The 53,286-nt window shown below is 38.3% G+C and overlaps 1 pseudogene; it reads right to left on the bottom strand.

Moving 5' to 3' along the window:
• Positions 1-15,170: 15,170 nt before the first annotated feature.
• LOC102659678 (protein WEAK CHLOROPLAST MOVEMENT UNDER BLUE LIGHT 1-like) lies at positions 15,171-26,868 on the bottom strand (annotated as a pseudogene).
• Positions 26,869-53,286: the final 26,418 nt, after the last annotated feature.

The raw sequence follows: 53,286 nt of genomic DNA, 5'->3' as shown, positions 1-53,286 counted from the left end.
CAGTGTAAGTTGCAGGTTTCCATGTTCGGAAGCTGTGTAACTTGAGTTTGGCCTCCGGTAATCGATTCCAATGCTGGGTAATCGATTCCCAGAGGAAGAAACCCTGAGGCATCCTTTAACTACATGTAGCGGTATGGGACGCATTGTGTTGTTACCCGTAGTTAGATTTCTCGTGAAAGAGTCTACCCCTTTTCTCTTATTTCTTGTAGATCGTGATGGCAGCGCAATTAATCCATGATCGAGTGGAGATGGAGTGCCTAGAGGGAGTTTGGGAGACCCTCGAAGGCAATGCGAGGTGCCGATTCCGTGGCACGATTCGATTCACGGCTACTTCATTGGTACATGCAGAGGAACCCGCACTCACGCTTCAGCGAGGGTGTGGAGTGGATATTACCTACACCTACTCCATATCGACTAGTGGAGCCAGTCCAAGTGATAGAGGTTTCGTCATCTGAAGAAGACCCTGAGGAGGACCCAGAGGCCTCTCTCCCCTGAGCCTGTTGTGGATGCTCCCTCCCCTTCCCGAGGGTGATGAGGACGCACTCCCTAATGTGGATTCTCCAAAGGACGTCATGTCAGCATTTGAGGCAGACTCTATGGAGGAGAGCGGCCCTAGAGGGATAGCGACTAGTGGAGACTCTTCATCATAGTAGACGGCTCCTTAGACTAGTGTCGCAACCTACCCTTCGGCGGGAGGGCGACGCGAGACTCGCGGGATGCGTGTTCCACGAAAGGAATACGCGCGGAGTCGCCACCAACGTTTATTTGAGGAAAACGTCGGAAAAACCGGAAAAGACGCGATCTACGAACTTTTAAGTGAAAGGTTCGGGAGTTGTATTTACGCACGGGGAAGGTATTAGCACCCCACACGTCCGCCCTAAGGGACGGCAGCCTTTAATCGAATGTGCAAACATGACTTTGATTTTTACGTTCCTTTTTATGTCCTTATATCCTTTTATACCCTTTTTATATTTTTCCCTTTTTTGTGGTCGACAAGGGTGTTTCCCTTTGCTCCTACGTATTCCTCAATTTGGGATGAGAAAATCAGACCTACGTAGTTCTTTTTTATCAAGTGATTCTTTTTTATTTTAAGAGGTGGTCATTTTAAGGCGTTGGACCTTAAAAATGATCCATTTTACTTAGTGAGGAAATGAAATGACAAACTTCAAAAGCCTATTTTTTATGGACGAGCTTGACTAGGCGAATTGATTTTAGCCTTTAGTTTCACTTTAGTTATTAATCAATTCGATTAAGAATGAGAAATCCCAAAGAGAAAACGTCCACTTGATTTTCCGCTTTATTTTACTAAAAGATGTCTTTTTGATTATTATATTATTTTTTACCTCTTTTTGATTTCCAACGTGGTTACGGCACGACCGAACGGTCGGAATTTATTTTAACCGAAGTTAATGGATAATACAATTCAAACGTTCGGTGGAAATTTATTTTATTTTTAAGTTAAGCGAGAAATGACTTAAGTAAAATGGCTTAAGCACGTCAACAGGGGGTATAAAAAGTAAAGAAAACGAGAATAAAAATGCACGAAACACAATGTGGACCACTACGGGCACATAGAATGAATCGAAAAGCTTGGTTCGAGGTACTTACCCGTTGAAGATCGAAGAACGATGAAGAACGAATGAAGAACGTCGAAGAACGGTTGAAATCTTTGCGAAATTCCTCACGGAAAACGTTACGGAAACGTTACGGAAACGTTTCGGAAGCGCCTCGGCTTAGATTTTCTTCACGGAAACAATTTTTCCAAGCAAATTCGAAAGAGAGAGAAGTGCCAAAGGGGCTGAACCCCTTCCTTCTTGCCTTCCTCCCCTATTTATAGCAAAATAGGGGAGGTGGTTGCCGCCCAGCTCGCCCAGGCGAGCAGGGTTGCTTCCTCCAGAAGCAACCGCCTTCTGGAGGAATGTTCCGGAGGGCCCAAGTGGGCCTGGGTGCTATTTGCACCCCCATTTTTACTAAGTACACCCCCTCTGCTGTTTTTTGGTGATTCTTTTTCCGTAAAGTTACGGAAACTTACGAATTTCGTAACGATACTTGTTTTCTTTCCGTAATGTTACGGAACCTTGCGGATTACATAATCATCCCCTTTTTGACTTACGGAATGTTACGGAACCTCACTTAATTATGCAACGATGCTTCCATTTGATTTCCGGTGTGTCACGGAAACTTACGGATTGTGCATCAATATTTTTTTGGTTTTTCGGCATGTCCTGGAATTTCACAAATTGCCTAATGATGGGTGCCAAGCACCTCACGAGGACCAAAGAATGGTCGCACGTCATCGAGCAAAGGTCCCCGGACGAAATTAGGGTATGACAACTAGGTTTACATAATTTTTGGGGGTGGGTGTATCTAGCATAGACTGTTAGGTTTACTCTTTTTGTTTTTGGATGGGTAGACCTATTGTATAGGAATTTGATGATTGTATATATGTGGTTGAAGCCACCACAGTGGATACCTTTGCTCTGGATGTCACTATGTATTTTGCAAACTCCCATATTTTGGACAATTTTAGATGATGAATGTACTTATGTTTAATCTTGTTATTTGAAAAGAAAGCGTTAACAAACTTTATTTGAAAGAGAGTTCACCGACCGCATTTTATTTTATTATTTTTCACGTGACGACCTAAAGTAATGGCTGGCATACTTTTCTTTTTGAAAGAGCAAAATAGTTTAGAGGTTATGAGTGATCAGAAAGAAATGACTCCGAATAGAGTTGTGAACTGGCCATTCAGGACTCTATAGTGATAATTTTCCTTCTGAACTTAATTACTGTGAAAAAGAGAAAGAAACGACAAAGAAAAGGAAAAAAAAAATTTCCCATGGTTTTTGTTATTTAAATCATTACTATTAACCAGTCATTATTTAGGGACGCCACAATTGGTGGTATCAGAGCAAAAGTTGGATTCTAGTGAGCCTGTTCATGGTCTTTCTGTGTGAATGCTGTGTATCTCTGAAACTTGGAAGTAGGTTTCGGGGAGTGACATTAAGTCACAAATTGTGTGTATTTCTACATTCTTGTCTTAAGCAGGAATACGCAATTAATTTAGTAGAATTGTTGTGTGTATATGTATGTATAAAGAGAAGGATATTGTTGTAACTGTCATAGCCTGTGTGGTACACTCTCTCGGTAGAATTTCTTGGATACTAATAGCTTCCCTACAGGTTAGGTATGGCAGGACGTGGTAGGGATCAGAACCGTGATGTCCTAGACCGCATCACAGCTGTGCTGGAAACTCTAGTGCAGGAATGTGATGTGGAGCCAGCAGAGTATCGGGGACTCATGGCTTTCTGTAAGAACCACCCGCCGAAGTTCAGTGGGGACTATGATCCAGAAGGTGCTAGGTTGTGGTTAGCTGAGACTGAGAAGATTTTCGAGGCGATGGGTTGCCTCGAGGAGCATAAGGTCCCTTATGCGACATTCATGCTCCAAGGAGAAGCTGAGAATTGGTGGAAGTTCGTGAAGCCTACATTTGCTGCACCTGGAGGCGTGATTCCTTGGAATGCCTTCAAGGACAAATTCCTGGAAAATTATTTTCCACGAGATCTCAGGAAGTGAAAGGCGAGGGAATTTTTGGATTTGAAGCAGGGAAACATGTCCGTTGGAGAATACACGGCCAAATTTAATGAACTTTTACAGTATTGGCCTCAATACCAAGATGCTCGGAGCAAAGAAGACTTATGTGCTCAGTTTGAGAATGGGCTTCGATTGGAGATTCAACAGGCAGTTAGCTATATGCAGATCACGAATTTCAATCAACTGGTGACAAAGTGTAGAATATTTGAGAGCAAGATGAAGGAGAGGCAAGCTAGAGGCTTTGGAGAACCACAGAGAAGCCATCCTTTTAGAGGAAACAGTAGTAAGAGGATGAAGCCATATTCTAGCAACAAGGGGAAACAACCTATGGCTACGTCCAACATGAGCCAGTCAAGGGGGACTAGGGTACAGTGCTTTCAATGTGGAGGACCGCATCTTAGGAGGAATTGCCCACAACTCCAGCAAACATCGGAGAATCGTTGTTATGTTTGTGGCAAGGTAGGCCATTATGCTCGAGAATGTAGGGTGACTGGGAGACCGACGGTAACTGCCAATTCCAACACCGTCAATCGTGGACCTGCTAATTCCACAAGGAGCGGTAATGTTAGCAACAACAACAACCCTAGTGGTGGAAGACCAAAGGTACCCTCCCAGGTATTTGCTATGAGTGGATCAGAAGCTGCTGCCTCCGACAATTTGATACAGGGTAAGTGTCTGATTGCTGATAAACTACTAGATGTACTCTATGATTCGGGTGCCACGCATTCGTTCATATCTCATGCATGTGTGGAGAGGTTGGGGTTATCTGCGACGGAGTTACCATATGATATGGTGGTGTCTACTCTGACTAACGAGCCTATAACCACCTCTCGGGTGTGTTTGAAGTGTCCTATAATTGTTGAGGGTCGATCTTTTATGGCGGACTTGATTTGCCTACCTTTAACTCATCTAGATGTGATCTTGGGGATGGATTGGTTATCTACTAACCATATCTTTCTAGACTGCAAAGAGAAGATGCTAGTATTTGGTGGAAATGTAGTTCCAAATGAACCATTGAAAGAGAATGCGGCCAACGATGGAGCGGGGGATGTTCGAACTTACATGGTGTTGTTCTCCATGAATGTGGAAGAGGTCGCTGAAGTTAGCAGTATACCTATGGTGTCAGAATTTCCAGAAGTTTTTCCTGATGACATTTGTGAATTACCACCTGAGAGAAAAGTGGAATTGATTATTGATTTGGTGCCTGGGGCGAATCCAGTGTCGATCGCGCCCTATAGGATGTCTCCAGTAGAACTAGTAGAGGTGAAGGCACAAGTGCAGGATCTTTTAAGTAAACAAGTTGTTCGCCCAAGCGCATCACCGTGGGGAGCGCCGGTCTTATTGGTTAAAAAGAAGGATGGGAGTATGAGGATGTGCGTAGACTACCGGTAGCTAAACAAGGTCACTATCAAGAACAAATATCCTCTACCAAGGATAGATGATTTGATTGATCAATTGAGAGGAGCAACGGTATTTTCGAAGATTGATTTGCGATCGGGGTATCATCAAATCCGAGTTAAGAAGGAAGATATCCCAAAGACTGCGTTTCGGACTCGGTATGGGCATTATGAGTATTTAGTCATGCCATTTGGAGTGACTAATGCTCCGGCTATCTTCATGGACTATATGAACAGCGTATTCCATGATTACTTAGATCAATTCGTGGTTGTGTTCATTGACGATATCCTAGTGTATTCAAGGAATAAGGAGGAGCATGAGAAGCACTTGAGAATTGTCTTGCATATTTTGAGGGATAGGAAATTGTTCGCCAAATTGTCGAAATGTGAATTTTGGTTGGAGAAAGTGCAGTTCTTGGGACATGTGATTTCTAAAGATGGGGTTGCGGTGGATCCGATTAAAGTGGAGTCGGTTATGGAGTGGCAATAACCGACAACTCCAACAGAAGTTCGAAGTTTCTTGGGGTTGGCTGGCTATTATAGAAAATTCATTGAGGGATTTTCTAAATTGGCACTGCCCCTAACTAAATTGACTCACAAGAATGAGAAGTTTGTCTGGAATGAGAAATGTGATCAAAGCTTCCAAGAGTTGAAGAGGCGTTTGACAACAGTTCCAGTGTTAATTTTGCCCGACCCTAAGAGACCATTTGAAGTGTATTGCGATGCGAGCGGGCAAGGCTTGGGGGTGTGTGTTAATGCAAGAGGGAAGAGTGGTGGCTTATGCTTCACGCCAATTGCGTCCTCATGAAGTTAACTATCCGACCCATGATTTGGAACTAGCAGTTGTGGTCTTTGCCTTAAAGATTTGGAGGCACTATTTATACGGTACTCGTTTTGAAGTTTTTAGTGATCACAAGAGCCTCAAATACTTGTTCGATCAGAAGGAACTCAATATGAGGCAACGAAGATGGATGGAGTTCCTCAAGGATTATGATTTTGGTCTTTCCTACCATCCAGGAAAGGCTAATGTAGTAGCTGACGCACTGAGCCGGAAGTCCTTACATGTTGCGACTATGATGAGTTTGGAGCAGAGATTGATAGAGGAATTTCGAGATCTGAATCTAGCAATCGAGATGCGACCCAAGAGCTTATTTGTGGGAGCGTTGCAGATCACCAATGAATTCGTAGATCACAGACGCGAGGCTCAAGCGGATGACCCGTTTCTGCAAGGCAAAGTGTTAGATGCAATGGGAGATAATGATGTGGAGTTTAAGAAGGACACAACCGGGTTAATTAGATTCAAGGGGAGGATATGCGTATCATCTTTAGATGAATTGAAAGTTAAGATCTTGGAAGAAGCACATAAAAGTCGTCTTAGTTTCCATCCAGGAATGACTAAGATGTACCAAGATTTGAAGAGAAGTTTTTGGTGGCATGGCATGAAGAAAGATGTAGCTGAATATGTAGCAAGATGTTTGACATGTCAAAAGGCTAAGGCTGAGCACCAGTGACCATCAGGAGAATTAAAGCCACTAGAAATTCCGGAATGGAAATGGGAGAGCATATCTATGGATTTTGTATCTAGTTTACCCAAGACTAGTCGTGGACATGATGCTGTGTGGGTCATAGTAGATCGACTCACCAAATCTGCTCATTTTATTCCGGTGAATATGAAGTATAAAATGGAGAAGTTAGTAGAGTTGTATATCAAAGAAGTAATAAGGTTGCATGGAATTCCTTCCAGTATTGTATCAGATAGGGATATGAGGTTTACCTCGCGATTTTGGACAAGTCTACATGAAGCATTGGGGACAAAGTTGAAGCTCAGTTCAGCTTATCATCCTCAAATAGATGGTCAGACTAAACGAACCATTCAGACTCTAGAAGATCTACTCCGGGCGTGTATTATAGAGCAACAAGGTAGCTGGATGGAATGTTTGCCATTGATTGAATTTACTTACAACAATAGCTACCAAGCCAGTATTGGTATGGCTCCTTTTGAAGCTCTATATGGATGAAAGTGCAAAACTCCTCTTTGTTGGTACGATGATGGAGAAGCAGTACTCCTTGGGCCTGAAATGCTACAACAGATTACCGAACAAGTGAAATTGATTCGAGAGAAGATAAAAGCATCTCAGGATAGGCAGAAGAGCTATTATGACAGAAGGAGGAAGCCATTAGATTTTCAGGAAGGAGAACATGTGTTTTTGAAGGTTTCTCCTATAACCGAAGTCGGAAGAGCTCTCAAATCTAGGAAGCTAACGCCCAAGTATCTAGGTCCGTATCAAATTTTGAAGAAGGTTGGGCCTGTAGCTTATCAAATCGCTTTACCTCCGAGTTTATCGAATTTGCATCCTGTGTTTCATGTCTCTCAACTAAGACGGTACAACCCGGATCCATCACATGTACTTGCATTGGACGAGGTACATGTGAAGGATAACCTCACCTATAAAGCAGAACCTCAGAAGATTACTGATCGAAGAATGAAGTCGCTGAAAGGAAAGGAGACTGTGTTGGTGAAAGTACAGTGGGGACCCAACGAGGGTGATTCAACCTGGGAGTTAGAGGATAGGGTGAGAGAATTGTACCCAAGTTTGTTCATAGAGTAGTTAATTTCGAGGACGAAATTCCTTAAAGGGTGGGAGTATTGTGACATCCTGGAAATTTCTACCCGGAATTTTGTAAACGATGCATTTTGAATAATTATATATATATATATATATATATATATATATATATATATATATATACTCCTGGTAGGAGTAGGTATATTGGGGGAAAGATACGTGGGTTAGGCTAATTAACGAAGAGAAATCCATAACTGGACAGTTATAGATAAATTCTCAATTAATTAGTCTAAAAATTATCATTTTGCATGCAACTTAAAATTTAACAAAATCAACCTCTGAACCACGCTCGGGGTTTCATTCTGAGCGTTTTGATATATATATTGCTTACTTTCAAAAATGGGCCCCGACGGGTGCAGAGAAACGCGAGAAACTGGAACCAGAGAAACGACACACAAACCAACGCAGGATTTTAGCATTTCAAAAAGTCAAATTTTTCTCTCTTCTTGTGGCTGAGTATGAGTCACATCAAGAGCAAAAGTGGGCCCTTTTGTTCCACTCAAAATGGGACAAGTGGCAAGTGTTTTTTAAAAAATAAAATAATAGGAAAAAGGAAATCATTTTCTCATAAAAGCCACGTTCTATCTCCTCACTCAGCCAAAATTCAGAAGCTTTCCCTCACTCTCACGTTGCTTTTCTCTTCTTCTTCCTCTCCATTGAAGCCTCCATCAAAGCTCCAAACTTTGCTCACCTTTTCTACTCCAAATCACAAAAGGAAGCCATTTTCGAAGTCGTGAAGCGCACCTCTATGTGGTGGGACTTCAAATTTCAGGTTTGGGTAGACTTCTTCTCACATGATTTTCATGGGTATTGGGTTTTTGGGAGATATGATGGGTAGTTCTACTAGGTTTATGCCTTATGGTAGTTATTTGTGAAGGAATTTGTTGAAAGCATGCTAAACTTGTCATGTTTGATGTGAGCCAAATATACCCATTTTGTTTTATGGTTTTATAATGATGCTTTGTGATGCATGTTTAGGATTTGTAGGATCCAATTTGAGCAAAATTGGATGAGGGCAAGAGGGATTTCGAAATCTGCCCAATTTGTACAGCAAAAAGCAGTCAAATTTTGTGCAGCAGAAATTGGTTCTTGTGCAGAAAATGCTTATGCATTGCTGGTTATGGGAAAGGTAGTACATATTGGGTTCTGGACGTTTTCTAGCAGATCTCAACGGTCAAAATGTAGACTTATGTACTAGGGACCTCCAGTAAAATTTTCGAGTCGATCCAACGGTAAACGAATCGGAACAAAGAGAATGTTACTGGGGTATTTGAGTAAGGAAAGTTGTGGTATTGGAATGTGTTTTTGGGCAGAGTTTTCTGCCTCTGCCCTGTTTTCTTGGTTTAGGGTAGTTCATGATGTTTGGATATTGAATTGCTTGGATATTGAGGAAGCTTGGAGGGGTTGATGGGGACCCGATGCTGAGAGGGACGAGGATAAAGGCTACATGGGAGTACGTGAGCTCAGTTGAAGGTGGGCAACTGGGGATGGTGGGTTCGTGTGTGATTTGTGGATGTGGGAGAGTTGATTTGCACCATCGCCCGATCTCCACCTAGTACCACATATGACGGGTACCCCATAATCCTACAAGCTTGAAGTGAGAAAGTGTGGAAGAGTCAGTCTTCCTACTTTTATTCGTTGACCATAGAGTGGTACCTGAAGATATGTCACGGGGGTCAGGAGACCTTGGGGACGTCAGGTGGGGTGCTATTGCCCAAAACCAAGCTTGACCAATCCCGACCCAACCCGGGCATCGATTACACAGTGTAAATTGCAGGTTTCCATGTTCTGAAGCTGTGTAACTCGAGTTTGGCCTCTGGTAATCGATTACCAATGTTGTGTAATCGATTACCAGAGAAGAAAACCCTTGAGGCATACCTTTTAACTACATGTAGCGGTTATGGGACTCATTGTGTTGTACACGTAGTTAGATTTCTCATGAAAGAGTCTACCCCTTTTTCTCTTATTTCTTGTAGATCGCGATGGCAGCGCAATTAATCCATGATTGAGTGGAGATGGAGTGCCTAGAGGGAGTTTGGGAGACCCTCGAAGGCAATGCGAGGTGCCGATTCCGTGGCACGATTTGATTAACGGCTACTTCATTGGTACATCCAGAGGAACCCGCATGCACGCTTCAACGAACTGTGGAGTGGATATTACCTACACCTACTCCATATCGACTAGTGGAGCCAGTCCAAGTGATAGAGGTGTCATCATCTAAAGAAGACCCTGAGGAGGACCCAGAGGAGTTACCTCCTGAGCCTGTTGTGGATGCTCTTGACTTTCCCGAGGGTGATGAGGACGCACTCCCTAATGTGGATTCTCCAAAGGACGTCATGTCAGCATTTGAGGCAGACTCTATGGAGGAGAGTGGCCCTAGAGGGATAGCGACTAGTGGAGACTCTTCATCATAGTAGACGGCTCCTTAGACTAGGTTTACATAATTTTTGGGGGTGGGTGTATCTAGCATAGACTGTTAGGTTTACTCTTTTGGTTTTTGGATGGGTAGACCTATTGTATAGGAATTTGATGATTGTATATATGTGGTTGAAGCCACCACAGTGGATACCTTTGCTCTGGATGTCACTATGTATTTTGCAAACTCCCATATTTTGGACAATTTTAGATGATGAATGTACTTATGTTTAATCTTGTTATTTGAAAAGAAAGCGTTAACAAACTTTATTTGAAAGAGAGTTCACCGACCGCATTTTATTTTATTATTTTTCACGTGACGACCTAAAGTAATGGCTGGCATACTTTTCTTTTTGAAAGAGCAAAATAGTTTAGAGGTTATGAGTGATCAGAAAGAAATGACTCCGAATAGAGTTGTGAACTGGCCATTCAGGACTCTATAGTGATAATTTTCCTTCTGAACTTAATTACTGTGAAAAAGAGAAAGAAATGAAAAAGAAAAAGAAGAAAAAAAAATTTCCCATGGTTTTTGTTATTTAAATCATTACTATTAACCAGTCATTATTTAGGGACGCCACATTTGGTCAAAGCTTGAAGGTTTGTACATGACCAAATCTTTAGTTAATCGTCTTTACCTAAAGCAGTCTTTGTATTCGTTTAAAATGCATGAAGATAGATCAGTAGGAGAACAATTGGATTTGTTTAATAAACTGATTCTAGATCTTGAAAATATCGATGTCACCATTGATGATGAGGATCAAGCTCTGTTATTGTTGTGCTCTTTGCCTAAGAGTTACTCTCATTTCAAATAGACTTTATTGTTTGGAAGAGATTTTGTTTCTCTTGATGAAGTGGAGGCTGCTCTGAATTCAAAGGAATTGAATGAAAGAAAGGAAAAGAAGTCCTCTACAAGTGGTGAAGGGCTGACAGCAAGAGGCAAGACCTTCAAGAAAGATAGTAAATTTGATAAGAAGAAGCAAAAGCCAGAAAATTAGAAGAATGGTGAAGGAAACATCTTCAAAATCAGATGTTATCACTGTAAAAAGGAGGGTCATACAAGGAAAGTTTGTCCTGAAAGGCAGAAAAATGGTGGCAGTAACAATAGGAAGAAGGACTCAGGAAATGCTGCAATTGTTCAAGATGATGGCTATGAATATGCAGAGGCACTAATGGGGTCTGAAAAGAATCCAGAAACTAAATGGATAATGGATTTAGGGTGTTCATGGCATATGACACCAAACAGATCATGGTTTGAACAATTTTCTGATCAAGCAATGGGTTAGTACTCCTTGGAGATAACAAGCCTTGCAAAATTGAAGGAATTGGGTCTATAAGGTTCAAGTTTCATGATGGGGCTGAAAGAATTCCCACAAAGGTCAGATATGTACCTGAGTTGAAGAGAAATTTAATCTCTCTTGGTGAATTTGATAAAAGAGGGTATGTGTTCAAGGGTGAAAAAGGAATACTAAATGTAGTTAAAGACTCCATGGTTGTCATGAGGGGAATTATGGAGAATGGCCTCTATTTTGTAGATGGTGAAGTTGTAATTGGCTCTGCAGCCACTGCAACCGGAAGAGTTTTATCAAAAACTGAGTTATGGCACATGAGGTTGGGCCATGTAAGTGAGAAAGGGTTGATTGAATTGGCAAAACAGGAGCTGCTATGTGGGGACAGAATGGAAATATTAAAGTTCTGTGAACATTGTGTCTATGGAAAAGCCTGCAGAGCCAAATTCAATGCTGGACAGCAGAGAACAAAAGGTACCCTTGATTATGTTCATGCTGATCTTTGGGGTCCAACCAAGACTCCCTCTCATTCTGGAGCAAGGTATTTCTTGAGCATTATGGATGACTACTCAAGGAAGTTGTGGATCTACATTCAGAAAACAAAAGATGAGGCTTTTGATAACTACAAAAGCTGGAAAACACTTGTGGAAAACCGAACAGGCAGAAAGATCAAGAGGCTCCGTACTGATAATGGTCTTGAGTTCTGTTCTGAACCTTTCAATGATTTCTGTAAAGAGAATGGCATTGCAAGGCACAGGACAATTGCGGACACCCCTCAACAAAATGGTTTAGCTTAAAGAGTCAACAGGACCATTTTGGAGAAAGTGAGATGTATGTTGCTGAGTGCAGGATTACCCAAGATTTTTTGGGCTGAAGCAGCAATGACTGTTGTATATCTCATCAACAAGTGTCCTTCAACAGTTCTAAATTTCAAAACCCTTGAGGAGATTTGGTTTGGCCATCCACCGAGTCTAAAACAGCTGAAGGTATTTGGTTGTGTTGCCTATGCTCACATCAAGCAAGATAAATTGGAACCTAGAGCTGTCAAGTGTATTTTTCTGGGATATCCTAAAGGAGTGAAAGAGTATAAGTTGTGGTGTTTGGAGGCTGGTTTTAAGAGGTGTTTAGTGAGTCGTGATGTTGTCTTCAATGAAGCTGAGATGGCCAACAAGACCAAGCCCAGCATGGTTCAGTCCAGCACTTATCAGAGTATGGAAACTGATTCTGAAAAATTAAATTTTGAGGTGGAGACTGAGGATAAACATGTTGAAACACAAGCTGTTAATTGGCCTCTTGATGAAGAAAAATCTGAAGAAGAGGAACAAGAAGAAGCTAGCTATGTGCTGGCTCGAGATAGAATCAGAAGGGAAATCAAACAACCTAAGAGGTATGGATATGCTGATCTAATAGCATTTGCTCTGGTAGCTGCTAGTGAAGTTTTGGAGGAAGATCCAAAAACTGTTAAAGTTGTCTTAGCTAGTAAGGAGAAAGAAAAATGGCTAAGTGCCATGAATAAAGAAATTAAGTCTCTCCATGAAAACCATACATGGGAATTGATTAAAAAAAACCACCTGGTTCTAGAGTGGTCAACTGCAAATGGATCTTCAAGAAGAAAGAAGGCATCCAAGGAGTTGAACCAGACAGATTTAAAGCTAGACTTGTTGCTCAAGGATTCACTTAAAAGGAGGGAATTGACTTCAATGAAGTTTTCTCTCCCGTAGTGAAACACAGGTCAATCAGAATTCTTATGGCTATGGTGGCAGAATTTGATCTTGTGTTAGAACAAATGGATGCGAAGACAACATTTTTGTATGGGAAGCTTGATGAGGTGATATTGATGAAACAACCCTAGGGGTTTGAAGTCAAAGGTAAAGAGGATTATGTTTGCAAATTAAACAAATCCATGTATGGTCTAAAACAGTCCCTAAGACAATGGAATGGGAGATTTGATTAATTTATGGTTAAGATACAATTTCATAGAAGTCACTGTGATAACTGTGTTTACTTCAAATTTCCTTCTAAAGCTGAGTTTGTGATATTGCTATTATATGTTGATGATATTTTGATAGCAAGTAACAACAAGAGTGAGGTTGAAAAATTGAAATCTGAGTTGAGTAGGGAATTTGAAATGAAGGATTTGGGAGCAACCAAGAGAATATTGGGAATAGAAATCAAACGGAACAGAAAAAGGAAATTGTTGTATTTTTCCCAGGAGTTATATCTCAGAAAAGTTCTTGAAAGATTTGGAATGTCAAATTCCAAACCTGTAACTGCTCCTATGTCACAGTAGTTTAAGCTCAGTACAAGTCAAGCACCTAAGACACATGATGATATAATTTACATGGAAGGTATTCCATATGCTAATGTTGTAGGGTCACTGATGTATGCTATGGTATGTACTCGCCCTGACATAGCTCATGCAGTGAGCTTAGTAAGTAGGTTCATGGCAAATCCAGGCAAAGCACATTGGCAAGCCCTGAAATGAATACTCAAATATATCATAGGATCACTTGGAAGAGTTCTGGTTTATGGTGGAGCTAGGAATAGCAGAAGAACAACTGCTATTGAAGGTTTTGTAGATTCAGATTATGTTGGCTGTTTAGATTCAAGGAAATCCCTCACAGGATTTGTGTTCACTGCTTTTGGCACTGCAATTAGTTGGAAAGCTAGCCTTCAAAAGGTAGTGGCTTTATCAACCACTGAAGCTGAGTATATTGCTCTTACAGAAACTGTGAAAGAATCTCTGTGGCTTGAAGGCATTGCAAAGAAGCTGAAAATACAAAATAAAGTGATCACAGTACACTGTGACAACCAAAGTGCCATTGATTTATCCATAAATTTTGTGCATCATGAGAGGACAAAGCACATTGATATTAAGCTGCATTTTGTTAGAGAAGTTATTGGTCAAGGATCAGTTATAGTCAAGATGATTTCAACTGATCACAATCCTTCTGATATGATCACAGAGGCTCTTCCAAGTAGCAAGTTTTTCCAATGTTTGAACTTGATTCAGCTGAAGGATGATTAAATCCTGTTTCTGCAGCAACCACTGTTTTTGTTAATGTTTTGTTATTGAACCAAGGTGGAGAATTGTTGTATGTTGGTTCATTAACAACCATTAGTTAGTTCTCTTGCTCTTTACCAACTATGTATTTTTCTGTTTTCTGTTATTCTGTTATAACATGTAACAGTTAATTAGTTTCAAGTTGGTTGAGTTAGTTAGGCTTGAAATAGTGCTTCTATTTCTTCTTCTTGCATAGCCTAATTTTGTAAAGAGTTCTGTACTTAGAAAATTCTGCAGAGATTGAATAAAGTGGCTGCTGTGAGCACTGTGCAGGGTTGGTTCATTTTGTTTTTCTTTTATGCATTTTGCTTATTCTTGTTCATACAAGAAACTCATTCTTTTGTGAATTAAAATCTGATCTTGGCACAACAAAGTCAATATAGCAACTGTAGATGACATGGCATAAAAGGACAACTTACTTGCAAACCATACTAATATAGTACATCAATTTCTGATAAAAGGGGAGTTCTTGGTTTAAACTTTTTAATGACAGATGAAGCCCCTATATCATAAACACGGAAGAATTATGTGTGATTAAAAGAAAAGCATCGATAACCAGTTATGATATACCATATTTAGAAGCCTCAGGAGCAATCTTCTGTTGGACACTCTGGAATCCTATTGATCCATTCTAGATCAGCTCAATCAAATATACTCAGTTTGTGCGAGGACGAGGGCCATGTCTTGCTGCTCGCGGAGTAATTGAACGTTTGCCAGTCATTGTTCTCCTTCTTCTTCCACATCTGGAAACTTTTGGTGCACCCATTTTATTTGATCTTTATATGTATCAAGCATTATTTGCATCTAATTCTTCTGCAGTGACAACAACTTCCACCCTTTGGGCTTTTGAGGCTTTTCCTCTAGCCTACAATATATTTGATAATTATTGGGCAAATCAGACATTAATCAGAATACAAATTTACCATATTGCAACAATGAAGCTAACATAACAAAATTGGAGAAATTAAATAGAAGAGTATGCATGCTATGAAAAGCATCATTATAATTTTTATTTTCTATCACTCAGATGGTTGAGAAAATATCATGATCTATATAAACTTAGTTTAGCATAGACAGATTTCTTACAATTAGCTACATATATTGAAACAAGAGTGCCCTGATCAATTTGCTAGAGCTTCACTACTACTGTAATATCTTGAAACATTTTACTTTCATTAGGGGCTACTTTCCAAATAATTCCTGAGAAATAATGACATAAAAATAAAATCTTGTTGCTTCAAAATGGCCATGATCACGGCTGGTGGAAGCTCATTTAATTTAATAATGCTCCTCTACTATTCAAACAGCCTTTCCCTTAAAAAGGGAAGTTAGAGATTTGTTGGGGAACCAAACATTAATTACACTGGCAAATCAAAATAACCTTGAAAATCTTACAGAAATATGGCGTTCAAAACAGGATTTACTAGAAAGACTAATGAAGAGATGAAACTCTGGTGACAAAATAGAAAAAAAATTCTCCATTAATATTTTCCTTAGAGACAAACTGAATGTAAATTAATGCTCTTTACAGATAAACAAATACTTTATGAATTCCTTTATATAAATCAAAAGCTGTGTTGATTAAAGCTGATTTTTCTCTGCTGATATTTTACATTTTTTCCTAAAATTAGGAATTTAAATTTGACCCCTCCAATCCTAATTTAAGCATATTTGAGTTATAATTTTCATTTCAAGCTTTTCACTAAACCTTGCTCCAATGATGCAATTCAATGCATTTTAAATTCCTACAAAATAATTCATTAATAAGCATATGCAATCTAGCAGAATAACTAGTTAAAAAGAATAACTACAAATTAACAATTTACATCAAAAAGATATAAACAAAGTCCTAAATAAGAGAAAAGATGAAATAATTGTCTAAATCCAAATTTCTCAATTGAATATTTTTGACAATTATCAGTGTTGCAAGTGGTGCTTATATATTACCGGAAAGTAATTGCATTAACTTTCAATTCATGACGATCTCCAAAAGCAAAACACCCTAAAAAAGGAAAGGAATAAAAAGCACTATTCATTTGTGTTTTCCTGAATCATCTTCTAAATTAATTACCACTGGCATTTAAAGCATAACACAATTAATTAAGTTCAGAGATGAATACATTGGCATATGGCATGCCATGTTGTTATCATGGCATCATCATCTTCTCAATAACCAAACTAGATATTTAATTAACTGGGAATAAATAAACAATCAAACCATAGCGTATACACTAAATAGCAAATTAAGACTGCGACTATTGTGACACATATGAATGTAAACTTAGTGACCCCGAAATAAAGATAACACACTATGATCTTTGCAAGCATGCTTGACATGCCGGAGATTTTCTAAATTCTTTTCATGTAAATATCTATTTTTTACCTTTTACTTTGCATGCTACAATTCCCAAGAAGGTTGAATGAAAATTGTGTGCTGTTTGAATTAGTGGAATCCAAGAATGAGTATGTTATGTATATGTTTGATGGCAGACAAATGTTAATTAATTGGTTAATTGTGGAGGGACAAGTTTCTGGAAAGGAACAAGTTAACAGTTAACATATTTTGTAGAGTTCCTAACCGGGATGTAACTGCCAGGAAAGAAGTTCGTTATTTATGTCCTTTCTTGTGATGCCCTTGTTCAGTATCAAATTTTATCCAATACTTATATACTTGCAAAATTTTCTTTGATTTTCCCTTTTGTTACGATCACACAAAAACATAAAATCTTAAAATATGACATTTGTGAACAAATATATAATTTAGAGTGTTTTTTTATTCTTGAAACTATCAATCACGGTTAATTGTTTTAACAATTAAGAGGGTGTGAAATGACCAACAGTGGCACCTTAGTTGTTTAATTAAAAGAATCATGTAGTGGAGAAAACTTTCATAACCTACTTTGACAATTTCTATATATGCCTCAAAAAGAATTAGTCTCAAGCTATCAGTTGGAGATATCTTTTGTTAAAAGAAAAAGTATGTTTGTGGATTCAGCCCAAACGCTTTGTATAGACGAAGCATGTTTCAGTACTTTTTTACAAGAAAAAAAAGATAAATTGTGAAGTTAGTCCTAAAAAGTGCATAGCAATTTCTAGTTGTTATTCGAATTCAAGTAAATTAAAAAGTTCTTAAAAGTAGCTTTCGTCATTCACATTTGTTCTCGGTGGATAGTAGTTAAGTAACTTTGTTGAAGTTGACGGACCAATATCAATTGTAATAATGCTCAAGAACTAAATAGTATTTTACCGATAACATACAAAGATTAAAATTGCATTTAATGATAACATGCAGAGATCTATCTCAGGCTAATAAATTATGTGAATGACGGAAGTTATTTTTAGAGATTAACTTTTCCTTTCTTTCAATACTAACTAGAAATCGTCATATACTTTAATGGACTAATTTCCCCAACACGAAAAAAAAAAAAGAGTTTCAGTATTTAATACATTTAATCTCACGCTTAAAATATGGAAAATATTTACAACCTATTGTATCTAGACATTTCACAAATACTAAATTTGTTAAATGCAAGCACCATTCACTCTTGAAATTTTAGACGATCCTTATAAAATATCAATATAACCACCAAGAACACATTACGTTAGATTATCAAGAAGAGTTTTAGGAATACCTGGATCCATAATGATTGATCAAACAAACGCAGTGAAATCTAAATCCGTAAGTGATTTCTGATCTATGTACTCTTCTTAGGATCTGTTATGAAACGGATAACCAACTAACAACGTAATCGGTGGTTTTCATGGTTCTTCCTCAACCAGAACCTCTTTATTCCTTAATAGGACCTTTGTAACTCTTCAGATGGGGAGAAGAAAAATTATATGTGACGGCTCAGTATACTGGCACTACTATAAAAAGCAGATTTAACATCGACAGCTTAACATCGATTTTTAACAAAATCGATGTTAACGTAAACGCGATGGCATAATTGTAAATACTGTGTATCCATTAACATCGATTCTTGGAAAACCGATGTTAACATTAATTAGTTAACATCGGTTTCTCCAAAAACTGATGTTAATGTCACTTCGTTAACATCGGGTTTGCAGAAAACCGATGTTAACATAAGTTTGTTAACATCGGGTTTTGAGAAAACCAATGTTAACATCGGTTTTTTTCCAGAAAACCGATGTTAACGTTAACATCATTTTGTTAACATCGATTTTAAAAAAACCGATGTTGAACTTAGATTTTAAAAAATATCGCGAGCCCTATTTTGCTCGCGCTCTTTTCTTCTCCATCTAAGCTCTCGCGCTCTCTTCTTCTCCATCTAAGCTCTCTGTTCTCCGTCTACCTTGAAGCTCTATGTTCTCCATCTAAGCATTATTTTCGTCTAAGCTCGAGCATCGTTTCCGTCGCACTCGAGCATCGTCACAACTCTCTTCTTCTTCTCCTTCTCATATTCAACGCTATATCCCTTACCCGTAGTGTGTTATTGTATAAGAGGGGCATCCCATAGGGCATTGGATAGTTGATCGTGCGGGTGCGATTAGGTTAAGATCTAGTAGGGACCTACTAGTCCAAATTAGTTTCTTCACAAAAAGGTAGAACTGGCTGCCAGGTATGTATCTGACTGAGTTTAAATCCACTTCTTTCTGTTGAGAATTCAAGATTTTTGTGCATGAGACTTGGATTTGTGAATAACTGTATAAGCAGAAAACTGCATACTTAATGTTAATGTGCCCTAATACATTATTCTCTAAAAAGAATATCACAAGCATATGCATTTTATTTTTATCCATAGGAATTGAACACGGTACCAGAAAGTTGACAACACTCGCATGCCATGCTCAATCAACTGAGCTAGACCGCCTTCCCTAGCATATGCATGCTTTACATCGTTGTTAATATATATTAATCAGTATTGTTCCTATTTCATGCATTGTATGTCTTGCAATGGTTTATTTTGGATTAAATTATGAAGTCTTTATCATGAGAGAACTCTTCCATTTAATTACCTCAGCTGAATCAGTGATACTCTTTCTGAGTCACCAAAAGTTTACAATCAGAGTGTTTTCTCTAGGTATGGCTATTAAATCTTTAAACCATGGCTACTCATATCCAATGCCCTGATTTTGATGGAGAAGTATGCTTTGACTGAGTGAGTTTAGGTTTTACCAATTTGCAGAAGTGAGGGTGGGTTTGGATATGTATCTGCATGCCCCTGAACCTACTTTGAAGTCACACTTGTATATGAAAGCATATCAAGGGAGAAATGAGATTTTAAGAAAAGTGAATCTTAACTAAATTTTGTGAATGAATGATTCAGATTGAAACTAATGAAAACAATCTTAACTATACTTATATGATTGTGTTGTCAAGGTTTACTCTTCTCACCTGATACTCTCTATCCAAAAAATGAAAACCATTATTCCATACCAAGACTAACACACTCAGTTGGCCTAAAAAACTAGTCCTACAATTCCCTAGCTCAATGAAAAATCCACCTTCTCGTTTCCAGTTTATATAAAAAAAAAACTACTTTTTGGTGTTGTGGGGTTTGTGTAAGGGTTTATAGGGTTCATGTATGGGGTTATGGGTGTGGTGTGTCCTGTTGAGCCAGGTGCTTAAGGAGTTGTTGTTGGGTTTAGTGTAGGAAATAAATTTGTTGTGGCTGGAGTTGTAGGGTTTACTACATGAACTGCATCCAACTTGGTACCAAATTCATAAAAGTAGTAATGAAGGAAAAGTAGTATAGGAGTAGGTTAGATAGAAAATCTCCATGCCATTCATAGGACAATTTCTGCAAACTATATAAGTTGATGAGACTCCAACTCCCACAGTTGAGTCATCAATGAGATATCCTGCCATTTATTTGTATCAAATACTGGGCAACATAGAAAAGAGAATAAGGTTTTTTATTTAATGAATATTTTGTCATGCCTGAAGAGTAACTAATTACATTGAAATTGCTTAAAACCTTTATATCCTAGAGCACCCTAGCCATTTTATTTCTCAACTGTCAAACCTGTCATACTTCAAGTTCTCAGGGATTGGATCTACAGATCAAAAAAGAAATTAAAAAATAAAAATAAAAGGCATATATTATTAATGTAGAAACTGTTTAACAGTTTTTATGTATCTCATTTTTGGTTATGCCTTTTTTTTGGCATATAATTATAGGCATTGAAAAGTGTTGAAGAAACTGTTATAAGACTTGAAAAGTTGGTTCAAAAGTTGCATGTATGAAGCTCTAGTTTTGGAAAAGAGCATTTGAAAGCAGCTTGTTCTTACTTGGAGAAAATACGGAAACTTTGATAGAAGCTGAATTACTGGAAGCATCTTTTAGAGCAAAATCTGATTCTCTGCAAGAGGTACACCTTCCAACCCTCACCAACCTCATTGATCAATTCTTTGGAACCTTTTTTTTTATCAAAATATTTAAAATCTCAATGTGATTTATTTTTCATTATGCATTTGGTTCATTAGATTATCAGCATACTTTTACTAAAAATTGTTGCCATGTTTTGCACTAACCAATTAATAGTTATAGCTTGAAGGGTTGGTATCTTATGATAGAATTTAAGAAGCCATATATACATTTTCTTTAAGAGGAAGTAAAAGATTATGAAGGTACACTTGATGACCACATAATGCAGTCAATATAACAATTGCTAGCCATGTATTTTCGGTTCTAAAGTATTGTTGTTGTCCAGGATCTCGATGGCTTGTTTCAGCTAACATATGGTGTGTGACTCATTGTGTTTTCGTTTCTTAGTTTTGAAAAACTATTTTAAACAAAAACTAATTTTTAGTTAGTAGGAGTGAGGGAAGAAGATATATTAATTAGAATCACAATTCTTATATTTTATTTGAAAATAGCAAAATGGTTTATTCTACATTTTGTCACTTAAGTTAATCCTTAGGTTAGGATATGTTATTACTAACAGCTTACTATGGACACTAACACAACAAGTGACATGTTGAAGTTTGTCTCTCTCCTATCTGTCTTGTGTCCATGTCAGCAGAACCAAAATGAAGTTTTTTCCCCTGGCTACTTCTCATATCCCGAAAATCAATACTTAGAGTTAGAGCAAAACACATGGCATATACATTTTAGATATGATCACTTCAGAGAAAAAAGGAGCTTCTTTATTCCCTCCTACTATTTTATTTTTTAAAGCTTACCATATACATTTTTAGATCAGCATCAATGTCCATCGTTGTAATTTTATTATTTATTTGAACCCTTTTTTCTTGCAATGCTTTAATTGCTGCTGTTGCCAAATTTTCAAAAGCCTTTGCAACCTCTATCTCCTTTTGAGCTGCAAGTAATCTACTTTCCAAGGTACTTACTCCAGCCTTGGCTTGCTCTGCTTTTGCCTTTACTTTCTATAGCTCTTCCCGAGCTGCTTGAGCAAGCAGGTTGGCTTGATTAGTCTCTTCAGTTGTTAGTTGTAGTTTCTTGGGAAGCTCGATCATTTTCTCTTTAGCATCTTTCTCCTTCATCTGAACTAAACCTATTTCTGATCTGGTATTTTCCAATTCAGCTTCCAAAGATGCCACTACAACGGAGGCCATTCCTTCTCTTTGCCTAATGGAGGCAAGAGTTGCTTTTTGTTGTTCAAGTTCCAATTTTAATGATGTAGCAGCTACCTTCAAGATATTAATCTCAACAGTTGCTTTCTCTATGTTAAGATTTACTTCCTCAAGTTCCTTTCCAGCTGATGCCACTGCTTCTTGTATGTCAGTGTGTGTCTTTATCTATGGTTCTTTTGGGCCTCCTTGTTGCTTTAACTTTGATTCCATATAAACAATTAATTCAGCTTTCAAATCAATCAGCAATGCAGAGGCTGTTTCCAGTTTAGATTTGAGTTCCTTTGCAGATGAAATTTTTTGGTTGAGTCTCTGAAGCTCTTCTTTTGCCTATTTAAGTTACTTCTCCCAATTCAGAGAATCTTGATCTCTTGCCATGAATGTTCCTATTCTTTTTTCCTCTGCTTCCAAATGTGCAGCATGTGTAGTCTCCAATGAATCTTTTGCAGCAATTAGTTCAACAATTAAATCTTCAACATACTTCTCTACTTCCTTTGATGTAGTAACAACCTCTTCAGCTTTCTTAATAGCTACATCTCTATCAGTCACTAAGGAAGCGTATTCTTTGTGCAATGTTTCTAGCTCCTCTTTCACAGCTATTAAATCTGAAACAACTCCTGTATATCTGGCTTTTGCTACCTCAAGTTGTGCCTTGGCTGCAACACTTGATTCGTATGCAGCTTCGCTAATACTTTATGTTATCATACTTGTTAATTAAGATATAGTTTATCTATAATAAATTATTATCCAGTTTATACTTATAACCAAATGCTTCCTTTTTAGTTTCAATTTTTTATCTTCTTTAAATTATATAGGCCACACCAAGGAAAAAGATGGTTTCCCTGTCTAAGATCATAAAATATATATTATAAGCAGAAAATGAAGTAAAGGAAAATACAACACCAAAATATTCACTTCTATTGGAACTATTAGAATGACATGCAGTTCATGATAGGAGTTAGTATTTAGGAAGTAGCATCCATTTACTCTTTATCAAGAAAACAGCCCTCACTTAGTCTATTAAGAATCTATATATATAGATGCTCTGAAAAAGCACTACACCCAGAAGCAATATCAATCAAGCTATTCCCTCCTAACTCCCTCCAAATTCAACAAGCACCATTCATAAATGTATACATGTGATATCATACACATATTACTTAACCAAATACACATCAGAAAAGTATAATGGTAACAACCAAAAAAATGCATTAAGTTCTATTAGGCTTCAACACATTTGTAGTGTTTCTTAAGCTATTCAAATGTTAAAAAAGATATCAAATTTAGATGATCTTGTAAGTAGGCACAACTGCACAAGTGATCCCCATGTTGTAGTACAGCCATCGAAACAAAAATAGATTTTACAAAATGCACTTCCTTCTACAAAAGCTAATAATCTTAAAAATCTAGCAACTAAATCCCCATGACCTTCATTATTCCAGTCTAAAGAGAATGAAAAACTAAAGATAAGATAAATGAAAATAAAAGGGACAAAATTGAGAAACAAAAAAAAAATAATGGTACTCCGCAATTAAATATCTATGAACCCTAAAAGAAACCAAAAAGAACTGCATAATTGTGCTAAGCTCAGTTAAGATAGTGGTAGGCACAAAACAAACACAAACCAAAAACACTTGCAGGATATAAAGCTTGAATTTAAATGTGATAAGCTCAAAAATAGTCAGGGACAAGCAACAGACACACAAAACTCAGAGCAAAATATCATAGCAGAACACAAGGAAAACATAACACAAGATCATTAAAATAGCCACTAAAATGCCAAATAGCAAAGGAATTGAATGAAACAAAATAGAAGAAATTCAGAATCACCAGCCAAAACCCTTTTGAGATCCCAAACTTGATAAATCCAGTAACCACAACCAAAGAGCAAAATATCATAGCAGTAACCTTAGTGCAGAAACAAAAATCAACAAGAAATGGCCATATACAAGAACAATACCCTTAGAGCAAATAAAAACTTTCAAGGTTTTTGTACAACTCTCCCTCACAGTGGGTTTCTTTTTTGGTGGGGATGGGGTGGAGATAATGTATATTTAGTAATATACACAGCATAGCAATTCGATGACACGTGGGTAGCTAGGTTAGAGTAAGATTCATATTTTTTTTTTAGGAAATGATTATTTCAAGTTTTATTGACTTCTTTTAGAGTGCTAACACATGATTTCACATAAGAGTCATTCTTGGTCTGCCAGTGTACCTCTACCTTTTTGAATGGGCTTCTATAGTCTTTTTCTCTCATGTCCTAACCATATTTACCATTTTTTCCTCAATAGGCGCCACTAACATTCTCTCTAATATATTCATTCCTTATTGATCTTATCTTTTCCTGTATGACATCCCATCTTAGTTATGATCTATTATTCTGTGCAGAAGTTTTGTACACTACCATCCAGTCATTTGTTGGCACATCAAAAGAGTTTGATTATGACTACAATTACATGAGAGGTCATACTCTTTTGGTGAAATGGTGGCATACCCTAATTTCTTCCGGGGACCATTTGTTTGGTGGCATGCAACCTTCGCTTGACCGCTTCGAGGTACTTAACATTCATCGTTAGGTAATCCGCAAAGTTTCGCAACATTCCGGAAGTCAAAAAAAAGCATTGTTGCGCAATCCGTAAAGTTCCGTAACATTTCAGGAAGAAACCGGTAAAAAAAACACGAAAATGGGAGTGTATTTAGTAAAATGGGGTGTGTGTAAATAAGCAAGAGTGCATTTAGCAAAGGGGGGTGAACTTATCAAGATCCTCCACGTTTTGTTGGAAAATGGTTTCCGGAGCTTCCGACGCTTTTGTAATGCTTCCGTAAAATTCCTAAAACTTTGAGTAAGCCTATTTCACTTAATATTGGTGAAAGAGAAGAGAAAAAAGAGGGAAATCAAGTCCTATATGCTTCCGTAAGGCTTCCGTAATGCTTCCGTAAAATTCTCATAACCCAAAATAAGAATATTTCACCTAATATGGGTGAGAAGGAATAGAAAAAAAGAAGAAAGTCAAGTCCTATATGCTTCCGTAAGGCTTCCGTAACTTTCCCGTAAATTACAAAAGAAGGGGGTGAACTTATCAAAAGGGGCGTGCAAATAGCAATTTTCAAATTTTTGAATATGGGCCTTCTAGAATATTTTCGAAGCAGAGTTGCTTCTGGAGGAAGCAACCCAGCTCGCCTGGGCAAGCTGGGCGGCAACCTCCTCCCCCCTTTTCCTATAAATAGGCGAAGAGAGGATGTTCTAAATATCCATAAACCCCCTGGCTATGCATTTCAGCTGTTTTGGGTGAAAAAAATTGTTTCCGTGATGAAAATCCAAGCCGAGGTGCTTCCGTAATGCTTCCGAGACGTTTCTGTGAGCAAATCCGTGAAGGTTTTCTGTCGTTCTTCACGGTTCTTCATCCGTTCTTCGTTCGTTCTTCGTTCTTCAACGGGTAAGTTTTCGAATCTGAGACTTTCAATTCATTTCTTTTTTTTTAGCTTTCATCTTCATTTCGCTCGTTTTCGGTTTTCTTTTCTTCCGTTTTTAACCAGCTTTAACCGATCGTTTAAGCCATTTTCTCGCCTAATAAATGATAAAATGAATTTCAACCGATCATTTGCGTTGTCATCTCGTTTAATCACTGTTAAAACAAAATCTAACCAATCGTTCACGCTATAACCTCGGTTAAACCAAAAAAAGCAAAATAATAATAAAATGATGAAAATATCTTGAAAAAAAATAATAAAATAATCAAAATATCTTTGAATAAAATATAAAAAAAAATCAATCGGACGTTTTTCTTTGGAAGTTTCCTTGGATCAATTGACTTATAACCAAAGTGAAACTAAGGCTAAAATCAACTCACAAATCAAGCTTTGTCCGCAAAAGTCACTTAAAACCGTTTTAAGGTCCAATGCCTTAAACGGTCCTCTTTGCTTTTATCGGTTAACATGGACCGTTGAAAAGCATGAAATCAACATGTAACTTTACCGCTTTTGCAAGAACTACGTAGGTCTGATTTCCTCATCGCAATTGAGGATACGTAGGAGCAAAAGCCCCGCTTTTGTCGACCACCCCAAGAGATCGTTAATGGTCCAACGCCTTAACGTTTCTCTCCTTTCACAACCAAGAGATTGTTAGTGGTCCAACGCCTTAACGTTTCTCTCCTTTCAAAATCAAAAGATCGTTTAATGGTCCAACACCTTATATGATCTTTTGTTCGGTCAAAATATATCTTGCAAAAAAGATAAAAACAAGTTAACCAACGTTCAGTTCTCAAAGAGCTACGTAGGTCTGATTTCCTCATCGCAATTGAGGATACGTAGGAGCGAAGGAAACACCCTTGTCGACCACAAAAAGATAAAAAATACAAAAGGCATAAAAAGACATAAAAAACGTAAAAGGGAAAATAAAACAAATTGAAGTCATATTTGCACACTTGATTAAAGGCTGTCGTCCCTTGTGACGGACGCGTGGGGTGCTAATACCTTCCCCGTGCATAAATACAACTCCCGAACCTTTCACACTTAAAGTTCGTAGACTACACCTTTCCAGTTTTTTTGACGTTTTCCTCGTATAAACGTGGGTGGCGACTCCGCGCATTTTTCTCCCATGGAAGACGCACCCGTGAGCCTCGCGTCACTCTCCCACCGAAGGGTAGGTTGCGACAAATGGCAACACATCATAGGATGATAGTGTAATAAAGTTTTTAATAAGCAGTAGATCAAAATTAAAGCAAAAAAAAAAAGATGTACTAGAATAAGAAGGTTGATGCATTGACATAACAAGGTTGCTGAATTACAAAAGTGGAACATAATGCCAGAGTTTTTGGTTAGGAGTTTCTTCCTTCCCATCTTTTAAGGGCAGAGTTGTTTTCTTGACTTCTTTTAGAGTGCTAACACATGGTTTATCTGGGTTGGTTTACCTGGGTGGGTCTTGCATATCTGTGTTGCTACTGCTATCAACTACTAGTTGAAACCATAGATACGCATAGTCCCAAACTGTTGTCTTCCTTATTTCCTGAAGCTTACGATATTCATGTTCATTAGTTAGCACCTTATGTCCCAAACTGTTGTTGATATACTCATGATGATTATGATGATTTTTTTTGCATTTGCTACATGGTCGTGATGTCCACAGTTTTTGAACTACAAGTTACTTATCTACTATTCTTAACTACTTTTGGCAGCTAGTGCCTTGGAGGAAAGAAACAAATTTCAAAACAAATTGCTACTGGAGACAATATCTAACGACACCAACATTTGGGATATTCTACTTCTACAAGGTTTGTGCCACCACATCCTTACTTCAGAGTGTTTTTGCTGTGTTTTTGCTTGCTTATTCTGCCTTCTTCGTTCTGCCTTGATTGGTTATTCTGCATGTTGTGTTTTTTCTGTGTCTATTGTTGCTGCATATTGTTCCTATCAATTATTGTTGAAAGAAGATAAATATAACACCCCCACCCCCTAATACTAAGTTTATGGTTCAGACTAGGAACACAAACTTGAATAGCAGCTAGAACCAACAACTTCTAAAATCAGTAAAGCAAATAAAAAGAAAAGGCATGGCAGTACATCAACACAATACAATAAAAAATCCCTGATTTTTCCACTTCTAGTCCAACCTATAGCTTACCTATAGCTACACACACATCCCCACCTCTCTTAAAAACCAGAAAGACCCACCACAAATATTAAACTACAAACTCACTAATCACAATTGACAAACTGTGTCATAAAAAAAATCATCTCTCTTTATCTCACACACAAACACAAACATACACAAACACACACACAACTCAGTCACTCACACACCACCACCAAATTTTATTTTCTTCCTCTCCATGCGATCATGGAGGGAGGCGAGGATCTCCACCACCATCACCACCACCACCACCGTCACAACAACTTCCCATTCCAGCTACTTGAGAAGAAAGAAGACCAAGAAACCGCCTCATGCTCCACCTCCTCCCTTTACCCTTCCCTAGAAATCTCCACGAAACCGAGCATGTCCAATTCCACCCGATCCAACCAGCTCGTTGTGGTGGCTATGGTGGAGGCTCCTAACAGCAAAAAGCCTCCGCCGAAGCGCACCTCGACCAAGGACCGACACATGAAGGTGAACGGGCGCGGGTAGCGCATCTAAATGCCGACCCTCTGCGTTGCTCACGTCTTCCAGCTCACCCGCGAGCTGTGCCACAAGTCAGACGGTGAAACCATCGAGTGGCTCCTCCAGCAAGTGGAGCCTGCTGTGATCGCCGCCACCGGTACCGGCATCATCCCCGCCAACTTCACCTCCCTGAACATCTCCCTACGTAGTTCTGGCTCCTCCATGTCCGTCCCCTACCAGCTCTGATCCTCCTACTTCAACCATAATTTCTCCCTCCAACAACATCAACGTAGAACCTTCTTCCCCGGTATAGCCTTTTCCTCCGACAATACCAACAACAACACATCAACACTTCTCAATTTCCAATCCAACACCCTCAACACCACCATGCTGCAGCAGCAGGCCATGCCGGAGCTTAGCGATGGCGGCGTGTCGTCTTCCTTAGACATTTTAGACACCATTGTCTAATTTAAGGCTGTAAGATAAACATAGTTTTAGCATAATCTGTTTAAGCACCACCTATAAAAACAAGACACCGATCATAAAACACTTACCTAGTTGTTTCCATAACCTAGCATAATACTTCTCTGCTCCTTCTCAAGGTTTCCAATAGAACTAAATCAAAAGTAAAACAACAGTATTAAATCACATTGTTGAAAAATTAAGGAATGAGGCAGCTTGGCTATAAAACTGCAGTTACTTCTCTTATAAAAGTCATATTTTGAAACTTTTTCACTTATTCACATTGTATGACTGTCCTCACTACTCTGTATGCTACTTACAAATGTTTGTTAGCAATTAATGTTTTTATTACTTGTTCACTTCCATTAAAGACAACTGATATATGATATACGAATTGTGTTCATGATGAGAGAACTTTAGATTCCCGTTTGAGATTGAATGCAATGATTCTTGCGAATAGTTTGCATTAATCATTGTATTCAATCTTGAATTGTCCATTTGGACAGTTTGGGGAGAGTAGACTGATATTTTTATGGTAGATTCATGCGTTAAGGTTATCATTATTTTGTTTAATTTGATGAAATTTTGGTACAATGCATTTCTAGTTGTTCTCTGAGTGCATACTTGATTATCAGGAAATTAATTTCACCGATTTCATGCCATGTACTTGGAGACCAATGCGAAATGTTGCCGAAATTTTGTCAAAATTAACAAAATAGAATTAACTCAGACGTATGAAGCTACCATAAAAGACGGTCTTCCTGAATGGGATAGGGCCACACCTATAATAAAAGAGTGAGATTTTCATGCATTAAATAACTTTGTGAGTATGACGGAGTTATTACTTAGATGGATCGAAGTTGGATGAATGAAAGTCGCATCAGTCCAGAATATGAGGAAGGCCTCGAGCAATTCTTGCAATTTTCTTCAGAAAGAGGTCGACCAGATGAAGATGGAAAATATTATTGTCCTTGCATCAATTGTTTAAATAGAAGACGACAAATACTGGAGGACATACGGGAGCATCTATTGTGTGATGGTATTAAGAAGAATTACATGACGTGGATATGGCATGGTGAATTGACAGACATGCAGAGTGGGTCCTAATCTGAACCGTTTGATGTAGAAATGGGAGATCGCTTGGAGGATATGATTCGTGACCTTGGACCAGAGTCTTTTCAGCAAGCACATGCCTCGTGACCTTGGACCAGAGTCTTTTCAGCAAGCACATGCCCCTATGTATGAAGGATTATAGAGTGATTCAAAGAAGCCTTTGTATGTGCAAGAATTCCTTGGTGCTATTGTCGACAGTGTTAAGTCTGGTTAATGTCAAAGCCAGATATGGGTGGAGTGACAAAAGCCTTACTTCACTGCTTCAAGTAGTACACGATCTGCTTCCAGAGGAAAACACGTTGCCTAAAAGTTACTATCAAGCCAAGAAGATACTATGTCTGATGGGTATGGAGTATTAGAAGATTCATGCATGCCCGAATGATTGCATACTGTACAGGCATGAATTTGAGAAAATGTCCAAATGCCCTAGGTGTGGGGCATCACAGTACAAAGTGAAGGATGATGACGACTGCAGTTCTGATGAAAACTCAAAGAAGGGCCCTCCAGCGAAGGTGTTGTGGTATCTTCCCATCATTCCAAGGTTTAAGCGTCTTTTTGCTAATGGAGATGATGCAAAAGACCTTACCCGACATGCAAATGGGAGAAACTCTTATGGAATGGTTCGTCATTCGGCTGATTGCTCCCAGTGGAAGAAGATTGATGGTTTGTATCCAGATTTCGGCAAAGAGGCAAGAAATCTTAGGCTTGGACTAGCCAGTGATGGAATGAATCCATATGGAAATTTAAGCACTCAACACAGTTCATGGCCAGTTTTACTAGTAATTTACAATTTGTCTCCTTGGTTGTGCATGAAGCGAAAATACATGATGTTGTCTATGATGATATCGGGCCCAAGACAGCCAGGAAATGACATTGATGTTTATCTAAGTCCGTTGATTGAAGACCTGAGAAAGTTGTGGGACGAGGGGGTTTTAGTGTTTGATGGGTTTCGCAAGGAGACTTTTGAAATGCGTGCAATGCTTTTTTGTACCATTAATGACTTTCCAGCATATGGGAATCTCAATGATTATAGTGTTAAGGGTCATCATACATGCCCCATCTGTGAAGAAGACACAAGCTACATACAATTGAAACATGGTAGCAAAATAGTGTACACTAGGCATCGCCATTTTCTAAAACCCCATCACCTATACAGACGATTGAAAAAAGCTTTTAATGGAAGTCAAGAGCATGAAACTATGCCGATACCATTTTCTTTGATCTTCCATACTGGTCTGATCTAGATGTTAGACATTGTATTGATGTTATGCATGTGGAGAAAAATGTATGTGACAGTGTCATTGGGACGCTCCTTAACATTCAAGGCAAGATGAAATATGGTCTGAATACCCATCAAGATCTAGCTGACATGGGTATACGATCGCAATTGCATCCAAGGTCTGATGGGAAAAAAATATACTTGCCTCCAGCTTGTCATACTTTTTCCAAAAAGAAGAAGATAAGATTTTGTCAGTGTCTGCATCGAGTCAAAGTCCCATATGGATACTCTTCAAATATTAAAAGCCTTGTGCAGTTGAAGGAGCTTAAGTTGGTAGGGTTAAAGTCTCACGATTGTCACATGTTGATGCAACAATTGTTAGTCGTGGCGATACGAGACATTTTGCCTAACAAAGTCAGGTTAGCCATAACTCGCCTTTGTTTTTTCATCAATGCTATATGTAGCAAAGTCCTTGATCCTTTCTAGTTTGATGACCTGGAAAATGAGGCCGCAATTTTAATGTGTCAGTTGGAGATATATTTTCCTCCTGCTTTCTTTTACATCATGATTCACTTAATTGTTCATTTGGTCAGAGAAATCAAATGTTGTGGTCTTGTTTATTTGTGGTGGATGTACCCGGTTAAGCGATACATGAAGATCTTAAAAGGGTATACTAAGAATCTACATCATCCGAAAGCATCTATTATTAAAAGGTACATTGCCGAAGAAGTCATTGAATTTTGTTCAGAGTATATTGAAAAGGCTAAACTTATTGGCCTTCCTGAGTCTCGCCATGATGACAGAGTGAGCGGTAAGGGTTCAAGAGGACTGGATGTTATCACTCCAAGTGTAGAAGATTTGTTACAAGCTCACTTGTATGTGTTGAACAACAGTAATTAAGTTTTTCCATACATACTTCAGCATGAATCTTTAGTCAAACAAAATAATCCAAAAATGTCAAAGAACTGGGTCTTGAAAAAGCATAACAAGACTTTCTCTAATTGGTTTAAAGATACAATCTTTGCTAATGAAAATGCTTCAGAAACATTAAGAAAGCTAGCAGATGGGCCTAAAAGAAATGTTATAACTTGGCAAGGATACGACATAAACAAGTATTACTTTTACACAAAAGCACAAGATGGCAAAAGTACAATGCAAAACAGCGGGGTCACCTTAAGGGTTGAATCTCAACACTTCGCAAGTGTACATGATGACAATCCCTGTGTAGCTTTCTTCCCTTACTTTGGGTTCATTGATGAAATTTGAGATCTTAACTATGTCAAATTTATTGTATGTGTTTTCAAATGTAAATGGGTTGACAGCAACACCGGTGTGCGGACCGATGATGTAGGATTTACATTGGTAGACCTAAAGAAACTAGGTTACCAAAATGACTCTTTCATCATGACAAAACAAGTTATACAGGTATTTTATGTGCAAGACCTTGTGATGAAAGGTGGTGCGTTGTTCTACACGGGAAAACAATTGGTGTTAATCTAGAAGATGATGATTCATACATGGACAGTTATGTTAGTCCTTTGTCCACACAAATGACTCTTAATGTCGTTGGAAAAGAAGAAGCTGACGACGTTCATGCTAATTGTAATGATCATGATGGAGGAGAATTAATTAACATCGTTTAATGTAACTTTCTAATTATGTATTTGACTTCGGTAAATTGATTTACATAATTCATACTGTGGTTTTTGATAATGTTAACTAACTCAATTTTTTCTCTTTACAGGACCATGGCTACTCCACCTGCCTCTCCCCCTCCTCCTCCTCCTCCTCCTCCTGAAGTAGCATTAGTGTCTTCGTCCACCTTGAAGCGGACATGCAAGGTGACATGGCTACGATCCTTGGCCACTAGACCACCTAGGGCAAAGAGACCAATGGTCCACATCGATCCTGTGACCGGCAAGGCCGACAGTCCTTACAAGAAGAAATTAAGAACATATTTGGGAATTGTTACTCGTGATAAGGTCGACGTGACATACCAGACTTGGAAGGAAGTCTCTGCTTCTCAGAAGGATTTGATATGGGAGGATATTCAGAAATTTTAGTTTTCTTCTTTGATTTTCTTTAGTAGCCAAAATTTATAATTTACTAACGATAAAACCTAATGTATTGTTTGTCAGGCAGAATTTGAAATTCCTGAAGCTTCTGACAGTAGGACAAAGAAGAAAGTTCTTCTGACTGTTGGCGAGCGGTGGAGGCAATTTAAATTTGATTTGACCAGGAAATGGGCACTTGCAGCCGACAAGGACAGTGTAGACGACACTGTCTGTGAAAAATACAACATTAGCAAGGAGAAATGGGCCCAGTTTTGTCAGACCCGCAGAGATCCCTCGTGGGAGGTATGTACTTTGTAATTTGAATTGTTTTCCACTAAAAATTCAGTTCTTATAATAGATTGTAGTAATCATTTTCATTAATGTTTGATTTTTGCAGGATGTGCGGAAAAAAAACATAAGCCATCCAGAAGCAAAACATCGCCCCCCACGTGTTGTCTCATGGGGGTTATGAATATTTCGAATAGAAGCTGATGGCTGAGAAGACAAAGAAAAAACTTGAGGAAGCTGCTCAGTTCGGAAGCACTGAGGGTGTCATTAACCCTCCATCTCCCATCAAACGACACGTGAAGTGGAAGATGGCCCGCACCAAGAAAACTAGGCAGATGACGTCTAAGGCCGCAAAGGAAATCGCTGAGAAGATTGTAAGTCATTTTCAATTAAGAATTGTAATTATGTTTCTTTATTTTGTGAATGCCTTGGACAAATATATGTGTTTTGTACATTATTCTTTGGAGGAGCAGGCGTCACAGGGTTCGTTTGTCCCCCATAGACGTCAGGATGTCCTGACTGCTGCCATTGGGCAACCAGAACACCCTGGCTGTGTGCGTGCTGCTGGAGCCGGTGTCACCATCAAGCAATTCTTTAGATCGGCTCCATGAAGCTACCATAATTCCTCCTCCATCCCTCTCGAAGAACTCAAGAAGTTGACTCAACAAATTAGGGACCAGCTGGAGGAGTCGATCACAGAAAAAGTGACTCGGTAGCTTATGGCATCCTTCAGCCAGATGCAGTCCCAACTTCAGTCATAGATTCAATCACAGGGACTTGCACTACCTTCGGAGCCTGAGGTTGGTCCCTTAGCTGCTCGTGTTAGCACAAAGGGGAGTTGTGTTGATCCCTCACCGACCGATCCAGAGACGGGTGACTCAGACAAATGCGAGTTGTACATCGAAGAAAATCCTTCCTGTCTGGTTGCCCTAGGAAGAGTTTATGAGGGATCTACAATGGTTCATAACATCCCTTTGTTGCATGGCCAAGAGAAGGTTGGTGTTAAGGAGGTTAAAGATGCAGAGGCTCCCATTCATGTACCCACTGACGAGGTTATTTTAGTGGGGCAGGAACTTAACACCTTCCTAGCTTGACCGACACATCTCATAAAGCCTTTATCATAATAGGTATTTTACTCTGATTATATGCTTCTTTTTTTCAATTGATTTTTTCACTATAATTAAACTATGTTTATTTCACTATGTTTGATAAACAGGCAGCTGTGTCTCCAGCAACGCCTCCAGATAGGCTGCATCCTGAGGTCAATGATCCCCTAAATCTGATGATATTGACCATCCCACAGCTTTTCTTGAGGCCTCTCCAGGTTATGTGGGATGCTACCGTGTCCGGGGTGTTTAATCAAGACTTTCCATTGTACATCAAGCATGAAGATCTCTCCGAAATTGCACACGATGGTCAATGTCTAAGCATATCTGTTTTATAGTTATGGATTCTGTAAGTCAATTTAGATTATTGTTAATTACCTAAGTTATTGTTTTAAATTCATACATAATTAACTTTGTCTTAACAACAACAGGCATCTGACTGAGACAAGTATGCAAGCGAGGAATTCTAATGTGTATGGATTCCTCGAGCCACAGTCCATTCAGAGATCTGGATGGGTAAGTAAAAAAAAAAACTAAATTTAAATAATGTATAATATTACAATAACTCATATTCGTCTCCACTGCAGTGGACACTGGCAAATGGTCGTCATTCTGCCTAAGGAAAACCTTGTTGTCTAGTTTTGTTCCTTGCATAAAGGCCAGACAACTACCTTAAGGGAATAATTAACAGGTCAATGTTGTTTTCAATACATTTTCATTAGCATAACTCAACAACATCAATATTTTAATGTTCCTCGTATTCAACAGTGCTTTGAAAGGACATGATGATACTCCACAACCTAAATCCAAGGCTGGTGCTAGGTGGATTTTTGTTCAGGTACGTGATTTAAATAAAACTTCTACTCATATATACTGCTTATGTGTGTGTACACTAATTGTAGTTAACGTTTAATTAATATCCAAATTTCATTATGTATTTAGTGTAATAGACAAAAAGGAAGCACTGAGTGCAGCTATTACGTCAAGCACTGGATGCCCACGATAATCTTAGGAACTTTCAGGAATAATTGGGAAACGGTGATTGTTTATTTCAAACAAAGTTTATTTTCTTGTCATTGGTATTACATTATTAACTTATGTTTTATTTGATCATGCAGTATTTTAACGATGTTAGACCATTGGAAGCAAAGAGGTTGAAGGCGCTTCGCATTCAGTGGGCACAATTTTCTCTCAAAGTTACAAATCAAAGTTAGGATGTTAGGGATCTTAGGATGTTAGGGAACTATTTCATTTTAGGTTACTTAATTAGTTTACTACCTTGTTTTACATTTTTGTCAATTGCTATGTTATTTGAACATTGAATATTCTTTATTGATAGTTATTAATAAATCATTTATTCATAGTTATCAATTGATAGTTTACTATAGTTTTCTGCTAAAAACTGTTTGGAAGCAGAATGCAAATTATATATGCTGTGATATGTGGTCTGATTTCAATTTTATAGGTTAAATTTTGGGATTTTGTAATAACAAAAGGTGTATTTAAAAAAACCTAAAAACAACATTGGGTTTTTACAAAAACCGATGTTAATATCCAAAACGATAACATCGGTTTTTTATAAAAAAAACCGATGTTAACGTTTCTAACTTAATCTTGAAGTTAGACTTTGCTTGTAAAACGTTTAATTAATATCCAAACGTTTCTAAAGAGGCCATTAATCTTGAAGTTGTTAGACTTTCTACAAGAAACCTACTCTAATACCACTTGTTGGATCGAGTGGCCTCAGACTTTGCTTGTAAAACGTTTAATTAATATCCAAACGTTTCTAAAGAGGCCATTAATCTTGAAGTTGTTAGACTTTCTACAAGAAACCTACTCTAATACCACTTGTTGGATCGAGTGGCCTCAGAATAATTAAGAAGGGGGGGTTGAATTAATTATTCCTAAACCTTTACTAATTAAAAAATTACTCTTTTAAGGCTTTTATTAAATTGTTAAGAGAATGAAGAGTAGAAGAGAAAACTTAACAGAAAGTAAAAGCGGAAATTAAATGCACAGCGGAAAGTAAAAGAGTAGGGAAGAAGGAAACAAACACACAAGAGCTTTTATACTGGTTCGGCAACAACCCGTGCCTACATCCAGTCCCCAAGCGACCTGCGGTCCTTGAGATTTCTTTCAACCTTGTAAAAATCCATTTACAAGCAAAGATCCACAAGGGATGTACCCTCCCTTGTTCTCTTTGAACCTAGTGGATGTACCCTCCACTAGAAGTGATCCACAAGAGATGTAACCTCTCTTGTTCTCAGTCAAACCCAAGTAGATGTACCCTCTACTTGTACCACAAAGGATGTACCCTCCAATGTGTTAAGACAAAGATCTCAGGTTGTTAAACCTTTGATACTTTGTGAATGGGGATACAAAAGAATTCTCAGGCAGTTAGTCCTTTGAACACTTTTGTATAAGGGAATGGGAAGAATCAAAAGAATTCTCAGACTGTGTCATTTTGAATTCTTTGACAAGGGAGAAGGGAGACACAAAAGAATTCAGGCGGTTAGTCCTTCGTTCTTTTGGAAAAGGGAGAAGAGAGACACAAAAAGAATTCAGGCGGTTAGTCCTTGGCGAATTCTTTTTGGCAAAGGGAGAAGGGAATGAAAAAGATGAATAGCACAAGTTTTTTAACAAAGAACTTTTCTTGGAAGAGAAAGTTTTGAACAAAAACTTTTAGAAAGATGAAGAGAAGATGAAACTGAACAACTGTTGAAAGAGATGAAAGAAAATATTGAAAGATGATTGAAAGAAATGATTGAGATGAATTGATAGAAAGATTGATTGAAAATACAAAACAAAGTCTTGCTTTTATAGACTCTTCATGTCTGGTCAAGAGAACCATTTTAAAGAGTTATAACTTTTAGAAAAACTTAAAACCAATTTGAAAAAGTCAAAAACCATTTGAAGAGTTACATCCTTTGATTTATTCAAAAACGACCACTGGTAATCGATTACCAAATCAGTGTAATCGATTACACAAAGATTTTAGTGAAAGGATGTGACTCTTCACATTTGAATTTGAATTTCAACGTTCAAAGGCACTCGTAATCGATTACCAAAACATTGTAATCGATTACAGCTTTTTTGAAATCAATTGGAATGTTGTAAATTCATTTGAAAACTTTTTCAAATCCATTTTGCTACTGGTAATCGATTACAACAATCTGGTAATCGATTACTAGAGAGTAAAAACTCTTTGGTAAACATGTTTTGAGAAAAATCCATGTGCTACTCAGTTTTTGAAAAAACCTTTTCATACTTATCTTGATTAAGTCTTCTCTTGATTCTTGAATCTTGAGTCTTGAATCTTGTTCTTGATTATTCTTGATTCTTGATTCTTGGAAACTTGAAAGTTGAAACTTCTCTTGAATCTTTTTCTTGATTCTTGAATTCTTTGGCATCATCAAAATCACCTTTGAAGGCATTGCTTCCACAATCTCCCCCTTTTTGATGATGACAACCCTGAAATCAAGAAACACATACACATTCTTTTTCCTAGTCGATCACTCACTTAATTCTCCATATTCTCCCCCTTTGTTTTTGAATTTATGCTTAATTTTAAGTCTTGAAATATATAACATCTTGATTTCTTAAAATACCCATTTTTCTCTCCCCCTTTGGCAACATCAAAATGCCAAAGTGCGTAAGTAATATAAAACATACATAAGTGACTAATCATACAAGAGAACAGAAAACTATTAAGCAAGATATTTTAACCATTCATCAAACTTAGAAAGGTAAGAAGTATAAAAACCATACATAAATCACATACACAAGAATAGAAAACAATCAAACAAGATATCTTAACCATTCATCAATCTTAGAAAGATAATACTTCATAGAATGTCATATAATCCAGAAAGTCATTCATAATATTCGAATAAAACATATATGAATAATTAAAAAATAAATATAAAACACAATATCAAATGTAAGTACATACCACTAGTCATATATTAATAAAGTAATTAAGTTTAAAACACACAATCATAAACAACCAAGAGCAAGTCAATATAATCATCATGTTCAGTCATACTAAGCAAGTATTAAAAGAAATACTAAGTGTTCAAATGTCATAAAAACATAGCCAAATACAAGGTTTTAAAAAACAAAAAATAATTAATCTAAATCTATTATCATAAAATCAAAACTTAATTCTAAGTAACAAAAATTAGTTATGAACACATACATGGTAACTCATTACTTATCTCAATTATTTTAGCATATTAATATAATTTTGACTAAAATCTAATCATGTCAAATTATATAAAAATGGATAAACATACAATAAATGTATTCATACAAGAGAGAAAAACTTAAAAAACTCAAACAAGATAATAAATCATCCTCACATTATAATAGAAGCATATGTGCATAAATAACAAATAAATCATAAGTCATCAAAACACAAATCATTCGTCTAAGTTACTTGAATCTAGAAATCCTAATTCTCTTCTAATGGTGTAGAAAGAGTCTTTTGTTAGTGGTTTTGTGAAGATGTCTGCAAGTTGGTTTTTAGTATCTACAAAATTTTTAAAAATAGAGTCACTTTTTTTCTAAGACTAAGTGCTAATTGACTACCAACACTTACCAAGATGAGTTTTTATTAACATAGAAGGTTCTATCATATCAAAATAATTTTATTTGAAATACAATATAATAATTTTGAAAAACATAAAAAATATTTTGAACAATCAATCAAGTAATTCAAACATATCAAACAAGAATTATACAAGGATTGAAGGATATAGATCACAGGCATTATCAAACATTCAGATTTGTTAAAGATAATTTAAAAACTTAGAAAGTTCAAAGAACTCAATCAATCATGTAATCATTATTTTCTCTGAACCTATATGCTTAATATCTTTATCATGATCATGTTTGATAACACATTTTTTTTAATCAAAAAGATACTTTATATATGAAAATTCTAATATAAAAATAAATAAATATAATATAATGGATTTTGAAAAACTTTATGAATGAACCTTAAGCAAGTAATTTTCATGTCATATTAAAAAATATGCAAGAATCATACAAGAGATATAAAACCATGCATAACCATTCATAAATGACTAATCACATATGTCGCAATGTGCCCTTCGCGGGCGAGCGAGGGCGAGGCTCACGGGTGCGCTTTCCAAAGGAGGAAAGATGCGCGGAGTCGCCACCAACGTTTATTTGTGGAAAACATCGGAAAAACCAAAGGAAACCGGTCAAAATGAAAATTCTAAGTTCGGGAGTTGTATTTACGCTTGAGGAAGGTATTAGCACCTCTCACGTTTGTCTCAAAGGACAACAGCCTATTTTTTAGATTTGTGGAAATTGTGTTACCTTAACTTTTATTTCTTTTTATTTTTTGATGTCGACAAAGACGGGGCTTTTGCTCCTACGTACCCTCCATCAAAGAGGAAATCAGACCTACGTAGTTCTTCCTTAAGAGTGAATCAAGCGATTCTTTTTACTTGAATTGCGATCATTTTTAAGGCGTTGGACTTTAAAAAAGATCCTTTTTACTTGGTAAGAAACTGAAATGATAAACTTTCAAAACCCTATTTTTGTGGACGAGCTTGACTAGGCGAATTGATTTTAGCCTTAGTTTCACTTTAGTTATTAGTCAATTCAATTAAGAATGAGAAATCCCAAAGAGAAAACGTCCGATTGATTTTTTGCTTTATTTTACTAAAAGGTATTTTTTACTATTATATTATTATTTTACCTCTTTTTTGATTTCCAACGTAGTTACGGGGCGACCGAACGGTCGGAATTCATTTTAACCGAAATTAACGGATGATACAATTCGAACGATTGGTGGAAATTTATTTTATTTTTAGATTAGGCGAGAAATGATTTAAATAAATGGCTTAAGCACGTCAAAAGGAGGTATAAAAAGCAAATGAAAACGAGAATAAAAATACATGAAACAAAATGTGGACCACCACAAGTACATAGAATGAATTGAAAAGCTCGGTTTGAGGTACTTACCCGTTGAAGACTGAAGAAAACGAAGAACGAACGATGAATCTTGAAGAACGGTCGAGAATCTTCGCGTAATTACTCACGGAAACGTTATAGAAACGTTATGGAAGCGCCTCGGCTTGGATTTTCTTCACGAAAACAATTTTCCTCAGCAATTTCGAGAGAGGGAGAAGTGCCAAGAAGGCTAACCCCTTTTCTTCTTCACTCCTCCCCCTATTTATAGCAAAATAGGGGAGGAGCTTGCCACCCAGCTCGCCCAGGCGAGCAAGATTGCTTCCTCCAGAAGCAACAGCCTTCTGGAGGAAGGATCTGGAAGGCCCAAGTGGGCCAGATTGCTATTTGTACCCCCTTTTTTACTAAATGCACCCCCCTTCTATTTTTTTGGTAATTCTTTTTTCGTAACTTTACGAAACTTTACGAATTTCGTAACGATACTTATTTTCCTTCCGCAAGGTTACGAATCCTTACGGAATATATACTTACTCTTTTTTAGCTTTCGAAGAAGTTACGGAAACTCACGGATTACACAAAAACACCTCTTTTCGATTTCCGCCACATCACGGAATTTCACGGATTGCGCTAGCCTGCTTCCTTTTGATTTCTGACACGTCTCGGGACTTCATTTATTGTGCAACAAAGGTACCCAAGTATCTCAAAGCGGCTAACCAAAGGTTGCATGTCAACAAGTAATAATCCCCGGACGAAATTAGGGTATGACAGTTGCACCTCTTTACTTACCTTTTATCGGAGATAAGAGGAAAGCAAAGATAAGACACTGATTTCGTCCGTCTTGCCCTTTCCGTGATTAGTCCATGACAACTCTCGTCTCTACTCCATCTTCTTTTCTGCACAACACAAAACAAAATACAAACAACAACAAGAACAACAAACTATACATATACACATGTGGGAAAGGAAACAATCGGGAACATATCAACGATCACATTTCCCAGTCAAGAGGATCCACCCTTGACGATGAAAAACTCTGGAGAATGGAGGATTGCACTAGAGGGTCCTCACTAGTCAATCATGAAGCATAGCTCCAAACTCTTGGGTGGAGGACGCATCAACGAAAACGCAATTCATGGGGCTCCGAAAAAGGGTTGAGAATGGAGAATTGCACTAAGCAATCACTACGCATGGCTCCAAACTCGTGGGTGGAGGACACATGAACGAAAACGCAATTCATGGGGCTCCGAAAAAGATTGAGAATGGAGAATTGCACTAAGCAATCACTACGCATAGCTCAAAACTCGAAGGTGGAGGACACATGAACGAAAATGCAATTCATGGGGCTCCGAAAACATTGAGAATGGAGAATTGCACTAAGCAATCACTACGCATAGCTCAAAACTCGAAGGTGGAGGACACATGAACGAAAACGCAATTCATGGGACTCCGAAAAAGATTGAGAATGGAGAATTGCACTAAGCAATCACTACGCATAGCTCCAAACTCGAAGGTGGAGGACACATGAACGAAAACGCAATTCATGGGGCTCCGAAAGATTGAGAATGGAGAATTGCACTAAGCAATCACTACGCATAGCTCCAAACTCGAAGGTGGAGGACACATGAACGAAAACGCAATTCATGGGGCTCCAAAAAAGATTGAGAATGGAGAATTGCACTAAGCAATCACTACGCATAGCTCCAAACTCGAAGGTGGAGGACACATGAATGAAAACGAAATTCATGGGGCTCCGAAAACATTGAGAATGGAGAATTGCACTAAGCAATCACTACGCATAGCTCCAAACTCGAAGGTGGAGGACACATGAACGAAAACGCAATTCATGGGACTCCGAAAAAGATTGAGAATTGAGAATTGCACTAAGCAATCACTACGCATAGCTCCAAACTCGAAGGTGGAGGACACATGAACGAAAACGCAATTCATGGGGCTCCGAAAAAGGGTTGAGAATGGAGAATTGCACTAAGCAATCACTACGCATGGCTCCAAACTCGAAGGTGGAGGACACATGAATGAAAATGCAATTCATGGGGCTCCGAAAATGGGTTGAGAATGGAGAATTGCACTAAGCAATCACTACGCATGGCTCCGAACTCGAAGGTGGAGGACACATGAACGAAAACGCAATTCATGGGGCTCCGAAAATGGGTTGAGAATGGAGAATTGCACTAAGCAATCACTACGCATGGCTCCAAACTCGAAGGTGGAGGACACATGAATGAAAATGCAATTCATGGGGCTCCGAAAATGGGTTGAGAATGGAGTATTGCACTAAGCAATCACTACGCATGGCTCCAAACTCGAAGGTGGAGGACACATGAACGAAAACGCAATTCATGGGGCTCCAAAAAAAGGGTGAGAATGGAGAATTACACTAAGCAATCACTACGCATGGCTCCAAACTCGAAGGTGGAGGACACATGAACGAAAACGCAATTCATGGGGCTCCGAAAAAGGGTGGAGAATGGAGAATTGCACTAAGCAATCACTACGCATGGCTCCAAACTCGAAGGTGGAGGACACATGAACGAAAACGCAATTCATGGGGCTCCGAAAAAGATTCTGAATGGAGAATTGCACTAAGCAATCACTACGCATAGCTCCAAACTCGAAGTTGGAGGACACATGAACGAAAACACGATTCATGGGACTCCGAAAAGGGTGAGAATGGAGAATTGCACTAAGCAATCACTACGCATAGCTCCAAACTCGAAGGTAGAGGACTCATGAACGAAAACGCAATTCATGGGGCTCTGAAAAACGGCGAGAATGGAGAATTGCACTAAGCAATCACTACGCATAGCTCCAAACTCGAAGGTGGAGGACACATGAACGAAAACGCAATTCATGGGGCTCCGAAAAAGATTGAGAATGGAGAATTGCACTAAGCAATCACTACGCATGGCTTCAAACTCGAAGGTGGAGGACACATGAACGAAAACGCAATTCATGGGGCTCCGAAAAAGGGTTGAGAATGGAGAATTGCACTAAGCAATCACTACGCATGGCTCCAAACTCGAAGGTGGAGGACGCATGAACGAAAACGCAATTCATGGGGCTCCGAAAAAGGGTTGGCAGGACCGAACGGTCCACCGGGTTTTTCCATCTAAAAGGAAAACATGCTTTTTGCAAAGAAAAATAAATCATTCGCGAGAGCACCACATCTTAGGGAAACAATATACTTGTGCCAAGGGAAATCTTCCCTGTAACCGAGAATGAAGGGCAGGATGTCAACTTTTAGCTTTCAAATGAACATGTAGGGGAAACATCTGGCTAAGCTGAAAATAAATCACTCATAGTGTATAAAACTCACAAGGCAAGTGTTTTATCCTATTCCCAAACCATAACTGCACCATGACTCTATTTTGCACACGATTTCCTATCGAATCAAAGATCAAACGTACGATCGCGGACCAATAGGATTCTCTCGAGGTTAGTGTTTTTGGAGAGGAAGCTGGGTGTTTCGGTCTTTTCCTCTTTGTTCATGTGGGATGGGATACTGCCAGTCGAGAATGATTTTGAGTGGCAATCTGGCTTGAAGAATTTTTGCCCTCTTTCTTTCACTGATTGAGAATTGCTTTTTTTCCCTTTTCACTTCTTTTTTATCTTTGATCAAGAATCCTTCTTTCCTTTCTTCTGTTCTTTTCTTTATTTTCATCTCTCTTTTCCTTTTTTCTTTCTTTCCATTTCTTCCTTTTCTTTCTTTTCACTTTTCCTTCCCCATCCCTTTCTTTGGGAAATCGGGTTTTAGCATTCTATTTGCTCTCCCTTGAGGAGATTCCGCTGTCCTTTGCTTCGGGGGAAAGGATGAGGATTCCTTTTTTATAGGCCAAGGTTCAAAGAGGTCTAAGGTTGTGTCTCAATGGGATCTTTTATCGTGGGAACCCCAATCTTGATATCTGGGGCGAGACAAATTTGGGTGTCAAGGCGTAAATTTCGGGCCGAACTTCCATATTATTCCATAAGGCACGCGTGACAATGATGATTTGAAAACAACGTGCAAAATTAGTCATGGCTACAGCCAGGTGGGCCCTCAAGCATCCTATTAATGGCATTGTGATACTACGGTTGGGAATTTACACAGACAGACCCAACGTTTCCAAGTTATGTTCTTTCATCAGTTCAATGAATTCATCCATCCTTATCTCGGTTCATTCCGGAAAATAAACTCTTAGCATCAGTCCCTTGTTTCCAGAAGATGCGTTTGCTCTTTACAAATGATTTATACTTCTTAACTATAACATGTCGACCTTCACGGTCTTTCTTTCTTTTTACTTTTTGTTTCATTCACAAAATTATACACCTGTGGTCCTTTATGAGGAAAACCTTTCTTTGTACATCTACATTCTTATACATGACAAACTTTTTCTGTACACGCATTAGAACTCTTCTCTTTACGTCACACGGTCTATATACAAACCCTATTTACATTCAAAGATTTTTCATTTTTCCCAACACACACTTATGGTTCACACAAAAGTTTCTTCATATACACTCGTTGCTCACACACACAAGAATTCCTTTCCACGCATCATTTACACACAAGAATCCTTCTATAGACATTTTCCTTTTACATACATGTATAAATAAAAACCTTTTTCTTTTCTTTATGAACATGACTTTTATTCACAACGCTTCTTTCCTTTATTAGGATTTTTGGTTCATTTTATTTTTAGAACGACGTTCCTAAATGAAAAACTCTACACAGTTCCGGAATTTCAACAAACACTATTCACAACAACGAAACAAGTACCGACGTAACAACTCAAATGATATGTATGTACAAAACAAAAGTCAATCAACACGAAACAAACGTTAGTCCCTTAGTCAAACAAAAATAAGATGATATGTAACAGGAAAAAATGGAAACAAAAAGAAATACGGATCAAGGAATCTCCCAATCATGTGGCTCCGCATGCCACCGGGCTCTTGGGTCACGGTAACAAAAAGTGGGGTGGTCGACAAAAGCAGGGCTTTTGCTCCTACGTATCCTCAATTTGTGATGAGGAACTCAGACCTACGTAGTTCTTGACAACTGTGAGACTAAAAATAGTCTCGGTGTTTTCTTCACCAAAATGCGAACATGCTTTAGTAAAGAGACAAAACTTCCAACTGATCAGAGCAACAGATGCTTTTTGGATGAAAAACAATGTGTCTATCGGGGAAGGAGAGTATGCTGATGAAATTTTCTCATAACCGTAAATGAGATTTTGGATGCTAGCATTTCATTTCTAAACGACCATTTAGAGGAAACACTGGGTTCAACAAAAATAGAAGAAAATCATTCAAAGTGTATCAATCTCACACAGGTAAGTGTTTTATCCTAATTCCGAACCATAGATATGTCACGACTTGATTTTGCAAATCATTTCCTATCAAATCAAAGATTACATGCATGATCATGGATCAATAGGACTTTTTCTTGGGAATGGTTTGTTTTTTTCTTGGTGGGAAATTTGTCTTTGAGTGTTTCTGCCTTTTCCTTTTCTGTTTTTGTTTAGTGCGGGGCGAGAAAGTCGCTAGCGCACAGGATTTTGGTTGGCAATCAAAGGGAGAGGGCCACTTTGGGTCGTGGTTTCCTTTCTTTTTTTGTTTACTTGGTGACAATTCTGTATTGTTCAGATATTGTCTGGTCCAAAGACCTTTCTGCATATTTCTTTTGTTTTCTTCCGATCCTTGATCGAGAATTTTTCTTTTTCTTTTTTTTTTCTCCCACTCTTTCATTGGGAATTTTCTTTCTGTTTTTTTTTTCTTTGTGTCTTCTCCCTTTCTTGGATTGGGAATTTTCCTTCTCTTTGTGTTTTCTTCCGAGGGCAAGGATTGACATTCTCACCCCGGGTCAAGGTGATAAGTTGGGATTTGGGCTCAAGGCTTGTAGAACGGCTGGTCACGATATATGTCAGGGTTTGGCCAGCGGTTTAGAAATAAAGGGGACGTCCCACATTATTTCCATGATACACATGGAACAAAGATGATTAGGAAATTTTATGCAAAATTGGTCATGCATGCACCCATGTGGACACTCAAGCATCAAGTTTTTATGGTCATGTGACACTAGGGCTCAGGATTCATTTTCCCTATTTTAAGTCAATCCAGTATTTCCAAAATATGTTCTTCTATCAATTTGTGCATTCATCTGAGTCTATCTTGGGTGTTCGAAAAACTTTTCACAGCATTTACCCTTCAAATGTGTACACATTTTTTTCAAAAACTGGTTAAGATCAGTGAAATCTTTCAAAGAAAAGTTGGAAATTATCTCTTTTCACAAGCATGTTGTTTTTTAGCTAGACAACTTTTTATTATTTTTTTTTTATTTTTTTTCTTCTTATTCTTTTCTTGCTCGCTCTCATTTTGCTCTCTTTTTTTCATGGGGTATTTTGCTACCTAAACATACGTATATTTTTGTGAGGTATTTTGCTATATACATGCATATCCAAGGTATCTTGCTACCTAAACATACATATATACATTTTGTGAAGTATTTTTGCTACATACATGCATATTCAAGGTATCTTTCTACCTAAACATACATATATATATATATATATATATATATATATATATATATATATATATATATTGTGAGGTATGACTATCTTCTGAGCTTGTGCTTGTTTTATTTAAATTCCTAGGATCATGAGCAACTAGGTGTGTCCCACTATTACTTGAGAAACAAAGGTGATCAAACAAGCAGAGATTTAAAAGTTACTAGGTTGCCTCCTAGTAGCGCTTCTTTAACGTCTTGAGCTGGACGCATGATGGCTTGTCGGTCACGGACCTAGTACTTTCCTTACCTTTGACTTTGGACTTGGTCGCCTATTGGTCGGACATGGGTCGTAAGCAACGCTCTAACCTTTTTGTGGATGAGCTGAGGTGAACCCTAGAGGTGATGGCGGTGCGTCTGTTGCCCGCTGCTGGCCATCCCCAGGCTGCTGTGGTGTTTCGCCCTATGCCTGCCTGGGGACGCAGTACTTCTTGATGAAAGCTCGATTAGTAGGGGGCTTGATGCCCTTGCTGGAGGTGACAGGTACTCCGTAGAACTGACAAAGACCCGTAATTAGAGCTTGACAACTCCAAGACCCTGTTGGACTTCTTCGAGTCCACTGGGTGTCTTGCAGGCGCGATCCCTGCAAATAATAGATGAAATCATAAATCAGTTGAGCGATGTGCATACTTACCTATGATGATGTGACCTTGCCGGGGGGAACGGGCACCCTGTAAGACTACAGAGGCCCGTAACCAGAGCTAGAAACCCCAGGGCCCTGTTGGACTTCTCCGGGTCCACTGGGTGTCTTTGTGGGTACGATTCCTGCAAACAATAGATGGTATCAGAAATCAGTTGAACCATCTGTATACTTACCCATGTTACGATGGCATGACCTTGCTGGGGGAACGGGCACCCTGTAGGACTGACAGAGGCCCGTAACCAGAGCTGGAAACCCCAGGGCCCTGTTGGACTTCTTCGGGCCCACTGGGCGTCTTGTGGGCGCGATCCCTGCAAACAATAGATGACATCAGAAATCAATTGAACCATGTGCATACTTACCTATGTCATGACGGCACAGACCAACCGATACATCTGCAGGGGGAGATTGGAATTGTGTTCGCCGGGCAGAATGTTACTAAATAGCAACGTCATCCATATCCATGTAAAAGTGGTCATGTTGGTGCGCATGATCCACACTCGTCTTTTTGCAGCGGCACGGGTGAAATCTTGCCCTGGTATGCATAGTAGATGCGTGATAGCCTCCCTCTCTGGATGTGCTCGCACAGTTGGTCACCCTCCAATATCAGGGGGTGGCCCAGGAACTGATAAAAGGAAACTACTGGCCCCTTAACCGGGAGTGCAAGTCTCAGTTAAGCATCTAAGGGCAAAGGACCTTATATTCTCCTAAGGTGTGAATATAGAGCACACTGAAAATGAGGACGCGTAGCCCTCTAAAGGGGAAGGCGTGCAGCCCTCTGCAGGCGAGGATGTGCAGTCCTCTGATGGCGAGGACATATAATCCTCTAAAGGTGATAGGTACTAGTACCCAAGGGTCCACCTTTATGAGAAAGCAAGAGATCGACTCATCGAGAGGGCCGGTCATCCAACAAGATTGGACACGAGATGTAGGAAATCTATGCAGTTAGCATGATTTTTAGGGATGCAGACGCATGCAACCTTTGTCGTGAGATTTGGTAATGCTGACCTCATATGAAACAATGCAATGCAATGGAAAGTTGTACAATGTTCATGACATTCTTTCCCTATTTTGTGATTTTGATTTTGATTTAATCTTTTTGGAAAACACAGATTGACTGTCCTTTTGAAAAAGGTGATAATTCATGCAACCTTATCCTATCTTTTGCAAATCTCTACGGGAACTTCCTCAGAGTGTACTTGACCATTTTGGAGTGACGGGAATGGAGCCGTTTGACGTTTAATCAATCTATTGAAATTCCAGGGCTTGTCTCCCCTTTTTTTTCTTGTTTAAAAACATCGACGGGTGAGAACTTTTGATCTTCCCCTATGTTCACTTGAGGCTCATGCACGATGCCACTCATTGCCCCAGTGTAAGGCTTTGAGGTACCAATTGTTATCTTTCGTCATGACCTTGTAGCTGGGAACCTATTGGGTGAAAACTTCTAATCTGCCCCTAGGATCGCTTGAGGTTTTTGCATGGTGCCTTTCATTGCCCCAGTGTAAGGCTTTGAGGTACCAATCATTGTCTTTCGTCATGACCTTGTAGCAAGGAACCTATTGGGTGAGAACTTCTAATCTGCCCCTAGGTTCGTTTGAGGTTTATGCATGGTGCCTTTCATTGCCCCAGTGTAGGGCTTAGAGGTACCAATTGTTGTCTTGTTTTCACAACCTCGTAGTGAGGAAGAATGAAAGAAGCAATTGATTCTTGCAAAAAGAATTTTCCAAGGACGAGAAATAGTTGAAGGATTTTTCAGTTGATGGATTTAAGTCAAATGACTCCTATGTAGAAGCAAGATGTTTTGATGTCTTGATGATGCTAAAGGATCAAGTGCTTCTAAGTTTCATTCAAGACAAGAATCCAAGAAAATCAAGATATATGATCAAGTTGATCTCTAGAATCTTAGGAAGAAGTTTCCAAATTGAAAACAAACAAAAGGTTTGACCAAAGAATTCTATCATTTCAAATTGAGATTTGCTCTCTGGTAATCAATTACCAGCAGTTGAAAATGTTTTATTTCAAATTTTTAAAACCTGTAATCGATTACACAAGTCTTGTAATTGATTACCAGAGGGGATTTTAAAAATATAATTCCCAAGAGTCACATCTATTCAAATGGTTTATGAATGGCCATCAAAGGTCTATTTACATGTGACTTGGAAACACGAATTTAAAGAGAGTTGCCAAAAAGTTTTATCCTTTCAAAAGATTAAGAGTTTTTTTTGAACTGAAATGTTTTATTCTCTCAAAAAGATTCCTTGGTCAACCACTTGCATATTCAATAAGGAATTTTGATTGATCTTCATTGTACAAGCCATCTCTTTTAAGAGAGATCTCTTCTTCTCTTCTTCTTATTTCTGAAAAGGGATTAAGAGACCGTGGGTCTCTTGTTGTAGAGGATTCTTGAACACAAGGGAAGAGTTGTCCCTGTGCGATTCAGACTTTGTAAAAGGAGTTTTACAAAGAGAGTGGAAAATCTCAAGTGGGTTGCTTGAGGACTGAATGTAGGCACGGGAAGTGGCCGAACCAGTATAAATCAAGTTTGCATTCCTCTCTTCCCTTAAACTTCTTTTATTTATTGCTATTTATCTTTTGCTTTAAAGAAGTTTATTTTGAATTATCTTTTGAGTAAATCATGTTAAGGGTGCATTGTTAATCCAAAAAGAGAGAGTGAAAGTTTAATTGGGGAATAGTCTTCGTATCTTAATTCAACCCCCCTTTTTCTTAAGGTAACTGAGGCCATTTATCCAACATCCTATTCTTGATAACTCACTTCTCTCTAAAAAGACAAACTTTCCGGAATGATAAAATGAGGTCACATGGACGTCTTGAAAACACAGTCAATCAAATGCTTTTTTTTTCTTTTTCTTTTTGAACCCTTTTTTTTATTTTGGAACTTATTTGTTTTGAACTTTACTCGTTGTTTTACGGCACCCCCACCAACGTGCAAGACGAGTAATCTCCGATTGAACGGTCTTGGATGTCAACACTCAGGAGCGCAGGTCGCTTGAGCAAACAGACCAATGGCTTGCACTCACATTCCATGGGAAGCAAAGATGTAATTATGAGGGGATGAGAGAGACAAGGATGTCAAATTTATCCATTTTATTTAGCATTGTAACTGTGGTTTACAATAATGGCATAAACTTGAAAATCCTGATGAGTCATCAGAGACATCTAACAACAGCTTTCAAAATTGCCCCATGTGTGGTGTTGCTTGTCAATGTTAGGATTCAACAAGCGATTCTCCTCAAATTTCAGCCAGCCCGCATCAATTAGACCTTGCAACTTACGCTTCAGGGCCCTACAATGCTTAAAGGAGCGCCCCGGGGCTTCTCCATGACAAGCACACGTTACGTTCGAGTCGTATTCTCGGAGAAATAGAGGTTGATGAACCTTGGTTAGGGTTATGGCTACCATTGAATTATCAAGTAGATATGGGAGCAAGTCAGCATAGGACACTGGAATTGGGGTGAATTCTAAGGCTTTCTCGCTACAAAATTCATTTCTTGGTTGGTGCTCTTGGTTTGTGCTAAAGGTGATTTTCGTCATTGGAAGTGCGGAAGACAGACTTTGTGGTTGTTTTAGGGATGGCCTTTGTGGATAACTGGGCGGTGGGTAAGGAGAAGGTTGGTTATTGGCTGAGTAATGACATTGTTGGGTTGGTGGGAAACTTGGCTGTATAGGAATGGCAGTCACAGCACGGGCTTCTCCTTCATCCTCACCATCTTCATTTGCCCCAGTTTTCTCATTCGTCCAAGCAGGATGACTAAATTTTCCTTTTTTCAGACCCACATTGATCCTTTCACTGGCAAAGACCAAATCCGCAAAGCTTTGAAGGTGCGTAGCCCACCATTTTCCATAGTAGAATACTGGTAATGTGTCTACCATCATTGTCATCGTTTTTTCGTCATTGAGGTGCCACTTGAGTTGCCAGGTTCTCCACCTTTGGGCGTATTCTTTGAAAGATCCGTGCCCCTTTTTTTGCACATGTTTTGTAGTTGCATCCTATCCGAAGCCATTATACCGACCCTGCCTAACGAAGGCAACCATTAGGTCCTCCCAGGAATGGACTCAGGAAGGTTCCAAGTTAGTGTACCAGGTAACAACTACCCCAGTAAGACTTTCTTGGAAGGAATGTATCAACAATTCCTCATCTTTTGCGTATGCCCCCATCTTCCGACAATACATCTTTAGATGGTTCTTGGGGCAAGTAATCCCCTTGTACTTGTCAAAGTCCAGCACCTTGAACTTGAGAGGGGTGATGATATTGGGTACTAGGAACAACTCTTCTAGGTTAGCAAAGGCATAATCTTCACCTCCTTCAATGGCCCTGAGCCTTTCCTCTAGATGGTCCAACTTTCCCATTTCTGCCATAGCATGAGGGTTTTTACTTGTTGTGGAATGCAAGAGGTGTAGTTGTGGGTGATACTGAGGGCCTTCCGAAGTGTTTTCAAGGGGTATACCACCAACTGCTTGCCCTTCAGTGGCAAGCAGTTGGTGGTATCTACAAAATTTTTAGTATCTACAAAATTTTTAAAAATAGAGTCACTTTTTTTCTAAGACTAAGTGCTAATTGACTACCAACACTTACCAAGATGAGTTTTTATTAACATAGAAGGTTCTATCATATCAAAATAATTTTATTTGAAATACAATATAATAATTTTGAAAAACATAAAAAATATTTTGAACAATCAATCAAGTAATTCAAACATATCAAACAAGAATTATACAAGGATTGAAGGATATAGATCACAGGCATTATCAAACATTCAGATTTGTTAAAGATAATTTAAAAACTTAGAAAGTTCAAAGAACTCAATCAATCATGTAATCATTATTTTCTCTGAACCTATATGCTTAATATCTTTATCATGATCATGTTTGATAACACATTTTTTTTAATCAAAAAGATACTTTATATATGAAAATTCTAATATAAAAATAAATAAATATAATATAATGGATTTTGAAAAACTTTATGAATGAACCATAAGCAAGTAATTTTCATGTCATATTAAAAAATATGCAAGAATCATACAAGAGATATAAAACCATGCATAACCATTCATAAATTACTAATCACATATGTCACAACGTGCCCTTCGCGGGCGAGCGAGGGCGAGGCTCACGGGTGCGCTTTCCAAAGGAGGAAATATGCGTGGAGTCGCCACCAACGTTTATTTGTGGAAAAAGTCGGAAAAACCGAAGGAAACCGGTCAAAATGAAAATTCTAAGTTCGGGAGTTGTATTTACGCTTGAGGAAGGTATTAGCACCTCTCACGTTTGTCTCAAAGGACAACATCCTATTTTTTAGATTTGTGGAAATTGTGTTACCTTAACTTTTATTTCTTTTTATTTTTTGAGGTCGACAAAAGCGGGGCTTTTGCTCCTACGTACCCTCCATCAATGAGGAAATCAGACCTACGTAGTTCTTCCTTAAGAGTGAATCAAGCGATTCTTTTTACATGAATTGCGATCATTTTTAAGGCGTTGGACTTTAAAAAAGATCCTTTTTACTTGGTAAGAAACTGAAATGATAAACTTTCAAAACCCTATTTTTGTGGACGAGCTTGACTAGGCGAATTGATTTTAGCCTTAGTTTCACTTTAGTTATTAGTCAATTCAATTAAGAATGAGAAATCCCAAAGAGAAAACGTCCGATTGATTTTTTGCTTTATTTTACTAAAAGGTATTTTTTTATTATTATATTATTATTTTACCTCTTTTTTGATTTCCAACGTAGTTACGGGACGACCGAACGGTCGGAATTCATTTTAACCGAAATTAACGGATGATACAATTCGAACGATCGGTGGAAATTTATTTTATTTTTAGATTAGGCGAGAAATGATTTA

This window comes from Glycine max, chromosome 7 (genome assembly GCF_000004515.6).
Source record: "Glycine max cultivar Williams 82 chromosome 7, Glycine_max_v4.0, whole genome shotgun sequence".
NCBI classification, from domain to species: domain Eukaryota; kingdom Viridiplantae; phylum Streptophyta; class Magnoliopsida; order Fabales; family Fabaceae; genus Glycine; species Glycine max.
The sequence above is the reverse complement of the archived record's forward strand: the minus strand, read 5'-3'. Positions and strand labels throughout refer to the sequence as shown.